We start from the raw sequence: 72,089 nt of genomic DNA, 5'->3' as shown, positions 1-72,089 counted from the left end.
GAGCATAGAACAGATAAGGCTTGGGGCACTGGTGGCTCAGTCCGTGGAGTGCCCAACTCTTGGTTTCAGCTCAGGTCATCATCTCAGGGTCATGAGATCAAGCCCCATGTCGGGCTCCAAGCTCATTGGGGAGTTTGCTTGTCCCTCTCCCTCTCTCACTGGCCAACTGACTCCACAATTTGAGAATCACAGCTGTGGGGCTCTTTAGTAGCCTAGCTCCTAATAAGCATACAAACATGAATGTTTTCTCCTTTCTTCAGCAAGCATAACATTGATCTCAGTTCCACTGATGCTTCAGGATGAGGTCAATTTTGCAGTGACTGATGTAGATCCAAGAAGGAGGACATGGGGTTTTGATAATTACCAAAAGGGAGGCTGATCCATTTGAAATCCTTTATATACATGAGTAAAAAACCCCTCGTAGATGGTCAAAGACTTGCCTAACATCATATATCAAGGACTAGAGGGCAGCTGCCATGACCCTGGGCTGGACCATTTCTCTTGCTCCTGGAATGGCCTTGGGATCCAAGCATTTGGACTTGACCCTGGGAAAAAGGGAGAGAGCTGTCCCCAGGGACTTTGCTTCCCCATTTGTGAGCCTATTCTCAACTCTTAGGGACAGACAGTGTAGAGGTCTTCTGTTGGTGGGGAGGGGGAATCCAGCCCCTATTACTAGGACTCCAGCCCAAGAGGTAATAGCTCAGGAAAGTTCAGATCGTCCTCAGGCCAGGGCTCCTATCCAGCTGTCTCCTTGGCTGGGCTGACCCTGCTAAGGGGGCTGGATCCTTTGAAGCCAATCTCACTTTTTGAAAACAGACTTCCTGAAGTGAGGAATAATTATTTTCACATGTGAACCTGAAAACATAGAGGTAGTGACAACAATGAACAAATTCAGGTTGAAAAACAGAATTTTCCTGCTGCCAAAAGAAATCTGTTGGGATCCTCTTGTATTTTCCATGTATTTCTACGGCAAGAGAGTTAATGGCAAGGCAAGTTAACCAAGACAGGACAACCCTTAAAATTTACTAAAATACAATATGGATCCCAAGTTTGTTAACATGTAATAACTCTAAGAGTACTGTGCTTCCCTCTTAGGTTCATAGGAACCATAAAATGCTCCTGGAAATTAAAGGGGGTGTGTGCGTGCACCGACTCACGCACGCACACATGGGATGTTTTACTGAGCTCAAAGATGAATATTAATGACTGAGCCTGCATGGATGGTATTTATGCTTATCTGATTAATTTAGAAGGGTTAGACAATTCAAGCCAAATGATTCTCTCAAATCTGATTTGCTTCAAATGCTTCCCTCATTGATCAAATGAACCGAATCGCAGTTAGTTCTTCTGCATGTTCTGTGATATATGGGCAGAGGCAGAAGTGATGTAACCTAACAGGATATTAACTTTTATCTGGAAAGTTATCCTTTGCTTTACCGTTCATTTTTCTCATCCGATTTGGTTCTTTCGATTCTGTCCCATTCGCCCCAGTGGACATCTGTAGTTGTTGAGAGCAGGAAATGAGATGTCTTTTCTTCTGGTTTTCCCCTGCAGTGAAGGACTCTAACCGAAACCCGTTTTTCTTCTAGTCTGATAACTTTGTAAGTCACCATTTACACATATATGGTCTCCGTAATTCTCATGTCACTCTTTACTTTGCAAAGAACACACACATGCACACACTCAATTCAAGATACTTCAGTGAGTCTGTGGTCAATTGAGATAGGTTTCGATTCCCAAGATTAATTCACAGAGCTTCGCAGTCAACCTTACACTGGCACTGTATTATGGGAGTTGCAAAGAGAAATGCCTAAAGGGTGAGACAGGTAACAAAAGGTGTTGGGGCTGGCCCTGGGTGAGAGAACAGTGACTAGTGAGACAGAGGGTATAAAAGCAATGCCATCCAATGGAACTTTCTGATGATGACAATGGTCTTTACCTGTGCCATCCAATATGGTAGACACTGGCTACATGTAGTTATTGAAACTTTGAAATGTGGCTACTGTAACTGAGGGACTGAGCCCTCAATTTAACTTTAATTTAAAGAGCCAAATGTATTCGTAGGTATTCCCAGGGGGAGCCGGTTCTTGCTGAATCCCGCCAATTATTGCCATGCATGAGTACTGACTCAGAGGAGCCAGATCTTCTGATTTTTCTAGAGAAACTGAAAATCCCATCTTTTATGGGAATGTCTTAATTTTGTAAAAGCCAGACCAGTCAAAACAAACACGTCCATGGTTCACTTTTGGCCAACAGGCATCTACTTTGCCACATTTAGTTCCTTCCCCTCATCCTGCTCTCTCCTGTGTATCTGTTCCTTCAGGAAGACCCCTTCAGGAGTTACCTTCATCAGCCCATGGCCTCATGAGTCTTCTTCTCCCAGACTGTGATGTTGGAACAACCAAATAGCTTCACATCTCCTTCAGAATTCTTGACCTTACCTCAGAAATGCACTCTCCCTGGGATTCCTGGCTGGCTCAGACTGTGAGGCATCTGACTTCAGCTCGGGTCATGATCCCAGAGTCCTGCGCTGGGCTGTCTGCTGAGCTGGGGGTCCACTTCTCCTTCTGCCCGCCACTCCCCCTACTTGTGCTCTATGTGTCTCTCTGATAAATAAAATCTTAAAAAAGAAAAGAAAAGAAATGAAGTGAAAAGGAAAGAAAAGAAAGAAAAGAAAAGCATTTTCACTAACAAGAACAGAGTCACTCATTCCTGTTTGAATTGATCCTTCTTAGGACACCCTGTAGAATCATTGGTATGAATTCCCCTAATATTTTTAGAACCTTAAGAGCTGTCATTTTTGGCTTGCAGTTTAAGCTCTCAGAAGGTAGAGAAAAGGGGCGCCTGGGTGGCTCAGTGGGTTAAGCCGCTGCCTTCGGCTCAGGTCATGATCTCAGGGTCCTGGGATCGAGTCCTGCATCGGGCTCTCCACTCAGCGGGGAGCCTGCTTCCCCCCCCTCTCTCTCTGCCTACTTGTGATCTTTCTCAGTCAAATAAATAAATAAAATCTTTTTTTAAAAAAAAAAGGTAGAGAAGATGCCTGTGGCTGGTTTTATTCTATAGATCAGTGTTTTACAAACTTTTTTTGAATGGAATACCTAGTAAGAGAGAACATTTTACACTGCAACTTAGGATACATATTCTGTGTATAGGTAAGGATTAGGGAGGTTTCACACTGTCTTCACTCTGTGTCTGCGTCTTCACTCTGATGTTTTCTCTTCTCCTTCGCCTTTTTATTTTTCCATGTCTTTCAATATTGATCTCAGAACCCACTAAGATGTCCCAGCCCATAGTTTGAAAACATTGTTCATGCCCTATACCTGAGAAATAGTCATTGGCTCATCTAAATACCTTTAGTTATTCCTTCCAAGAACCTTCAGCCTCCTCCTGTCTCCGCAGCATGCACACCCCGCCCCCAGCAGGAGTCAATCAGAGACCAGCACAAGTGGAAGTATTCTCTCATTCTCGGTCTTTGTAGGCTACAGTTAATGAACCTCGTTAGACTCAGATGGTTCTTCCTGGGAAGTGATTTATATTGGACAACAACAAAAAAGACCAGAGGACGGTTTTCCCTGCACAGTATATTATTTCCTGCAATTCATCGAAATTCTTTTCACGGGTAAAGGTCACCTTTCATTTATGTAGGGCATCTGCATGCGTGTTGTTGAAAAGGGTGTGGCTCTCAAAACATAAATCAGGCTTCGCATGTTGATGGAAAAACTCACAAAAAGTTGCCAGAGAGAGGGTGGAGGCAGTGAGTGAATGGTGAGAAGGATCCCACGTGCCATCGGACTTCCCAGCGCGAGGAGCTCAGCCCATCTGACTTGGCCTAAAAGAGGGAAAGATGTAAAAAACAAAAACAAAAACAAACAAACAAAAAAAAAACCAAAAAAAAGCACCCAAATCTGAGCAGGATCATAGGACTCTGCATTTTCTAGGAGTTGTAATGCTGTTTAGAAATTACTTAAAAAATTTTAAAAAGCACTTGAATTGACTGTAAACAGAGACAAAATTGCTGTTAGTCCTGGAAACACTGAACCAACTCGTTGGAGAAGTCTGAAAGCTAGAACTCTATGCTCTCTTTTCTTCTGGTGCAGTGGTTAGCAGCTTGAGACAGGCCCGATGGTCTGGATTTGAATCTCGACCCTCCTTTTACCAGAGGTGTGACTTGGCGCAAGTGACTTGCCTCTCTGGCCCACCATTTCCTCAACCACAAAATACAAAGAATCCCACCATCTTCCTTAGGTTGTCCTTTGGGTTGAATTACTCCCTATTTGGAAAGCACTGAGCACTAATCCCTTGGGTACGGTAAGTACAATAAGGCGCCGTTAACCGCCTTGTTGAAAAGAAGACTAAAACATATCAGCTCTTCAGGGCAGGAGAAACGGAAACACAAATTTTGAAAATAAGGTGGAAGAAGTCGTGGGGCTGCTGTCCTGTTTGCTCTGCGGTGTGCAGGTTTGATACCCAAGGTTACAACGCCGAAATACCATCCTATGTGAAAACGTGAGAGCCATTTTGGAAAAAAAAAAAAAAAAAGAAGAAGAAGAAGAAGAAAAACAAGCACTAAGATCTCAGTCCCTCAGCCAGGACAGAGAAGTGGACTGTGTGAAAAACAGAAAACAGAGCTGTCAGTGATTCCGAAAGGCCAGACGTGGCTGCGAGACCTCCCAGGGTCAGGCGAGGAAGGAAGAACTAGTAAGTTTAAAACCCCAAACTCTGGGGAGTGTCAACATACCCGGCACAATTTGAGGAGAACAATTAAAAACCGCGTGGACAACATTTGTTTAAAAAAATTCTCTGGGTAAATCTCATGAAAATGAATGATTATATGGGCAAAAGTCAACTGAAATGGGTAAAATGAGAAACCACAAGAAAGGCCCATCGGAGTGTGGTCTCAGGGCTAAGGAATGCCATGTCCTTGTGAGACGTGCTCTTTTGAAAGGTAAAAATAGAAACCAAAGAGAAACTCTGGATCACTGGAAAACACTTCATCGTGCTTTGTTCTCCGTTTCCTAGAAATTGAAATGGAAGCGTGACATGGTTGCATACACGTGTGCAGGCGTGGGCGCGTGTGTGTGTATCCACAGAATGCTTCTATAGTCAGTATATCAATACTCCATATATACATGCATATTGAATATCATTTTTTAGAAGAATCTCCCTTTTTTTAACAGGTGCTTTATGAAGTCACACTAAGAGATGAAAAGGTCCCTGGAACCAAGCGGTTGTAGGCATCACGCGGAACGATGACCTGTCCCACAGAATACATGGACATTATGTATATAATTTGAGCCTACTCTCTTAAAGGTAACTGGTTCAGACAATGGCAAAAATGGCCCAAGACAGCAATGGGCGCCTCTGAGCTCGGGCGGAGAACAGCACGGGTCATAGGGAGCCAGTCTGATGTCAATAGCAGCTTTGTGTAAGGAGAGCAGAGAAAATGCAGCCTCTGACCATATGGGAGCCTTTTCATTTCTTAGGCTGCATTCTGCCATTGTCTCCCGTGTGCAAATCCCACGGACCATGGCTGCAGCAGGGGGCTTAGATGGATGGCCGCAGACGGCCTCTAGCCCTCAGCATCAGTTGGGAAAGAAAGGAAGGTTACTTTCAGGCCCAGGTCTGGTTTTGCTTTTTCTCTCTTTTCTCCTTATCTTTCCTTCTGGGTCCTTTCAAATCCCAGACCCCTTCCCTTCCCTCCGTCCCTCCTTTTTCCTTCCTTCTTTTCTGCGAAACTTTTTTTCTTTTTTCCTTTCAAATTTCTCATCTTTATTATTATTATTTTTCTTCCAAGATTTTATTTAAATTCAAGTTAGTTGGGGCGCCTGGGTGGCGCAGTGGGTTAAGTTGCTGCCTTCGGCTCAGGTCATGATCTTGGGGTCCTGGGATCGAGTCCCGCATCGGGTTCTCTGCTCAGCAGGGAGCCTGCTTCCTCCTCTCTGCCTGCCCCTCTGCCTCCTTGTGATCTCTGCCTGTCAAATAAATAAATAAATAAATAAAATCTTTAAGAATAAATAAATAAATAAATAAATAAATAGATTCAAATTAGTTAACAGATAATGTGGTATTCATTTCAGGTATAGCATTTAACGATTCATGACTTACCTACAACACCCAGTGTTCCTCACCAGTGCCCTCCTTAATGCCTGTCACCCATCTAGCCCATCACCTCCCAACCTCTCCTCCAACAACCTTCAGTTCTCTGTAGTCAAGAGTCTCTTGTGGTTTCCCCTCCCTCTCTCTTATCACCTTATTTTATTTTACCTTCCCTTCTTCTATGTTCATCTGTTTTGTTTCTTAAATTCCACATATGAGTGAGTGGTGCCTGGGTGGCTCAGTGGGTTAAGCCTCTGCCTTCAGCTCAGGTCATGATCTCAGGGTCCTGGGATCAAGCCCCGCATCGGGCTCTCTGCTCAACGAGGAGCCTGCTTCCCTCCCTCTCTCTCTCTCTGCCTGCCTCTCTGCCTACTTGTGATTTCTCTATGTCAAATAAATAAATAAAATCTTAAAAAAAAATTCCACATGTGAGTGAAATCATGCTATTTGTATTTCTCTGACTGGCTTGTTTTAGTTAACATTATACTCTTTAGCTCCATCCATGTCATTATAAATGGAGAGATTGCATGCTTTTTGATGACTGAGTAATATTCGTGTGTGTGTGTGTGTGTACATGTATACCATAACTCCTTTATCCATTCATCTGTCAGTGGACATCTGGGCTCTTTCCATAGTTTGGTTATTGTGGACATCGCTGCTATAAACATTGGGGTGCAGGTGCCTTCCATGTGTATTTTTGTATCCTTTGGATAAATACCAGTAGTGTGATTGCGGGGTTATAGGATAGCTCTATTTTTAACTTTTTGAGGAAACTCCATCCTGTTTCCAGAGTGGCTGTACCAGCTTTCGTTCCCACCAAGAGTGTAAGAGGGCTCCCCTTTTGCTGCCTCCTCGCCAACATCTGTCGTTGCCAGTGTTTATGAACATCTTTGTTTCATTTTTACAGTCTCCCTTTTTTTGAGTCCCTTTTTCTTGGCATCTCTAGGTCTTTCCATGACTTTTCCCTTTTGCATTCCTCTCCCCTCCCGGTCCCTGTTTCTCTTCTTCAGGCCCCTCCCCCAGAGCTACTATCCTCTTCCAGGTGCAGATTCTGCACCATCAAAACCACAACCCCTGGCAAAAGCAATCAGTTCTGGTCAACAATTTCCCTGAGCACTCTGAGGGAAAAATGGGTAGACACTGATGACCATTTAGGAGAAGGGATCACTCAGTAGTTGGGCTTGCAATCTTCTTCATAACCACTTTTAATCCTATGATTCCTTGGAACTGTGAAAAGAGCTCTCCTGATTTCTCTCCTTCCTTCATCGCACACAGAGGGTGCCGGGCACTCCACACCATGCTGCCTGCGTTCCTTAGTCGTGACCACCTCCTTTTCAAAACCACTTGAGGATTGTTCGTTCTGCACTGCATTCTGCTTCTGCCATCACATCTCCTTCCCTGATTTTCTGGTGAGAACCCTTGGGATTCTACTGGGCTCACTCAAATAGTCCAAGACACTTTTCCTATGTCAAGGTTCTTCGTGTAATCATTTCTGCAGGGTTCATGTGGTCATATAAAGGGACATAGTCAAGGTTCTGGAGATTAGGATCTGGACATCTTCAGGGGCCATTATTCAGACTAGCACGGGGCTTAGGATAATGTTCCAATTTCTCTTAGAACCAGAAAGGGGTGGGGAGAAAAAAAATGTTTAGGTAGAAGAAAATAGTTAACTAGAGAATATTAATAGCATTGTCTTTATACCAAGAGAACAAGATACAACTTTTACTGTTACGGAGGAAAGGAACCCCAAAGTAAACAATGCCTATGCTTTAGTGAAGACCGTGGGCACATTCCTGAAAAGTGGCCAAAGCGGTGTCTATGATAAGGGAGTTGCTGTAGAGAGGACCTGTCTCAGAATCCTAAGAATGAGGCCATAGTCCTAGCATTGCCATTAATAATTCATCTTGGCCAAGTTTTTATCAAGGACATAATGAGCTGATGGAAAAAACAACCAATTAGCACCCTCTAGGACATCGTAGAGGTTATAGGAAGGGGTTTGTAGCCAGACAGAACCGGATTCACATTCCACCTCATTCACTCGCTGCCTGGATGATCTTGCCAGTTACTTAACCTTCCCCAAACATCAGCTTCATCATATAGGATAAAACCTCCTCTCTCATAGGATGAGCATGAATAGGCAGCATAAGGTATACAAAGTATCATGGCACCAAGTACATAGTAAGCACTTGCAATGTGACTCCTAGTCTTGTTACTATTTTTATTACATTTATTATGACAGTTGCAATTGTTAACAGCAATTACAGTTTAATTCATATACTTCAAAATCACATAATCAGCCTTAAGCAATTTTTTTTAAAGATTTTATTTATTTGACACAGAGAGAGAGATCACAAGTAGGCAGAGAGAGAAGGGGGAGCAGGCTCCCTGCTGAGCAGAGAGCCCAATGCAGTGCTCGATCCCAGGACCCTGAGACCATGACCTGAGCTGAAGGCAGAGGCTTAACCCATTGAGCCACCCAGGTGCCCCAAGTAATTTTTAATTTGATAAAAGAATCAGGGAGAATAAGAATTTTGAGAATCCATATTTGGAAGCTGGATCCTTTGTCTGTAGCAATAAGCTGGACTAGAGAACATAAAGTGTATCTAGCAGACTAGGAGCCCTCCTCCCTCTTTGGTGTGCAGTGCTTGAAGATGATTCCACCGGACTGATGGGCATTCTAGCACAGAAACAGGAAAGAAACAGAGCCTGCCTTCTCTCAAGATACTAGTTCTAGAGTCTAGAGCTCTGCTGTCTAATATGGCAGTCACCATCCATATGTTTAAATTAATTAAATTTAAATGTATTATTAAGGGCGCCTGGGTGGCTCAGTGGGTTAAGCCGCTGCCTTCGGCTCAGGTCATGATCTCGGGGTCCTGGGATCGAGTCCCGCATCGGGCTCTCTGCTCAGCCGGGAGCCTGCTTCTCTCTCTCTCTCTCTCTCTGCCTGCCTCTCTGTCTACTTGTGATCTCTGTCTGTCAAATAAACAAATAAAATCTTTAAATAAAATAAATATTATTAATAAGTTTCATTTTTAAGTTTAAATTAATTAAAGTGAAAATGAAAAAATCCAGACCATCAGTCATGCTGGCTACATTTCAAATATGAAAGAGGCACACGTGGCTAGTGCCTACCATATTGAACAGAGCCGATACAGAATTTTTCCATCATCAGAGAAGGTTCCATTGAACAGTGCTTATCTGGATTATTAGTTGCTCTAATTATATTATATTATTATATAATTATATATATTATATAAATAATCCCATTATTATTTCATATGATCTAACTTAAAACCATACAACTGTGCAAGCTGGTGGAACATAGGTCAGGGAGATCGATCTCTTCTTTCATTTCAATTAGATGCTCTCATCTTTTATTACAGATCTTCTATTGGTATTCCCAGGGATCCATGTCATTATGTTTGTATGAATTCTGTGATTGTGTTTATATGACAAATACCCCTCCCACCTCTCAGGTTATCTACAGGAAAACAAAACAAAAACATGAAACAAAATACGGCAAACTAAATGTTGAACTAAAAGGTTGGATTATTTCAATTTTCACTAGTCTTGGCTTTCACACATTTTTTATCACAACTCATGAGAAGAAAGATATTTTACATCGTAACCTAGTGCAACACTCACCAACACAATTGACCCAAAACTTTTACAAACTAGTACGCACCTTTGCTACAGATGATATATTCTGGTAGTTTCTATTTCCTTCACTTTTCCTATCCCCCCCCCCACACCATTTTCCTTTCTTCAGTGTAGGTTATCACTGATTTCATGACTCACAAAAGGACCATGACCTGTAGTATGACAAAGACTGATCTACACCAGGGGTTGCAAATTCAGATGCTTGAAATGGTCTAGCAGGTAGCATAAATGAGTAAAAAAAAAAAAATAAATAAAAAATAATAATAAAAAAAAAGCATTTGGGGGGCTGTGTAAGAAGGCTGTGTGGGACTATGGGAAATGGAGAAGAGAGGGCCCCTTGAAAGAGCCTACTGGCTACTCAGCTCCAACCAGTCTCCTCCACACAGCAACATAGGTCTCTGTTGCTAGAACTTCTAATCATTCAAGAGAAGCCGAATACACAGATATTTTTGTGAAGCTTTCCAATTTTAAAGTCTGACAAATAATTTTCTTAAATGCCAAATGCTTGTCAGCCAAACAAAACAAGTCTCTCATATGGTGTTGGTCTTAGAAGGATTAATTTTCTAGTTTCAGAGGTAGAACTGGAAGCGGGTTCTTTTTCTTTAAAATGAGAATCTGGACTCCCCTCAGACTGAGGTAGCGCAATCCTTCTGTCTTCTCATGACCCAGTAGGGAAGAAAGGGAGACTCTCTAGCTGAAGAAGGGAGTTGAAAGTGACTGTTTCTCCTGGAATGAGGCCATGTTGGGTGCCCACTGGCTGTCGAAAAGGGTTGAGGTAGTCAATCCAATGCAACAGCCTAGAGTCCTCAAGAAATTAGGTTTATCCTCATCCATTCAGAAGAGAAGAGAAGCTCCATCCACACGTCTTGGGTCAAGACTATCCCCTAGTAATGGCCATCGGTCCTCTTTGAAGGTTTACTCAGTTACTTCTCACTCTTACTTAGACTGGCCAGGCTTCCAGGGTGTGAGCTACTGACGTACAAATAGCTATTCAATCATTTTTAAAAAAAAATCTACAGTTTATAGCTAAAACACACTTAAATTTCAAGCACAAATCCTACAACTATAAAATGAAAAGGTTGAATTAGCCGTCTTTATATCCAAGGCCCCTGGGCTTTATGTATTAGTTTAAATGACATACAATTGCCAATATTCAAATATTTTTGAAAAAAAAAAACTATTTTGGAGTAATTTTAGGTTTTTTATTTTGTTTTGCCTTGAGAGAGAGAGAGAACAGGAAGGGAGTAGCAGAGGGAGAGAGAGACTCTTAAGAAGGCTCCATGCTCAGTGCAGAGCTCAATCTCACGATACTGAGATCATGACCTGAGCTGAAATCAAGAACTGAACGCTTGGCCGACTGAGCCACCCAGGCGCCCCAGGAATAATTTTAAGTCTTATAGAAACATCGCAAAGACTGTATGAAGCATTTCTGTATATTTTTCACTCAGTTCCTCTTACTGTTAACATGCTATATAACCATGATGCATTTGGCAAACTAAGAAATCAATATTGGTACATTCTTATCAACTGAACCATTTCCTTTAGCTTCCATCAGTTTTTTCACAATGTCGTTCTGTTTTAGGATGCAGTTCAGGATAACACATGCATTTAGTTTAACCTTTCTGACCCACATAAAAAGGCAATTTCATATGGTTCCCCCTAATACTTTGGAATCAGTATAGTAAGCAACGAGAAAGAAGAGAAGTCTTATCACAACCTAGGTTTTGGGTCCTAGGGAGGAGACCGCCTTGGGGAGCCCTCCTCAACACCCATCCACTCCGAGCTGAAGTCACTAATGTCATCTAGTCTTTGGATTCTGAGTGTCTGTTCATGGGCTTAGCACAGTTCCTATGTGAAGTAGGTGCCCAGTAAACACATGCTGGATATCTACTGCTCATCAGCAAACGAGAAACCAGCACCTGCAAGCCTACATTGGACAGAAGAGCCCCTTCCTGCCCAGAACTTACTTCCTGATTAAGTTCATTGTCCACCTCGAACTAATGCCATCTTGAAACATCAACGTTTGTATTGTTTTGCTCAGGTTGCCATAGCAAAGTATGGCAGGCTGGGTGACTTAAACAATGGAAATGTATTTTCTCACCATCCTAGAGGCCACAAGTCTTAGGTCAAGGTGCTGGCATGGCATGGTTGAGCCTCTCTCCTTGGCTCGCTGATGGCCTTCTTCTCCCTCAATAAAAGATGTTCCCTCCGTACATGGCTCTAAATTTCCTCTTCCTCTTCTCTTTAAAGATTTTATTTATTTATTTGAGAGAGAACAAGAGAGAGCACATGAGTGGAAGGAGGGGCAGAGGGAGAGAGAACCTCAAGCAGACTCCCTGCTGAGTGTAGAGCCGGCCCCAGGGATCGATCTCATGACAACAAGATCATGACCTGAGCTGAAACCAAGGGTTGGATGCTCAGTGTCCTGAGCCATCCAGGTGTCTTAATTTCCTCTTCTAGTAAGGAAACCAGTCATAGTGGATTGAGGCCAACATGAACGACCTCATTTTTAACTTCATTACCTCTTTAAAGACCCTACCTCCAAATACAGTCACATTTTGAGATCCTGGGGGTTAGGACATTGACATAGGAGTCTTGTGGGAAGACAGCTTGGCTCATGGCAATGTTGAACATATCTAAAGTTTAGGGGTAAAGAAAAAAAGTCCAAGAAAGAACTTTCCTGAATCAAATGTCACTCATCTCCAGAGGTCCAATCTGTTCTCCTCTCCCTCACTATTCTGAACGCTTCCATGACAAGGGTTCCATCAACTACTATCTCCTCATTCTACAGCAATGCTGTCTCCTCAGCCAGACTGGATCTCTAAAGTGCCTTCAGCCAGCTTAGTATAAGGCTGAAAACCTCTAGAAGATACTTTCTGTATATATCTGTTTGACTGACTAGAGGAAGACAAACACCCTTCCCAACTACTCGCTAAGCAGGAGAGCGGGCATTAGCAGCCGGTTGTGTTGCTGTCAGGACCAAAGGGCAGTGCATGAAACCCTCTCATCATGAAAATTCTGTGCTCCTCAGAATGTGGGTGGGTCCAAAGCACATTTTTTTTCCACTTGTTTGTGTGTGTGGGTGTGCACAGGAGCACACGGGCCGAAGAGTGTTATAATTTTTTTTAAAGCTTATCTCCAAGGCTGCAATCTGTGTTTGGAGACTTTCAAAAATGAAAACAACCCCAGTGTGCAGACATTGCCTGACAGGCAGGGGACTGAAAGAAAAATTAAATCATGAACGAGCCGAGGGCACGGGGGCAGGCATCTGAAGTGTAAGCCTTCGGGAGCAAGCACTTTGACAGAGAAAGACTGCAGGGGAAAGCAATTAATAGGGAAGAGGCTGGGACAAAACGGGGCCAGGGAAAGCTGCCAGGGGACCAGAGGAAAAGCGAGCAGAGGGGATGGGGGTGACCTGCGTGCTCGCGGGGCTGTCATTAGCCCAGAATCATCAGGCACCTGAAACAACAAGGTCAAGAATGTGACCTGAACGATACATGGAATATTTGTTTAGGAAACCACACACTGGAAGAAAGACTCAAAGAGTTAAATGGGGACGCTTACCTTTTCAGAGGGTGGACTCCCACAAGGAAAGTTCGAGCAAAGCCCGTGGGGCTGAGGAAATTGTTTTTATGGCCGTGCTGAAGAAAATGGACAGAGACGGAGGGTGGGGAGTGGACGAGGTGGGGATCTAGCCAGTGTCTTGGTGTGGGGACCCTCGGGGGGGGGCAGGGGGAGGGATCCAAGGGACAGGCCTCCGTTCAGCCTTCCCTGAAAGGCCAGCAGCCCAGCCCGCCAAGGCATCCGGATTCCAGGCCTCCAGGCCTCCAGGACAAAGGGCCCTTCCCCCCTCCTTGTCAGCCTTCCTGCTCTTGGGGGTTGTGTGGCCCGGCTCTTTGATCAAACGAAAAGCATTATGTCTGTGGACAACTGCTTTAAACATCAAGGTTTCAGGGCTGGCTCTCTGGGCCCTTTGGTGTTCTCAGTCAAAGGGATTATGCCTGCTCCTCTAAGGATTTCTGCTTTTCCCAGAAAGGACCAGGTCTTGTTAACAGGACTTTTCTGACGCTGTCCCTACCCTTAGGAAGTGTTGTGGAGGACGGAGCACGGCGGGGGCCTCCGCAGTATCAGCCTCCATCTGTAGTGTGCTCGTGGCTTCAATTTTCTTTCACAGATTCCCACAAGGAAATGAGAATCCACCCATGGCCAAAATGAATCTCTGACAAAGATGCACTTGAGGTAGTGGCCTGGAAAGGAGGCCTCTGGAGTTCAAGCCTGTGTCTGCTGCTCACTCGCTGACTCATTTTTAGTCAGTCATTCAGCCCTCCCAGGTCTGAATTTTCTCTCTTTGAACAGTGAGAAGTTGGCAAGGTCTTGGCAAGGCCTGGAGCTCGACTGTAAAATCCTATGATTCCCTCACTGCTCTGTATTTCTGAAAAAGGCTGTTCTGTTTGACCCTGCAATGACATAAGTGCGATGTGTTTCGCTGGGCTCAAGGAATAAGTAGAAGGAAAGTGGAGAATAAAACCCCTTCGAGAACTGCTTCAGATGGTAACACCTCTCTCCACAAGTCACCGATTTAATAGGGAGTTGGTGTCTAACGAGGCCAGATGTAATATCTCTGAGTAACACTTTTCTGATGTTATGTAAGGAAAATATAAGACAACTCTACTCTAGAAAGACCCATTTTTGTTGTTCTGGCTGCTCAAAGGGAATTCCCTTCCTCACAGGAGTAGCAAGAAAAGTTGTCAGGTGAGAGGAAGGAACAGATCAACTTGAGATCTGAGTATTTGGCATAAGATTTGGCAGAAAATTGTATTTATTTAGCAGAGCAACAAATTAGGATCTGTATCTGAAAGTAGTTTTGCTAAGTCATGATTGAATACACACATTCGAAAAGATGCTAGGAATGTCTTAGGGTATTTGGGTTTTTTAAAGATTTTGTTTATTTATTTGAGAGAGAGAGAGAGCACAAACAGTGGGGAAGGGCAGCGGGAGAGGGAGAAGCAGACTTCCCACTGAGCAGGGACCCTGACCTGGAACTCAATCTCAGGACCTTGAGATCATGACTTGAGCCAAAGGCACACGCTTAACCAATTGAGCCACCCAGGTACCCCATCCCAGGGTTGTTTTGTCATTATCATTGCTGACACAATTCCACTTCTTCTACTCCCACGGACTGAATTCAGGGGGATTACTCTGCATTAGGTCTATGTATCAGAATTTACATAGTTCAGGAGTTCACATTCTGTGTCTTTTTCTCAGGATTGTATGGGAGAAGTTTCTTTCTTTTTTTAAAGATTTTATTTATTTATTTATTAGAGAGAGAGAGAGCATGAGAGGGGAGAAGGTCAGAGGGAGAAGCAGACTCCCCACGGAGCTGGGAGCCTGATGTGGGACTTGATCCCCCCTGGACTCCAGGATCATGGCCTGAGCCAAAGGCCATCTTTTAACTAACTGAGCCACCCAGGAGCCCTGGGAGAAGTTGCTTGACATCAGAATTGTAGGGTTTATCTAATTCTTTTTCTGATCTTTGTTTTTATATTAAAAAAAAAAAAAAACCAAAAGTGCTGTGAGATCTTACCAGTCTCTCAGAGCTTCCATTGCCATTACATTCAGGATGAAACAGAGAGGTGCTTCTGGATTTCTGAAGAGAGGCTTGGTACCTGACTTTGTCCCAACACTAGGTACTTATTTTGATCTTCAGGTATCATCTAGAATCAATATGTCGTCCATTCTCATGAGTCTGCATCATAAGTTTGAATCTCTACTTCTAGAGTCAATCTCTTTCTTGAGCCCATCTTACTGTACTAAACATTTCCACTGGGATGTTCTTCAGGGACTCTAAATTTGTGATGTTTCCTGCAAAAAGCAGCCTCCCTGACATCCTTTATTCTGTCTCTGGCAACACTGCTCTGTGGGCCACCAGACTTCTACCTCAGTGACAATTCTGACCAGTCCCAGTCTTGCCAACATTCAGTCACCAGCTCATGCCCTCTCCTCCTTCTCAGTGTATTTTGATTTGTTCTTTCTGGTCGGTTCTAACTGCTGTTACCCAGGACGGAGTCCTCACCACCTGGTCATTCGGCAGCCACTCTGTGCCCAACCATCACACAAATCACTTCAAAGGAACTGATTCCTTCAGCAAATATCTGTTGAGAGCTTCCTGTGTTCTCTTCAAACACCCTCAATGGCCCATTGGTAGAGATCCACAAAAAAAGCTATAAACTCCTGAACCTGACATTCAGCCCCCACTTCTCCACCTAAGCTTAATGTCCACTCAGCTTCCTCTGAAAACACTTAGGGCATCCCTCCTTCTTTGGATTCCCTACCTGGAAGTTCTTTCTTCTGCTCTTCCCCTCACTCAACACCTATAACTTCCAATTTGCTCTGTTCCCCTCACAACTGGTACTTGCAAAATTATATTGCTGTCTGTATTTCCCATGTCTAATCACCCTAACTGGACTGTGAGGGTCTCAAAAGAGAGATACAGTGACTGAATGCATCTTTGTGTTGCCTAGTGGAATGAATGGCAAGATGGAAGGGAAAGGAATGATTTTGAGCACCTATGGTATGCTAGAAACATTCATATTTGAGTTTGCTTTTCCCTCTTTCCCCCTTTTCTCCTTTAAATCAGGGGTTGGCAAGCTATGGCATATGCTCCAAATCCAGCCCATCTGTTTTTATAAATAAAGTGTTATTAGAAGGACAAAGGCAGGGCGCCTGGGTGGCTCAGTGGTTAAGCCGCTGCCTTCGGCTCAGGTCATGATCTCAGGGTCCTGGGATCAAGTCCCGCGTCAGGCTCTCTGCTCAGCAGGGAGCCTGCTTCCTCCTCTCTCTCTCTCTGCCTGCCTCTCTGCCTACTTGTGATTTCTCTCTGTCAAATAAATAAATAAAATCTTTAAAAAAAAAAAAAAAAAGAAGGACAGAGGCACACTTGTTCAATTACATATGATCTCTGGCTGCTTTTGTACCAAAATGACAGAGCTGAGCACTTGTGACAGAGATTGCCTGACCAGCAAAAACCAAAATAGTTACTCTCTGTGTCTTTTTAAGGAAGTTTGCTGATCCCTCGTCTAAACAACCAGAGGAGGTAAGATTTGTTCTCACCTTTTTTTACAGGAGAGGAAACAGAAGTTCAGAGAGTTTGCATAAATTGCTAAGGATATGCAATTAATAAGAAAACAAGCAAAATTTTGAAGCCAGGGCAATGTAATTCTAGAACTCATTGCCTTTGCTTTTGACCACAGGAGATAATCAGCGATGGCTAACATTCGACAAGAGTATCATCTATGTAAGACTCTTTGGCTTTTCTTCATACTTTTGCAGGAAGTAATTCTGGCTGAAATTAACTGGGATTTTTCAGAGATGCATTATATCCTTCTGACTGGCCACAGTGACATTATTTTAAAAGACATTTTCTGTGATTTCCCACCATAACAATTATCTCACGCTGCTGTAATTACCTCCAGAAGGCTATAACTACTCAAGGACAGAGGCTGTGTCTCACGCCCCGAGCCTCCGATATGCTCCTGAAATATAATAACTCCCCAACGAATGTATGTTGCAGGATAGCAGTCATAGGAATGACTATTATTTTGAGAGAGACAAGCTATTTTCACAATTACAAGATTTTGGTAAAAATTAGTATGGGAAAGCTCATACTAGGGGTCATAGAGCCCCTAGATTTCAATCCTTATGCCAACACTTACTAGCTATACCATCATGGGTGAGATGCCCAACCTATATAAGCTTTCATACATTTTTTTTTTAAGATTTTATTTATTTTTTTGACAGAAAGAAAGAGCACAAGCAGAGGGAGCGGCAGACAGAGGGAGAAGGAGGCTCCCCGCTGAGAAAGGAGCCTGACTGATGCGCAACTCGATCCCAGAGCTCTGGGATCATGACCCACGCTGAAGGCAGACGCTTAACCGACTGAGGCACACAGGGGCCCCAAGCTTTCATATTTTTGCCTGTATAATGGGAGACACGCAGTCTTTGTGACAAGATGAAACAAGACAAGGGAAGTGCTTGCAGTGACTGCAGGCACCCAGTAAGCAATCAGCAAACGGGAGTTGTTACTCTTGGCTAAGGTCTTCGCATCAGTGCTCGGAAACTTGAATTCATTTGGAAGAACGATAAGTGGGAGAAGAGACCAAACAGGCAATAAATAAGCAAGGAAAGAAGGAGACAAGAGAAAGACAATGAAGAAAACAGAGAAGTCCCGCCTTTGCTTTATCCCTGCAAAAATTTTCCAGAAAATGCTTTTTATTTTTTAATCAGTAAATAAAGATACCGCACTCTCAAGAATATATCCTGCCCTACAGAGAAAAATGAGGGGAAGAAAACCTTGTCCATACAACGGGTTCTGAAAACAAGCTCCAAATATTAGCAGAGAGGGGGAATAAAAGAGTTTCTAAAGCAACACACTTAATCATATTAAGTATTATACATAATAACCAACAGTGCCAAAATTGGCCCCTGACTGAGATTCACATCATTACCCTAAAGTAATTAAACTGCTGCCAAGATCCCACATCATGCGAATCAGTTCTACCTGGAATAGCTATTAAAGCTATAATCATGCCCCATTTGAAGTCTTGACTCCATGAGTATGATTGAGAGCTTGTTGAATGAGGCAAAGTTTGTCTAAGCCTTCCAGGGAGGAGAGCAATGAATGTGCTGCTGATGGCAGGAATCAATCACTGGGTTACCATCTCGGGTCCTTCATCCGACTTCCAGAAACCCAATCGGAATGAATCTCTTATGGATTCTTGGACTGTTTTAGATGAGCTTTCATTAAGATATGATTCCCATTGATTTCCTGTTCCCTATACTCTTCATTTAAGTTCAACCATAGAAGATCACGCTCTACCTAAAATGTTGTTTAAAAGACAAAAAAGGAAAAAAAGAGGGTGAGGACGACTTCCCAGACTGACGTTCTTTTCCCCATAGCTATTTCTCTTTCTTCTAGAACATAAAACTATAGTCTTTGCACATGCCTTACTCTTTTGTAATTTGGTTTTATGTCTTAATTAAATGATTTCCAATAACATAAAAAGAGGTCTGTGTTTCATCCAGTTCTGTAAAATTTAATTTTGAGACTTGGGAAATCCATTTGTTCACTAAAATGGATTGTATCTTGGAGCAGACTATCAGCAAAAGGAAGTGAACTTTGCCAACATGGCGGCTACTCTGCCGACAGGATGTGAATCCTCACCGTGGGCCCCTGAGAGCCCCAGAGAGACCCACAGAGACCAGCACCTACCTTTTCACACCCTCTTCCTAGGAACTGGTCATTTAGGTTCTTTCTAAGCAAGTCTTATACCATAAGACCCTACTTCCCTATGTGTCCAAGATTTGACGCAGTATTGGTGCCTCAGCCAAAAGCAACCAAAAGTAGGCTTGACATCAGAAAGACTGATCTATGAAGATACTCTGGCCTTATTACCACTAGGAGTAGACCATACTGGATGGTGACCAGCCCAAGCAGAGACTCTCTCTCTTGGAGTTTTACAATGTTAGAAGGAAAGAAAAACCCTAAGTCATAATAAACAGGGACAGAATTATAAGACCCATGGTGTGAACACATGTAGCCCTGTAGCCCTGTCCCTGTCAGCAGGAGCCAATTTAAAGAATGCCACAGTCACTGGAGTCAAGAGTTCATGTATGTATCATATATCCATATGTACATACATAGACATAGACATATAATTGCTATTTGAATTATACCTCAAAATGCCTTTCTGCTCCTGCTGGGTGTGAAAAGGTGAGCGCAGTGTGTGTGTGTGTGTGTGTGTGTGTGTGTGTGGTGGTGGTGGTGGAAGGGTTGGGAGGTGTAGTTTACAGATTCAAAGTATGAAGCAGGGATGTCTGGGTGGCTCAGTGGTTAAGCATCTGCCTTTGGCTCAGATCATGATCCCAGGGTCCTGGGATAGAGTCCCACATTGGGCTCCTTGCTCAGCAGGCAGCCTGCTTCTCCCTCTGTCTGCCACTCCCCCTGCTTGTTCTCTCTCTCCTTCTCTCACAAATAAATAAATAAAATCCTCATAAATAAATAAATAAATAAATAAAAGTATGAAGCAATTTCTATGTGCGTGATGCTTGTTCTAGTTGCCTTTCCGTAATCATTGGACAAAGATAAGTTTATAGAACTTGAGTGAGCTATTGGCGTTTAATTTCTGATCCGCTTAGTTGGTCTCTTAGCATAATTGTGAAGAGAGAGCGCCGAACTAGGAGAAAGTTTGAGGGAACACCCAGGCAGAAAAAAAATCTAGTGCATAATCTTAGTAGTGGGAGGTAAGAAAGATGGTCCTGGGGCCACAGGTCCTTGGCCTCTGGTGGGGAAAATGGTATTACAGGCTGAATTGTGCCCTCCCAACATCCATATTTGAAGCTCTAACCTCCAGTTATCAGGAGGTGACTACTTCTGGAGACAGGGCCCTTGAAAGAGATGACTAAATTAAAACGAGGTCATCAGGGTGGGCCCTAATCCAATCTGACCAGTGTCTTTATAAGGAGACAAAATTTGAGACACACTGAAGAAAGACCGAATGAAGACATGGGGAGGAAGTGGCCATCAGAGAGTCAAAGAGAGGTTTTCCCAGAAACCAACCTTGCTACCTTCTTGGTCTCAGGCTTCCAGCCTCCAGAGCCGTGAGAAATACATTTGTGGCCCCCGCAGCCTCCCAGCCTGTGGAATTCTGCTGTGGCAACCCTCAAAGTCTAGCGCAAACAGCACAAGGGAGGATTTGCTCTCTAAGGAGCCAGGAGTGCCCAAGACCAGGGTCTAGTGAACCGGTGTCACTTCAGTCCCTGGGAGAGCATGAGTGCCTGCGGGTGCGGGCAGAGGGATGGATGCTTTGACACGCGCCTCTCGTCCTCGTGACAAGCTGATGAAGTGATTTACTCTCCTGTAGGTGAGGAAGCCTGAGGATTAGCCAGTGAGGAATCTTGCCTGCGTTTACCAGAGAGGGTCAGATGCGTCAAGTCCCAGGGAAGATGCCAGGCAGCCTCCCAGGAGCCCCCTGACAGGAAAAATGCTGTGGGTCAAGGTCAGGTTCTGGAAGCTGAGGCCTGCTCAGTATCCCTGAGGCCAAAGTCTGCTAAGAGCTGGCTGGTGTGGGAAAGCAAACAGGCTCAGGCCGCAAACTTAAGGTTGCTCTGTCACCTCCAGCTGGGAGACCTTGGGCAAGTCACTTGATCTCACTAGGCCTCATTCCCTTACCTGTGAAAGAGTAACTGCTCTTAAAGTATTGTGTTCGAATTTCATAGGACGGCTTTGAAAATCAGATGAATTAATAGATTTAAAATACTTCCAGCACGGTGTATTAGTCAGGGTCCTCCAGAGAAACAGAAGCGATAGGATGTGTGTTATACAGAGAGAGATTTGTTTTAAGGAATTGGCTCACTTGATTGTGGAGGTTTGGTAAGTTCAAAATCTAACAGGGGAGGCTGACAAGCTAGAACTCAGGAGAATTGCAAATTGAGGGCAAAAGCTGTGTAATATAGAGCTGACGATGTACATGACGTCTGCAGGCTGTCAGCCGGGGGAACCCCCCGCCCACCTTGCTGGTGGGGATCTGCCTTTTGGTCTACTTAACCCTCCGCTGATTGGACAAGGCCCAACCGTGTCAAAGAGAGCAATCTGCTTTCTTCAAAGTACACCAATTTAAATGTAAACCTCATTCAAAAACATACTCATGGAAATATCCAGAACAACATTTGACAAAATGTCTGGCTATTTGGGCAAGCTGACACATCAAAACGAACACTTGTGCACTCAGTAACTGCTCACAACAATTACTTTCGTCCTTCTGACTAATACAAAAACAGAGCATCCTTTCTCTCCTTGGCCGAAGGGTGGTCAAATACAGCTGGCATCTTCAGGGTTAAAGGGAGAAAAAAAAAAAAAAGCATGGTCTGAAAAGAAACAGAACTGACCAAACTGTTATTAAATAACCATTATTTGAAACCCTTTCTTTCTCAGAAAGCAAAGAGCTGGTACATCTGGATAAATAGTAGCTGTATTATAGTCCCTCTGGGAAAAAGACAATCAATGTTATAATTACTGGATTTGTTTGCAAAGAAAAGAACTGCCTCTTCTATTGCAAATAGGGCCCACTTTTTTCTCAGATGAGTAAGACGTGTGGGTCAGACCTTCCCCTCAAACTCCTGCTCTAAATGGGATGGTTTGGGGGAGAAAAAAAACAAATGAAAAACAACAACAACAACAAAAAACCCCAACCTCATCTACTCCCATTGCAACTAAATGTTTCTAGAACTTCAGAGTTGGAACACAGAGAAGTGATTTACCCAAGGAGACGGGGAAGGGCCACCACCGTAGCTAAGAGATGACACCAAGTTGGCAGGATTCTGTGCCCCTAGCTTTTTTCAACGAAACGCCTCTTTTGTCGTCTCTAAATATTTGACTTCCACCTAAGATCCCATGCATTTGCAGAAAGAGTTTTATGACTTAAGAAAAAGGGAAGAAAGCTTGAAAGCCACTGATGTGTCCTCACCTTCCATCTGATGCTACTGTTCCCCTGTTCAGTGTTCATCCTGTCTGTGCTGGAGGACCCCGGAGATAGGGAGCTCCCTGTTTTAGCAAACAACCTATTTGATGGCACCTCCCAAGAGCAGAAATTATCAGAAAGTCCTTTCTTAGTTTGAGGCCAGGGTCTCTTCTATGTGGTGGCCCCAAATTTTCATCACCTATTCTCACGTGGGAAGAATAAGAGAGGGGCAAGTCCGGGAGAGGAAGAGAAGAGGAGTGGGGATGAGAAAAATGGGATAAATTCGAGCTTTATTGCCAAGATTTAGTCATTCAGCCTTTAATTTTTTGTTATAGTAGCTATATTCATATTTTTTAAATTAACATATGATGTATTATTAGTTTCAGGGGTACAGGTCTTTGATCCATCAGTCTTACTATATTCGTATTTTCTTAACAGTTTCATTGAGGTTTAATTGACATACAGTAAAGTGCATATGTTTACAGGGTACGATTTGACAAGTTTTGATGTGACACAACCATCGCCACAGCAGAGGTACACAGTTGAGTATGTTAATCCCTTCCAGAAAGCTTCTTTGTATGATGTTGTAATCTCTCCTCCCTCTCCTCCCTGACCTCTACCCACAGGCAACCCCTGCTGGGCTTTCGACCACTGTGGCTTAGTTAGCACTTTATAGACTTTATCCAGATGGAATCATTCCATATGTATACACTTCTTGTCTGTCTTCATTTAACTCAAATAAATGTTTCAAAATCCATCCACGTTGTTGGGTGTATCAGTAATGCGCTTCTTTTTGTGACTGAGACATTTGCCATTGTGTAGATATATCAACTTGGTCTGTCTATTCCCCTGTTGATGGGCATACGAGTTTTTTTCAATATTTGGCTGTTACATATAAAGTTACTATGAATGTCTTTGTACAAGTGTTTGTATGGACATATGCTCTCATTTCTTTTTTGTTTATGTAGCAGGGAAATGGTTGAATCACAGGATAGGTATTTATTTAACTTTTTAAGAAACTACCAGATGGTTTTTGGACTTGGTTATGCCATAATTCCTTCTCACCAGTAGAGAGAAAGAGAGAGAAGGCGCATGTATGTGTGGGTGGGATTGGGGAGGGGTAGGGGAGAGGGAGACAGAATCTTAAGCAGGTTCCACACCCAGCATGGAGCCCAGCTCCGGGCTGGATCTCACAACCCTGCCATCATGACCTGAGCCAAAACCAAGAGTCCGATGTTTAACTGACTGAGCCACCCGGGTGCCCCTCCATCTTTTTAATTTTAGTCATTTAAATAGTCAAGCAGTAGTATCTCATTATGGCTCCAATTTGCATTTGTTTAATGACTAACAATATTCACATCTTTTCATGAGGTTATCTATCAACTATATATCTTTTTTTGATGAAATGTCTGTTCAAACCTTTTGTCCAATTTTAATTGGCTTGTGGGTTTTCTTATTGAGTTTTTGAGAATACTTTATGCATTCTGAATGCAAATCCCTTACTGGATTGGAGATCTTCAGATATTTTCTCCTACTTCATGACTTGTCTTTTCATTCTCTTAATAGTATTTTTCTAACAGTAGAAGGTCTTCATTTTGATAAAGCTCAATTTATTGTTTTTCTTCTGTGGATTATGCTTTTTGTGTTTCATCTTTTTTAAAAAAGATTTTATTTATTTATTTGACAGAGAGAGACACAGGGACAGAGGGAGCACAAACAGGTGGAGTGGGAGAGGGAGAAGCAGGCTTCCCATCCAGCAAGGAGCCCAATGTGGGGCTCGATCCCAGGACTCTGGGATCATGACCTGAGCCGAAGGCAGATGCTCAATGACAGAGCCACTCAGGCACCCCTTTTGTGTTTCATCTAAAGAAGTTTGCTTAGGGGTGGCTGAGTGGCTCAGTGGGTTAAGCCTCTGCCTTCAACTCAGGTCATGATCCCAAGGTCCCGGGATCGAGCCCCACATCGGGCTCCCAGGGAGCCTGCTTCCCTTCCTCTCTCTCTGCCTGCCTCTCTGCCTACTTGTGATCTCTGTCTGTCAAATGAAAAAATAAAGTCTTTTAAAAAAAAAGAAGAAGAAGAAGAAGAAGTTTGCTTAACCCAACATCATAAGGACTTTCTCTTATTTTTTTCCCCCAGACAATTTGTGGTTCTGTATTTTACATTTAAGTCGATGGTCCTTTTTTTAAAAAAAAGAAGATTTTATTTATTTATTTGACATAGAGGGCTCGAGCAGGGAAGAGAGCAGATGCCCTGCTGAGCAAGGAGCCCGACGTGGGCCTCGATCCCCGGACCCTGCGATTATGACCTGAGCTGAAGGCAGACACCTAACTGACTCGGATACCCTGGCGCCCCTAGATCTGTGATACATTTTGGGTTAATTTTTGTATCTAATATGCAGTCAGGCTTAGAGAGTCGTTTATTTTTGCTCACAGAGAGCTGGCTCCTCTACACTCTCAGGGTCATCTCTATGAGTCAAGACAACTACTCCCCAGCCTTGATTGGGTGCCCCATTCCTGTGCCGTGACCTGGAAACTTTCTTCAGGTAATAAGAGGACAGGCAGTTATAGGGCTTATCTACTTTCTCCAACCACTATCAAAGCCTGATGTCCACTCTCTTGAGTGGTATCACATCGTGTGCTTGTTTTTGTTTCCAGTTGTTTCAGGTGGGAAAATAAATCTGACCCCTGTTATTCTGTTTTGACTGGAAGCGGCAGTCCCTATATTCTTATTTAAACCTGATATTTCTCTTTAAATAGCCTACATTTTTCTTTATTCACCCTTCGTACTTATATTGATGTAATCACAGATCTGAAACATCGTTGTGTTACTTTTATCCTAATTCATGTTAAAGTCAGTGTCACATTATTAACATTTTTAAAATGTACATTTATGTACCACTTCAAATAGCTGTGCTTATTTCAGTACTACCCATACAACAGGTGGGGCAAACCCAGCTTCAGGTACTTGCCTTGAATGCCCTGTCTCATCCACCTCCCTCCCCCATGTGTACCATAATCATAGAAAATTCTCTGGGAGGTCAGTGATCCACGTTGTACTGTTTTTCAGACTTTTGAAAAAGGAAACCATTGCATATGAAACTTATGCACACATCTAACCTTTGGCATATTCCAGAACTTTGAGAACAAACACTACACCTGTAGGAGTGTTGTTCCCTGACTGAGTCGGAACCCCGGAACAGCTGCGCATATGTTCATCCTCTCACAGACGACCACCTCTGAGTGGAAAGGTGAAGGTCTTCTGTTCTGGGTTCTTCTCCAGCTCCTGGCTTCTCTCATCTTGTGGGTGTGTTACCTGAACCTGCCCAACATCCAAGAGGTTAATGGTGACAACTGTAGCTCAATGCTACAGTTTGGGGATTTGGGGGGGGGGGGCATTAGAAGAAAATTGCTTAACTGTCTAGATGCAGTCAAACCAATCAATACTCACTTTTTGGGCTTTCAGTTAAAAGTGGAACAACAAAATTCTATTCTCTCTCTCAAAGCTTTGCTTTATATCTCACACTTTGTGTTGCTGAAAGCAAGTTGGGGACCAAAAAGAGTAATTTTGATATCCTAGGTCTCTGCTCCCACAAGGAGGCTCTGTACCAATAATAATGGAGAGACTTTTCCTGACCCTTCCTGCCAAGGCACACGAAGGGTTCACTGTCTTCCAAAGGAGTTCTATCTCCTTTAGAAGCAGTTCTCAGAGTGGTAGTTCTTTGTTAATCATTCACTCTACTTCAGTGTTAACACGGAGAGAGAAGTACAAATGGCCTGTAAGGCCAGATATTTAAAGATGTGATTCACAAAGATACATGGCATCTGACATGTCAGTGTTGAGATAAAAGGAGTCTTAGATGTATGGAGAGCTGGAGAAGGTATGACTGGTCTCAAGACGATCCCCTCAATACCAGCTGATTGCAGTGTGAGTGTGGCTAAATATTCCAAATTTTTTCAAATTGAAGAGTCCATTTATTTATTTGACAGAGAGAGACAGAGTGAACACAAGCAGGGGGAGTGGTGGGCAGAGGGAGAAGGTGAAGCAGGCTCCCCACTGAGCAAGGAGCTTGATGCAGGGCTGGATCCCAGGACCCTGGGGCCAAGATCTGAGCTGAAGGCAGACACTTAACTGACTGAGCCACCCAGGTGCCCCTAAATCTTCCAATTTTTAAATAATTGGGAAATGCAGCTTTTCTTCTGTAAGTAAAAGAGAAAAAAAGAAAAGAAAGGGAGAAAAAAAAGATACTGAAAACTCTAACAGCACCAACCAGTGGAGGACTGTACCATTCGTCAACCGTTTGGCAAATTATGGCAGATCTCTATGTATTTGAAAATCTCTGAAGTTGTTGTAAAGAGAAGCTGATCCCTCTTTATCAGTTGGGAAGAGTTGTATGGGTGTCAAAGGTGTGAGAGGGGACAGAATCAGTTGTCTTCTATTATTTTAGGTTGAACTGCACTAAAGTTCTGCTTTGTTAACCCAGAAGGGTTGAATACTGCAGGCTTACAAAGTAAGCAGCCCAGTAGAGTTGTCAGTAAACAGTAAACAGGGTGACCCTGTAGTACAGAGTCCTCTGTAGAGTTGTCAGTAAACACGGACCCTGTACAGAGTCCTCTGATGGGGTGAGACAATCTTTGCTATTTAGTGGCTAAGGATAAGAAGTGTTAGATGAAACAGGCTCAATGCTGTTAGCATAGATACTAAAATATCAAGAGGCTCAAACACAGTAAAAGGTTATGCCTCCCTTGCTTACATTGTGCTGAGCAGTTTTGGATTACCAGGCTAGAGTTTTGGGATCAAGGTTGAAAAGTTCTGCCATCTTCAATGCTCAACTGGCAAGGCCACTCCATGGGTCAATATTCAGGAGCAACCCAAGAAAGTATATGGGAGGTTTCTACTGGCCAGATCTAGGAATGGTCCACATCATTTTTGCCCACATTTCACTGCAACAGAAGCTGGAAGTTGTATTCTTGTTGCATGCCAAGTAAAAAAGGAAAATGGTTTGGTGATTTGCTGGCAATTTCTGACATAGAAAGGAAGGCTCAAAGTAAGTTTGCCACTGAGTTAAAGTTTAGAAGATAAGGCACACCAACATTTTGGAGATGTCTCTGGCTCTGATACTTCGGACTTCCACCAAAGATTCAGGAAAGACAGTGGAATTTCTGATCTGAAAAGAAATATTTAAGCCATTTTGTAAATCAGCTTTAAGGGTGGCTGGTAGAAAAAACAGGCACTCTGCTATTAACTAGCTCTGAGGACATTGGCAAGGTTTAACTTGGTTGAGACTTGGATTCTCCTTCTATCAAATGAAGATTAAAAAATATGTACTTTTTATTGTCGTTCTAAGAATTGGAGACAATTTATGTAATATACACATGGCATATAGTCATTATGAGATCCAGCCAAATGGTTATCTAGGCTCTGCTAAGAGGTGTCCACGGGCAAGAAACTCAGCATTCTCAGAGTAGCCCTTTCCATTTCTATGCAGAGCTGACAGCCAGAAATATTCCTTGTCTTTTTTTTTTTAAATATTTTATTTATTTATTTGACAGAGAAAGTCACAAGGAGGCAGAGAGGCAGGCAGAGAGAGAGGAGGACCCTGAGATCATGACCTGAGCTGAAGGCAGAGACTTAATCCACTGAGCTGCCCAGGTGCCCCCAGAAAAATTACTTGTCTTAAGCAAAATCTGTTTTCACCTTGAGTCCTACTTCCATCCACGAAAACCACACAGAATGAGGTGAATCATTCTTCCACATACCAGATCTTCAGACATTTGGAAACAGCACTCGTACTCTGAGAACACTTTTCCAGTTTCTTCCATTTGGAACCCCTCACCCCTCTTGTTGTTCTCATCTGAAAACCTCTGCTTTGTCTTTATGTCTCTTAACACATGATTTACAGAAAGCAAAACTTATGTAGGACCTAACTAGAGGGGAGTGCGCTCGTAGCGTCCTCTCTTTTGCTGAAGAAATGTGTTACTCAGGGCCAAGTATCCGTGATGCTGCTGTAACAAAAAAAGACTTCACGATAAGACGGTTCAAATAAGAAAGGAATCTACTTTTCTCTCAGGTAACAGTCTAGAGATGGGCAAGTGGTCCAGGGCAAGTGTGTGGCTTGTCCAGACACTGAGGGATTTTTTTCATTTTAATGCTCCTCCTGTCTCATAAGATGTTTCCCTCCCTTGAATAGCCACCACAGGTTCACCAATGCCCCATACAACTGACAGCCTAGAGAGAAGGAGAGGAAGCAGAGGGTGAGCCAAGTTCTTCTACGAGAGCGAACAGGAGTTGTGCTCAGCACTTCTGTTCCATTCTGTCAGTGAGAACTCCGTCACGTGGTCACAACAATCTGCAAGGGAAACTGGGACGTACAAATTCTCCTTTGGGGGTGAGGGGAACAGGGTAGAACACCGTACTTTGCTAACACATTCTAAGTGGATGAGGGGAGAATGAACACCAAAGGGAAACCAAGAATCTCCTCTATGAGAAACTAGGCAAGACTAAAAGTCCCCGCAGACTAAAAGAGATTGGAAATAAGTAGCAAGAATCAGTACTAGTTGCTAAAATGATATGAGGGAGAATAGAAACAGGGTAATTCTAGCTCAGCTCTTTGGCAAGCTCGGGGGTAGCATGACAAATGGCTAAACCAGTTGCCTTGGTGCAGTCGTTTCCTGGAAAATGAATGACTAAGCTCGGTAGATACTTTCACCAGAAAGCTGTTAGAACTTCTAGATTTTTTTAAGTCTTATGTATTGTAGTTATGAAACAATCTAGTAGAAATCATCTTTCCTAGAAAAAAAAATATGAGGAACCTCTATGAAATGAGAGAATGTCTGATCTTTCCTGTTCTCTGAGGATCTTTCCTGTTCTCTGACTAAATATACAGGACTTTCCAAACTCCGATTTCAGTTATTCTACCCTCTGGAGAACAGGCAATTGAATGTGGAAATTCCCAAAATGTCAATAAATGAAAAAGGCAAACAAATTGGGGAAAACAAACATTTTCATTTTGGAGTGGGGTGGGAATAATTACCGTGAAATATGCTAAATGCCAACTTTGATTTCTGGTGGTTTCTTGGGGATTTAAGATTTCATTTTCATGATTCATGGGCCACAAGTCATTGAAAATGCCAAGAGGTAAAATATACTTTAGGCTAAATGCATAAATCCCCTTTGACTGTTAGTAGGACTCAAATATTGACATTTAAAAGGAGGAATTTCTTTCTCCATATGGTAATGAAATCGAGCCCCACTATCACTGTTAAAAAATACAACTCCAAGTATATACTCTTTTGAATATTAGTCAATTAGGCAGTGGCATTGTCTCATTTAAAAAAAGGGCACTATGCTCATTAATTTAATTGCTTTATAGGAGAGAAGCAGATGTTAAAGTGATCACATTTTATATTCTCCATTAGGAAATCATAGTAGATGGTTAGTACAATAGCAAGGAGCAAGGTCTGAGAATGTATAGTGTACTAGGCTGGGGGACAGACCAAGGTCCTACAGGTCCCACTCAGTCACTTAGTGTAATGTCCAAACTTTCCCTGGGTAAACTTCCTATTAGAATCACTTGCAGAAAAGGACAGAGCTTCTCAGACCCACAATCATCCCCTGGAATGGGAAAAGTCCTCAATGTTGAGCAGCCTCACACGACAAAGATTTTGGAATCTTAACATTAATGTGAAGATAATTGATCGAGGAGGATTTCGTTGGCTTCTCACTTTCTTTGCTCTCTTTCTTTTTTCCCCCAGAGCTAATTCACCACAGCCTCCTTCTAGAACCAGCTTTGAAGTCCTCTGCGCACCTGGGTAGATTATAGAGAAAGGAGGCAGAGCTTCCACACCCAAACTTGAAATTCACAATCCAGCATGACAGTTAAGATATGCCCTCTAGCATCTAGTTTAAAAGTTAAACCCAAGCTTGATATAATCTCCTGAAATGGTTAACCCTTGCCCGGATTTAGCACCTTTCCCTCATGCCGGAGGAAGAGTGCGGACTTGACTTCTGTTAAGGTGTAACGCTCTCCGCTCTCCGCAGAAACATACGTGATCTGGGTAGATAGGCTCTGTGATAGGTGTTCTAGAACATTATTAGAGAGAATTTCTGACTATTGCTTATTCTTGGCTCAGGGTCCAAGAGGGACAAAATGCATACTCCTTCCAGGCCCTTCTCCTCTTTGGCTTTTTGGATTTCTCTTTCCAACATCACCTCAGTCACAGCTCTTCCCCATTTTTTTTCCTGGGGTATCCCCAGCCCTTACTCTGGGGGCTGGCCTTCTTTGCCTGGTGTAGGTGAGACGGCAGGATGGAAGGATCGTAGGCAGAGTGCAAGGGGCTGGGGCTAGAAGAGCGAAACGTTAGGGCTCCGGTTGGGTTGAGGAACTCTACGACCAAGGATTGGGAGCAATGAGGGGTCAAAGAACGAGCCGTGCCGGACAGGCCAGGGGAAGGGAAAAGTAGAGAGGAGGATGTGATTTGGAGCCAAATGCGTGCCCTAGGCAGGAAGCTGCTCACGTCCTTCCAGCCGGGGTGGGACCAGTCTCGGGGCCCAGCCAGCTGCTAGACCTTGCAGGTGCAGACAGGGAAGTGGCTGCACCTGGCTCCTGTGGGTGTGTAGGTGGGAACTACAGATAGGCACCTGGTTTCTGGCAACAGAGCTGGTTCTGATCCAACCACCACTCCCTGACCCCATGATTGGCGAACTCTCTGGAGTGCCCTCACGAGCCCCCCTCCCCCGCCCCCCATGTCTCAGCCTGGCCTTCATCTTGTGATTGCCATGAAGGAAGAGGTCCAAACCTTAAGGGTCACCAGCTCCACGGTAAATCCATCTCTGTAGATCAGGCTGGGAGAGGAAATCCCAAACTGACGAGCCAGGAGGATTCCCTGCTCAGGGCTTCACCACCTGCTTGGAGGCTGGAGGATCTTTCGCTGACATGCAGCTCAGAGCTCCAGTCGCTTTGTGTCTGAAGTGACTGCCGAGCACAGCAGCAACCGCTTATTATGATTAATTAGATTTTTAATTAATGCCTCACTACTTAATTAAGAAGGAGCCCTTGGAGTAAAACCCCAACTAAATACTCTTTCTGCCATTAATCCTCTCTGCCTTCTATCAGAGGAAAAGACAGACAAGGAGTATAACATTATGTGGGGTTTTGGTCTCCCAAGAAGTCACGAAGATATTATCAGAATAGCAGAAGAGCTTCTAATTTCTTCCCATCATGCTTTCTCGTTCTTTGGATTGCTTAGGGTTTTTTTTTGTTCCGGGACTCTTTTTCATTTTCATTATTCAACTCATTTTTTTTTTTTAAGATTTTATTTATTTATTTGACAGACAGAATCACAAGTAGGCAGAGAGGCAAGCAGAGAGAGAGGAGGAAGCAGGCTCCTCGCCAGGCAAAAGACCCGATGTGGGGCTCGATCCCAGGGCCCTGGGATCGTGACCTGAGCCGAAGGCAGAGGCTTTAACCCACTGAGCCACCCAGTTGCCCCTATTCAACTCATTTTAATTGAACAACATTTGTTGAGCCGTAAATGTGTGCAGGGCTTTGTTGTAGGTGCTCTGGAGAGTCAGAAAGGTTAACACCTGCTCCTGCCTTCCTGGGAGCTCCGTCTCGGGAGAGGCAGCAAGGTTCACCGGTGTGAAAAGATCATGACTACAGGCAAAGGGGAGGTAGGATAAGAAAGCAGGACCCTCCGTGGAACTTGAAGCTGATTCTGTGACCGTTTCCCACGAAGAATCCCAAAGCTGGTTGGAGTTGTCATGGTGTCACCATGGACCAAGCCTGGTGCCAGAGGCTGGACGCCCATGACCTCCAACTGTTGCAGTTTAGAACGGAGGACAAGGAAGAAGTGCCTGCCTTGTCAGTGACCCCTCATCCAGGTTGATTTCTCTTGCTATCTCCTCCCACCGGCACAGGTAATAAATGGTTGGTGCTCTGTCCACTGTGGGTGCCAACAGAGAAGGGACTGTGCCTCTGCCTTGTTTCCCACTGTATCCCCAGCACTTAGCACAGACCACCATCAAGCAGGAAGGAAGGAGAGAATTGTAACCATGGCAAAGCCACAATGCTATTCCAGAACAGACTCCTTTAAATGTCCAAACTCTTTCTCCTCTAGCACGCTGGGCTTCAGGACCAGCAGAATGGGTGCACAGTCCTCAAAATGACCCTGGGAAGGAAAAACGCCCATCCTTGTGTAGTCTGCTTTGGAAGATTGAAAATGACTCTCATTGCAGGATCGTCATCTCTAGTGTATAAAGAGGGGCCAGTGGGAGCAAGCAGTCCAACAGAAGTAGCAGCATCTGTAGCTGAGAGTGTCCACGGCCTCTGGGGCTCCCCCTGCCCACGCGTCCATCCATGCTGACCACCCCCCACCCAAGGGTGGAGTCAGTACCAGCCTTCCCCTGCACTTGGCCTCCAGAGAGACACTGACGCCCTGTCTGTCAGCCCCATGTGGAAAACCTCCCTGTCCTCTTTGTCCAGCCAAATCAGGATTGGCAATCTTCTTGAGAAATTTTTACTCATGAAACTAAGAAAGGAAACATAAAAATAGTTTCCCAGAAGACGAAAATTGAGCATATTTGCTAAACTATAGGTACCTGAACTGAGTACAAGGTAAACTCTCAAACTTTGTTGCTTTTTTCCCACCTACTGGGGCTGGAGGCAAAAAACAAAACAAACAAACAAAAAAAAACACAACTCAGTTTTACTCCAAAGTGGGTTTGGGTTGACAGCTCTTCCCACTCTGGTGAAAGCCCTAATCTTTTTCAGAACCTGCTTCATGGTCCCCTTGCTCACCCCAGACTCTCCCCTGGCTCTGAACTATAGATAAATTCTCTCTCTTGCAACCAAGGATGGTTTCATGGGTGTCTGACCAGAGGTGGTACACAGGACCTCCTGCTTGGAAGGGTTTCTCCTTTGGGGTTTAACACTCTGCAACCACTGCCTTGAAATTCTTAATAGTTGGGTCTTTGGATTTGTATTTGAAGTCAAGCCCAATAGAACAATGAAGAATGTGGGGGCTGAGGGAGGAGAGGGGGTTTGCTCAGAAGCAATGGTCCAGCTTTCCTTGCCTGACCACTCCCAGGGGTGGGTTCTCAACCACCTACTTCCCTTCCCCCAGCACCCTGAGCCCCTACCCCCATCCCCGCCCCACCGTTGCAACCCCCACCCAGTGACCACTGTTAACCCTGCCAGGGATCTGGGTATAGAAACAGGGATGGTGGGTTCAGGTTCATAGATCCTGTAGAGTCTTGGGGCTAAGCATAGAAGCAGCCCCAAGTCCCTGCCCTGGGTTATACCCCAGCATAGACGCAGGGACATTGGGTAGATGAGCCTCTTGCTCAGCCTGATCCACACACTTTATAGGGTTTCATGCAGAAGTTGCAATACCCTTAGGGACCCCCTGTCTACTGAAATTTGGGGTGGTAGGCCTGTAGGAAGGGGAGATGCCCCCCTCGACCTATTGCCCCTGGCTAGAGGCCTTGTGAGGCTCTAGGGGCTGCTGGGAGGGAGAACCTAGGAGATGATGAGCTGTGCGTGCATGAGCACCGAGCAAGGGGAACAGCCATAAGGGGTCTCTACTCGCCCTCCGCATGTCCCCAGGCTCCAGGGTTGAAACAGTGAATTAAAAACAAAACACACCATGACAGGCTAAGAGAAAGATAGACCCCAGAAAGAAAACACCTCTTATTTTAATACATCTAACCTACTTTTCTCCTGCTCTTTGAACAAGGAGTTCTGACCTTGCATTTTGCCCGGGGGCATGAAAATTATGTAACTGGTCCCATTTGCAAACCCCTTTCCTAGCTTGATCCTTGGGATGCAAAAGATACTGCCCTATCTTGCTCCCTAAGAGTCTTCCCTACTGGCCTATAGGTGAGCCTTCAGTGATGGAGCGGTAGCCTCCATGACGCCATCAGATCTCTGGACCCTACGGCTCTTAACTAGCCGTAGACATTGACTTTATGCCCTGACTTGTTTTTTTTTTATTTTATTTTATTATTATTTTTTTATTTTTCAAAAGATTTTTATTTATTTGACAGAGATCACAAGTAGGCAGAGAGAGAGGAGGAAGCAGGCTCCCTGTGAAGCAGACAGCCTGATGTGGGGCTCGATCCCAGGACCCTGGGATCATGACCTGAGCCGAAGGCAGAGGCTTTAACCCACTGACCCACCCAGGCGCCCCTGACTCGTTTTCTATGGCCTACCGGATTTGCCAGAAGTAACGTTCCTAGCCAGAAATCATAACTCAGAGGAGGTGTCTTCTTCCCATATTATTCTAAGTTGGTCTCTTGGTTTGGCCATTCAAGGGGCCACCTAGGTCTTGCTTTGGTTGCCATCTATATTGGAGAACCTGATTTCAATAAATCATCTCCTTTGTCTGCTAAAGGACTTTTGAATCTCTTCATTTTCAAAGTCTCCTCTCTAAGATCTGCTCCTTCCTTCCCTGTCTTTACTGAGAGAAGCCTCTAATGAGCAGAGATGATTGATGTCCTCCTACGAATGATGTTCCTTCAACCCACAGCCAAGGCCTTCCTACAGTTCCATCCACTTCTCTAGTTTCCTGCTATCACTTATCCTGCAGGCTTCCCAATGAGTGTCCTCAGATCCTCCCACCATAAGACCTAATAATAAAGACACATCAATTTTTGTTTTAAATTACAGTTATAACTTGAACCAAAAGAAAGGCAATCATTTATCACAACTAAATAAGTAAACTATGATTTCTAAAATTATATGCATAATATATACTGTATATGTATGTATATATGTATATAACATTTCTTACACTATATATTTATTTATTTAATCCTCACAACAGCTCTATGAAGTAAATAATGTATTACAGTTCTCATTTTACAATGAGAAAAAAAATGAAGGCACAGAAATGTAAAATGATTTGTCCACACTCACGAAGCCAGTAAATCAATCTGAGGGATTCAAACCCAGATCTAGTAAGTGCCCTAAACAATACACTCAGAAGAGGACAGAGGGGAGATAACATAGTTAGCATGGGCAGAGAAGTCCTGGGGAGACAGGGACCCAAACAGGACATAGGACGAAGGAGAGGCTTTAGGAAGAAAAGGAGAGAGAGGGATCGCTCCTGAATCCGAAACTCTAGGAGTGGGGCCAGCAATCCACATTCTAAGAGCCATGATTCTGATATATGCTCAAGTTTGAGTATTACTGGATTAGTTAATGCGTAAGTGCTTAGCGACACTTAGTACACACTAACTGCTTCATTGGTGTTAAATGTTACTACCAGCGATTGGACCACACATCTTCATGTATGGCCTTGACCCTACTACACAGGTGCTGCCCTGGTCTTCTGGATCACCTAGAGGTCTCCACCCTGAGAGTATATGGTGTCCACCTTCACACATGTCTCATCAGACCTTCTGCAACCCTCCCTGCCCAGTTTGCCAGCAACTGCCTTTGACTCAGGTCATTGTCCTGGGGTCCTGGGATGGAGTTTCACCTTGGGCTCCCCCTGCTCCCCAGGGAACCTGCTTCTCCCTCTCCCTCTGGCTGCCACTCCCTCTGCTTATCCTCTCTCTGTGTGTGTCAAATAAAGAAATAAAATCTTGGGGCACCTGGGTGGCTCAGTGGGTTAAGCCTCTGCCTTCGGCTCAGGTCATGATCCCAGGGTCCTGGGATCAAGCCCTGTATCAGGCTCTCTGCTCAGCGGGGAGCCTGCTTCTCCCCCTCCTGCTCCCCTCACCTGTGTTTTCTCTCTCGCTCTGTGTCTCCCTGTCAAATAAATAAATAAAATCCTTTAAAAATAAATAAAACCTTAAAAAAAAAGAAACCTAACCCTACAATGGATCACCCATGGTGACTGGACAGATCCCCAACCTGCCAGGGTCTCTGCTTGTTTACAAAATGTCACAACCAATTACCTGCTCTTTGCCACAACACCAGAGAGATGTAAAACTCAAGCAGTTAGATGAATACAGAGTGCCCAGCAGAGTGCCCTGAGTGTGGCAAGTGCTTGGTGAACATCGACTTTAAATACTCAACGTTATACATTAGCCTACTGATACCGCAGAGCAGCAAAGCTGTGTCAGATTATAAAGCAAGAAGAGCTGGTGACTTTGACTTCTCTGTTCCAGGGAAGGATCTGTGTGAGGAGTGACTGTCCTCTTACTACCTCATATTGTTACTGCTGGTTTAAATATTTGCTGTTGCTGTTTTTACTGTAAATTTGCAGAACTAGGAGGCTGAACTTTGGATCTTACATTAAAGTAGGCAGAGTTTCATAGACAAAGGGTATGGGAAGAGGTGGGACTGGGAGAAAGCTCTGTGAAGGGGCAGGTGAGCTGAGTTCTGTCTAGACATCTTTGTGTTAGCATATGGGACCCAGCCCCTGTAAATATGTCCGTCTTTATAGTTTACATTTTCCTTCTGTTCTAGAGAGCTGGGGAGTGTCTATCCATATTTGCTTCATAAAGTCTCTTTGGAGAGATTTTTACAGGGATGGGGATTTGCCTTCTCTTGGACAAGTATGGTAGGAGGTCAGAGTGAGCCCAGAGGTTAGAGAACATGGTGGCAGTTATGGTGACTCTCCAACCCCACAACCCCCCAACCCTGTCCCCCCAACTGCTGTGTCCTCCCCTGTGGCTGGAGGGAGAGAGAAGGATAAGCTAGCTGGGAAGATGATTTAGTCCCTTCTCAAGGTCTTCTGTCAAAGGATAAATCTACCTCAGTCTTTTACAACCAAACACACACAAACAAAAAACCAGGCGAAATAAAATTTAAAGTCCTTCGATTCTCCCTCATAGTAGGACTTACTGTCCCTAGGCAAGGCGGAGGCCATCTTGAAGGATGTTTGCCAGGAAGTTACCTGAGGAGTCAGGCTGATGAAGCTCCCAGGGTGCCAGGCGGCCACACATGACGCTTGTTAGTCACATTATTCATGAGGAGGCTCTGAGGATATTGGTGTGGATGACATGCTTCGTGCTGATAAAATCTTGAGTGATTCGGTGAGAACGTTTTAAAAGGCCCTGTAAAAGTTTTTAGACATAAATGCAGCCGGTTTGTTATAGAACCTCAACTGCTAACTACTCCCTTGAGGACACTGAACCAGGAGAGGTTTCAAAGGTTCCCCGCTTGAAAACACCCAAGTGAACATTTAAGTGGTGAAAAGGAAAACAACCAGGAAACACCCTGATGCTGACAGCTGGAAATTTTGGTGATGTGGCTTCCCTGTCCCCAGGCACCCAGAGCACTATCTGTAGAAGATAAGTGAGTCAGAGCCTGCCTGGCCAAATCCTGATTCACAATGCCACCCCCCAACCCCACCCCACAGACCCCAGAAAGAAAGACTCAGAATTTCCCTGAGCGGCCAACCTTAGCCACTCCGCATCCCAGCTGGTCACCTGAGCTTTCTGTGCGTCTCCTTCCCTGCACATTGTCCTACGGGGCCGGACCATATAGATGGTGGAGCTTCCGAGCCCGGTGTGTGATGCTGTGGCCATTTTTGACTTGTGTTTTGCTTAAAGATGCTTTCTCGGCTGGCATGGAGAACATGGGGAGTGGCTGAAGTTCCACGAGACCAACCCAAATTTTCCTATTTCTCTTCCACCTAGAGAACTTCTAGTTTTGCTCATTTTTGCCAGTGACCTGTTTAATGGAGCTGAATGTGTTGTATAATCAAGAGGCAGGGCAGACAGACTCCACCTAGGGAAAAAAAAAAAAAAAGGCACCAAAAAACCCTTTTAAGACCAACCTCCCTGCACGGAAGGGTGCTCCTCTCCTGCTCTCCTCTCCCCCAGGGCTTGGCACACATCGTTCAAGTGTTTGCTGACATCTCCATCTGATTCCCCTGATAGCCTGCTTTGCCCCAGGTCCTTGGCTCCCTTAAACCAAGGTTTACACTTACCCAGAGACAGGTTATAAAATGATGAACTCTTCTTTTTCGTTTTGGGCATTTGCTTGGCATGAGATCACCCAAACCTTGTTTTTCCACAAACACCTAGTGGAATAACTAATTAATTATCCCTCTGAGGTGAGAACAATATAAGGAAGATGTACTTAGATTCAGCAGATAATCAAATTTAATTTAATTCTGCCTAGAATTCTTTTCATACAGCAATTAAGAGTCTAATTCTGGTTTTAGAGCAAAGCCATAAAACAAGTTATTTCAACTTTTTATTTTAAGATTTTATTTATTTGACAGAGAGAGAGAGAGAAAGCACAAGCAGAGGGAGAGGGAGAAGTAGGTTCCCCACTGAGCAAGGATCCCAATGAGGGACTCAATTCCAGGATCCTGGGATCATGACCTGAACCAAAAGCAGAGGCTTAACCATCTGAGCTACCCAGGTGCCCCTAAACTTTTTTTTTTTTTTTTTTAAATACTAAGATATTGCACAACATTTGCGTGGCATGATGTGAGAAGCAAAATGTTGGTCAAACTTTGGGCAGACTAAGGCTCACCATTTGCAGGAAAATCAAATGTTTTAGCATTGGTTTGCCATGGTAAAGTGCAGCCGTCACTCCGATAGGGAGCCAGTAGAACACGTTCTGGAAAATGCTAATTGATGACCTCAAGCCCCACTCTCATAAAATGGCAGCTAGTTGTCAGGTGCCCTGTTTGTGGTTCCCAGTCGGCTTAAAGTTGAGTCACCCAGCCGGAGTAATTGAGTACGGGTTTGATGGCCAAGCCAAGGAGATTGCCACCACCCAGGCCCAGCCCCAGCCCTGCCTCAGGCCAGGACTGGCCCCTTCCCCACCTAAGCCAGCCACTGACTGTTTCCAGGGAGGGACCTATAGAGCACTCTGCCAAGGAGTCCCTATTAGAACTACACCCTCCCTAGGACTGGGCTAGCCACTGCCGCTGGGCCTTGCCTTGAGGCTCCAAGGGCACAATTAATTGTAACAGCTGCAGCTTAATGTGTCCCTAAGCCCTTTGTTGATCTTGATGGCAATGACATCAAGGAAAAAAATAATAATATCGATATATCTAAAAGGTCAAGGATGTTTCTTCTGAGGTTCTGCTGGGTGTGGTTTCTACCCAATCAATCTGGGTTCCTATGAAAACCGTGCTGGTTAATTCTCAAACGTTAACAATGATAGTTGATGGGGACATGATTGTTTCTTGGGAATTATTGTGTTTCTGGACATTTATTTACTTGGCCTTTCTAGAATTAAGCTTGTAAGTTCTATTACTCATCATGTTAAATACAAGTTACCAGCATTGAATTTAATATAGTAGTACATGGGAGAGTTTCTAAGAGGTGTGTGCCTTTCTGAGATTTGCTTTAATTAATCAAATAATTCTGTGTATTTTTGAAGGCGTGTTCATTTACTGCAGAGTTTAGGTTTTGAGATGCCTAAAATAGCTGATCCATATGTCAAAAGTCTGAGAAACAGAAAAATTTCTCCTGAAGCCTCAGAGGAGACATCAAATGCATTCTGACTGCAAAGCAAGTCTGCAAAATGGAAGGCAGAGGACTTTGAAGAGAGAACGGAATAACTGGAAATAACAAAAGCAAATGTGGGAGGATTCTGAAGGACCTGAAACATGAAATACTACTACCTACTGCCCAAGCTGTCGTCAATGAGGAGAAAGGTAGTGTAAGAAAGATCTCTTCCAAACGGAAACAAAATATCAGAGAGAAACAGTAAACATACCAAATAAAGACATTAAATTTTAACATGGTGGAAATGTTTCACGCCATCCATTGTATGTTGGAGACTAGCCAGCTGCCCACTAAACCCACCCTCTTATTCCTGAACACATAGCTAGACGACATTTCCCCAACTACCTTACAATTAGCCGTGACCATGTGACTGAGCTCTGGTCAGCGGAATGAGAGCCCAAAGTGATGTTCACCCCCCAAGTCTTGGCCCATCCTATGCAATCCCCCATGCTCTTTGCCTCTTCCCTCACCTGCTAGACAATTGCTGAGGACCCTATGGGGTCTTTCAGGCTCAAGGGTGTGACGGAGCTGCTGGATGAAAGGGAACAATCCCTGTCAACCCAAGTTAGATGACCACGTACACAAGAAATAAACCTCCATGGATTAAGCCACTGAGCTCTGGGGCTTATTAGGTCAGCCCTGCTAACATTCACAAGAGTCATTTCTTCCGATTGCTGAGTTCAAGATCCACGCAAAGCAAAGTCAATAGGCGACATATATATCCTAGGGCACATTTCTGTTACCATCACAGGGACAAGATTACTTCATCTATTAGGTTTAGTTGGGGACAATTTTAAGTTATTGTTGCAAAGCTTTGGTTATTGGACTCTTCAACACTGTAGACTATGAAGAACAAGATTCTTCATGGTGTTTAGGATAAATGAATTAACAAACTAATAAACAAAACAAACAAACTGAATGCGTGAATGTGTAGCTATTTTATTAATAACAGTTAAACATACCAGTTACAGTTATAATTTTTTAAAAATCACAAGGGAACTTTTTATCTAATCACATGGAAGATGGAAACATTAAATCTTATTGTAGTCCATCTTCCCTCAAACTTCTGTCCTTTCTTCTGTGGGAATTCTTTCCAATCCCATGATGCAAAACACCTATAATCTCTGTGTTGATGATGCTCAGATTTGTTTCTCCAGCCCAGACTATTCTCCTCAAGATTTGAACCATATATGGTTCCTGGATTGTTAGCACTTGGATGCCAAACATAACAGGCGTTCAAATGAATGAATCATTGAGCTGCAAAGACCAATAAAAGTTACCTCTACTGGACACTGTTGGTTATCTTCTCAGCATCAATTCCCTTCCACCCATTTGCCTTCAAAAGAGAACCCAAATTTGGTTCACGTGTCTACACTTTCCCACGCAGTAATGTCCCCTGGGAAAGCTGACTCTACTCTCAACTCCAGGGGTGGTCTGGGCAAAGGGTAATGTAATCAGTTCGGGAATGGGCATGTGCCAATGAGACGTGAAGAGTTGTCTGCTGGGAAGCTTCTGGAAGAAGTTTCCTTACTCCTCAGAGAGAAGGACAAGAGAAGAAAAGGAAGGAAAAAAAGTCATAAGAAAAAGCAGATACAGCGTAGAGCCCTGAGATCAAGTTCATATATTCTTAAACCACACTAACTGGGTTTGAATCTACCACTTACTAATTATGTAATAGTCAACAAATTACAGAGCTTTTCAGTGCCTCTGTTTTCTCATCTGCAAAAGCAGTTTTAAGAAGAAAAAAATGAGATAATGTATGTAAAATGCTGGCACATAGTAAGCACCCTATTTACTCTTCTTTTATTACTATTATTTTGTTCTGGAGATTTTTTGCTGGAACCATCTTGCTATGTGCCTGAGGAATCAACTAACTCCAGGAATGCAAAGAGAATTTCAAGTAAATTTCTTCAAAATTCACTGAAGCAAAGAAATGGAAAAATCCTGGGTCTTCAGCCACATGGTTGAATTTTTTTTTTTTTTTTGACAGGAATTTGGATTTATTGGTGGGCATGAATATGATGGGAAGGGGTAGTGCTAAGGTTCTCATGAGTGCAGAGCCCTCCATTTGTCCAAGGGACCACGGTTAGGGATGTATTTGACCCCACAGCCATCTGGGATAAGCCGCTTTTCAGCCACCATGTCTTCAAATTCATCCGCATTGAACTTAGTAAAGCCCCACTTCTTGGAGATGTGGATCTTCTGGCGGCCAGGGAACTTGAACTTGGCCCTGCATAGGGCCTCAATCACATGCTCCTTGTTCTGCAGCGTGGTACGGATGGACATGATGACTTGGCCAATGTGGACCCTGGCTACTGTGCCCTGGGGCTTTCCAAAGGCACCCCGCATACCTGTCTGCGGCCTAAATTGGAGATAGCCATGAGCTCAGACCCCAGCATCCACCAAAAGGGCTGTCTCCAAGGTCCCTTAGGGCAACCCATACAATCAACAGGCTGCATACACTACCGAGGAGGCTACTGTTTGCAGCCATGGCACACTGGGCCCCCACAGACAAAGAGCACAGTCAGCTTAATTGGCTGCAGACACATGGTTGAATTTTGTAACTGATCAACCCTCTACTCTGCTGGCATACTGTTATACGGAATAATAAACTCCCTTACTGTTCAAGCCTTATTGTTCAGATTAGGTTTCCTTATTTATATCCAAAGCCATCCAACTTGACCCATCAACTAGTACGGGCCTTTCAGAACTTTTCAAAATCATGGAATCCTTTTTTTTTTTTTTTTAATTTAATAACATGAGTAATAAAATTGACTTTCCTTATTAAAACATGCAAGCATTGGGGCGCCTGGGTGGCTCAGTGGGTTAAGCCGCTGCCTTCGGCTCAGGTCATGATCTCGGGGTCCTGGGATCGAGTCCCGCATCGGGCTCTCTGCTCGACAGGGAGCCTGCTTCCCTCTCTCTCTCTCTGCCTGCCTCTCCGTCTACTTGTGATTTCTCTCTGTCAAATAAATAAATAAAATCTTTAAAAAAAAAAAAAAACAAAACATGCAAGCATTTCAGATAAAGTTTAAAGTCCTTTCTAATTCTGCACCTTTGGACTCTAACCCACCTTCTCCCCGGCTCCCCAGAGGTAACCACAATCATCCTTTTGGCACGTGTTGTTTCATAATTTTAAAAATTTATTTATATAAAGACTTCTGTATCCAAAGAAAATACGTAGTAGTGTATACATGTGTTAACATCAATGATTATATATTGTACACACCTGTCTGCAAGTTGATATTTTTAGTCAATGTATATTTTAAAGAGTGAACTATGTTAGTCTATAGTTTGACCTCCTTTCTTTGTAACTGTTACAGAATATTTCAAAGTGTTAATATTCGCCAATCACCAGTTGATGGGCTTCTAGATTTCTTAAGAATTTTCAAATTCTCTAGAATTTGAATTTAGAATTCTAGATTTGTTTTAGTTTATGTTTGTTAACATCAATAATTATATATTGTACACATCTTCTGCAAGTTGATGTTTTAGTCAATGGTATATTTTAAAGAGTGAACTATGTTAGTCTATAGTTTGACCTCCTTTCTCTGTAACTGTTACAGAATATTTCAAAGTGTTAATATTCGCCAATCACCAGTTGATGGGCTTCTAGATTTCTTTAGAATTTTCAAATTCTTTAGAATTTGAATTTAGAATTCTAGATTTGTTTTAGTTTATGTTTGTAACCATAGACAATGCTACAATATGTGTCTGTTTGTCTTAGCTACATTCTCAGGTGCACAAAAACTCATGAAGCCACCAGTTTTTAGTGATTTGTTACTTTTGTCAATACGGACTATGCTCTTTAATCCTTGAATTCTTTTTTGCCTGATATTGTCCTTTTCCCCTTGAATTCTGTTTTGTCTGATATTAAGAATACTATAGATTCTTTTTGTTAGCATTTGCTTAGTAAATGTTTTTCCATCCCTGTATTTCAACTTTTCTGTGCCATCTTGTTTTATATTTCTTATCAAAAACATGGTTGTGGAGTTTTAAATATCTGACTATGCCTGATTTTCAATGAAGTTGTGTATTTTTTTTTTCCAATATATATTCTACCAACAAACATATGGCCTTGGTGTTAGAGGAATAAAAATAGCAGGTGCTCAGTTTACCTGGAAATGAGAAGTTGTATCAACTGTGAAATTGGTATGTATTTACATTTTTAATGTGGACCTTATCAAGTATCAAAAGTTATAACAATATATGCATGTACTTAAAATGGTGCTAGAATATATTTTATCCTTTTGTGTAGGAAGAGTTCCAAAGCACATGGATTATTCATGAAGCTATCTGGAGAGTAATAGTGAGATGACAACCTTGGTGGTTGTGCTAAGTTTTTCTCTTTTTTTGCAAAGATTTTATGCAAGAGTCCCACATCGGGCTCCCTGCTCAGCGGGGAGCCTGCTTCTCCCTCTCCCTCTGCCTGCCTCCCCCCACTGCTTGTGCGCGCTCTCTTTCTCTCTGTCAAATAAATAAATAAAATCTTAAAAAATAAAAATAAAAAATAAATAAATAAAAATAAAGAAAACCCCGAGTGTCATCGACTGTTAGTGAAATGAAACCATTCATGAAGTCAAACTGTTAACTTACCAAAAGGTGAAAAAATGTCAGCCATCACTTTCCTTATACTTTGGTACACTTTGTCACACACGTGCTACTAAAAGGTGAACATAAAAGTGCCATTTGACAACACAGGAAAGAATGGAACCCGAGTTCAGGAGTAACAACATCTCACAAATTTGAACCAGGAAGAGATTTCAGCAATTTCACAAAGCCCTCAGGGCCTCGCCTCGACTTGAAAAAAATTCCCAGGCACCCACAGCTTTTATGGAACAGTTAGGGAACTCTTTATCGGTTTTAATTTTTCAAACTATCTTTAGTCAGGTTCCTGTGTCTCATTCAGTGACTCTGGGGGCCACCTGGGGAGATAAGGGATGGGAGAAGAACAAGTGTGGCTTTGGCAGGCTCTCACTTCAACACAAACAACCCCACCCTTCATCTGTTTTATATAAAGTTTCATTCAAAAAAATGATTCTGTTACCGAAAAAGGAGACGATCTGGTCTAACATTTCTATTTTCAGTAAAACGAATCCTAAGTCCTCTGCAGAGTTATAAAATGGGTTCTCTTTCAAACAGCTTCAGAAAACGGTGCCAGAGATGCCCATTACTTGGTGGGAAATTCCTTAGTGTTTCCGGCCTGGTCCCTTTAGCTCACCTTTCAATGGTCAGACATCTTTTTCATAATATCCATCCTGTATTTTCAGAATATTATTATTTCATCCTGTATTATTCAGCTACTCCTCTGTTTTCCCTGCTTCAGGCCAAATTGATCCTACTTCTTTTCATTCCTTTCTACAGGTCTCACTTCCCAACTTTTCAGTCATCTCTGTAGGGGGCTCTCCTCTCTGAAAGATCTCCAAATTCCTCATATTCTTCTCTGATTACTGAAGCAACAAAGATACACAGTAAAAAGGAAAAACCATCCTTTTGCTACTTAGTTTCTTTGGGCTTTAACTGGGTTCTTCCTTCACCTTTCAAGATCACCTTAGTGATGGGGATGGATTAAAGATGGCGGCAAATTCTCTGCCACTCTTCCCATTGAGGTGTGATTAATCTCCCCTCCTCTTAAATCTGGGTGGGCCTGTGACCAGCCAGTGGTCAAAACAGAATGGCAGAAATAATGCTATGCCAGTTTGGGGCTAACCTTCAACAGGACTGGCAACTTCCATCCTGACTTTTTAGATCACTTGCTCTGGCAGAAACTGGCCACCATAGAGAAAAAAAATAAATCAGGCTGCCCTGAGATCACCATGCTGTAAGGAAGCCCAAGCTGTCAGGGGGCAAGGTCACACAAATAGTGATGCTGTATTTCCCCCAGCTCAACAACCAGGCCATTCCACAGCATTGCAAGAGATAATAACGAATTGTGTTACGCCATTACATTTTGGGGTGACTTACTATACAATAACATGACCGGAACAAACAGGTTTTTTGGTTTTTGTTTTTTTTTTAATCTTTGGGATTTGCTCCCCTCTCCCCCCCATCTTCCTGGTTGCTGGCACTAAGGACCCCACAACCCAAGGTGATCATCTGAAGGGCTCCATGACATGAATTAGCCCTACCTTACCTATCGCCAAGAAGTGATGATTTCCTCTGCTTGCCCTCCAGTTTTCTTGCTTTATGCCTCTTAAATAATCTTTTTTCAAGAACATCACAGTAGGTAATCCCCATCATCGAGAATTCCCCTGTGAATATATATTCTGCACCCACGTTTCCTTAAAACAGTGTTCCTGTTGTTCAATTCATAGCTCATTTACCAGAGCTGTTCGATTTCTATGATATTATAGATGATGTTACAAGATCTAGCACATTCCAAAGTAAAAGAATGGGTTTGTATTACTCGGTACTAATAGGATGTTTAGTTCTATGAGGTAAATCTCTAAGTTAGGGGCTTTCCTGCGTCACAAAAGAGACCACAGCTAGAAAATGATGTTGCCAGTTTAAGACCCGGGTGTTTTCGTTATTCCCCCAGGTTAAGGATACCACCAAGAAGAGCAGAGAACTCGAGAGCCTTCTCCAAACTGAGCTCATTTAAACTACATACTTGCAGAGAATCATTTGTTTTTGCAAAGAGGTATAATTGTCCTTCCAATCCTATATGACTTGGACCCAGGGACACAGTGGCAATGAAGTCATCATTCCCCATTGGCCAGCGGCATTTTGTTGTTGTCATCCAAGAAGAGCAAATCATACCAAACAAATTTACATTTTCAAAGTTCTCATCCATAAACATTATCTGAGAGTCCGGGTGGGGATAACATATAGAAATGACAATAAAATTTCAAAAATCAAATACTTCGCTCTCTCTCCACCCTCAGTCTTAAGACCAGACTAATTTTTGGGATCAGTTGCTCTGATGGAATAGAACACAAGACCCACAGGTTAACGGATAGGCTCTCACTTCACAGAGAGAGCTGGCCAGATCTGCCAACCTGGATCAGATATACAGCTGAAAAAGAAAGAAAAATGGTGCATAGCGTTAACACTCAGCTATAGTTGGCAGCATCAAAAAGGTTTACGGTAAGTACATGTTACAATTTATCATTTGCCTTGTAATTTACTTTTTAACTTATTTTTGCTTTCGCTATTCAGTCCAATATTTCAATCTTTTCCTCTAGGGTTTCCATCTTTGATACAACTTAAAAAGTCAGTCGTTAAGCACAGAGTAATCCCTCTGTCTTTGGCTGCTATAATGAAGTATCATAAACTGAGCGGCTTATAAGCAGCAGAAATTTATTTCTCATGGTCTTGGACACTAGCAAGTCTAAGCTCAAGATGCTGGTAGATTCAGTGTCTGGTGAGGACCCGCTTCCTGGTTCACTGATAGTGCCTTTTCACTGTGATTGCACACAGTGGAAGGCGTGAGGGAGCTCTCCTGGGTTTGTTTGTTTCTTCCTTCCTTCCCTTCCTTCCTTCCTTCCTTCCTTCCTTTTTTTTAAGTAGGCTCCACAAGTAGCACGGAGTCTAACGCGGGCTTGAACTCACAACACAGATCAAGATCTGACCGATTGAGCCACCAAGACACCCTGGTTTCATGGTACTAATCCCATTCGTGAGGGTCCACCCTTATAACTTAATCACCTCCCGAAGGTCCCCACCTCCAAATACTATCACCTTTAGTGCCTTTCTTGCAAACACAATAGTCTTGCACAACCTCTCCCAAGTATCTGTATTAATTTCACGTATTAAAAAGTAGAAAATGGGGGCGCCTGGGTGACTCAGTGGGTTAAGCCTCTGCCTTTGGCTCAGGTCATAATCTCTGGGTCCTGGGATCCAGCCCTCATCATGCTCTCTGCTCAGCGGGGAGCCTGCTTCCCTCTCTCTATGCCTACCTGTGATGTCTCTGTCAAATAAATGAAAAAAACTTAAAAAAAAAAAAAAGGTAGAAAATGTGCCGAGCAGAGGCACAAGGGTTTCTACACAAAACTCTCTATGTCATTAGAGCTTCTGTGTAGTTAAGAGTAGTTTACAATCTTGGGCTTAGAGAATACCAAACTAAAATCTTTGCTAGTCTGCCATGAACAAGGTTTTCACATCCCACTACTTCTTGGCATATCTTTTGTTCTCTGCAGAACATCTCCTTTTGACTTTTATAAAAAGTACAATTCATGTAATTGGTATAAAACTTCTTAAATGTAGAAACTTGTTTTTTCCATGGTCAATTCTGGAGACACCAGAATAAAAAATTTCAATACTCAAAAAAAATTTTTTTGCTTAAAAGCAAGTATCAGTCAATTCCTTCAACTAAGAATACATTAATACATTATAAAAGACGTGTTTTTTAAAAAAAAAAAAAAGTATTTGGAAAGCCTGGAGCCTTGCTCTCCAGGTGCTTCACACCCTACCCTGGGAAATATGGGGGGACAATGAGGAGAGAATGCCCGCCAAACACATGGGATCAAGTCACAGGTTTCAAGGAACGAAACAGGAAAGGAAGGCTTTTTAAGTCTCTATTTCAGCATTTTTCTTTTTTGACAGTTTGCAGCTTTGGAGTTCACATACCCAGAGTTTTATACTTTTTCCTGATAAAGTAGTTTTTTGGACTGTCCATCCCTCAAAAACAAAACAAAACAATACCACTGCGTTATATCTCACTCAGCACAGTATAAGTCACTTAATGTCCTAAGGTACTGTATGAGGAAGTGCCCAGAGGGGCTGTAGGTCGCCCAGGCATCCTTCGGCTTCTGCCCAGTGAGCATTGTAGGTCAGAGACGCTTGCCTGTCTGTATGACTCACATTCCACGTTTTATTTAATTCTTTTAATAATTGTTGAGGTATCGAAGTCGTCATTTCTCAGTTATAGCATATAGAAGTGCGATATACGTTTTATATATATATATATATATACACACACATTATAGCATATATACATATATACACGTTATAGCATATAGAAGTGTGATATATGTTAGTGCAAATGTGTACATTATTAGGACAAAACCTGAAAATCTGGATGATATTGCAAGATTACAGTAAGCATTTTAATCAACTCAACTCAGTAAAACCAAGAGACACTACTCTCTGGTATCACCCACCCAACCCTAAACAAGGTCATGGCCAACAGCAGCACAAACATCTGGCCAATCTCATACCAGAAGCGATGCGGTGAGAACAAAATATTCAGAGTTCCTAAAGACTTTTTTAGTGTTTTCAAACCCAAACACTTGTAGAGGGAAATACAGATTTTAGTTCTAGGTGACAGATCATCCTCATTAACCAGAAATCTTTATAAAATAAAGAATTTGCTACTAAGTCTCCCACCACTTGTCTTCTTAGTAAGAGTGAGAAATAATCAGTCATCTCCTCCCAGAGATCCACTGGAAACCCCGCAGATCGGCCAGCCCCATGACTTCATGAAATCAAGAAATCAAGAATCCATTTAATTTACCAGTGTTATTTTCATAACTAGTTTGAAAACTAGAAGACACAAGGAAGAAACACAGTGCAGACGAGGTTCCAGAAAGCTACTACATATGGTAGGAATCGGTTATACCCTAAGGAGAACACGTAGCCAAAATCTGTCTCTGTGTCTTTGCTCTCAGAAAAGCAGAACCAGAGAGATTCACATACAGTCTGAATTTGACAGAGAAAATCTTTTCTATCCAGAAGAGGGCTGCTGGGACCTCTCACAACGTCTACAGTAAAATCCGGCCTGGCTGGATGCCCTGCCCATCCACATGAGTCAAAAAGTTGGCATTATGGGAAGAACTCTGCCAAGTCAAGTTCATGGTTTTTTGTTTTTTTGTTTTTTTTTTTTTTTTTAAGTGCGTTCCCCTTTTTCAGGATGAAAATGATCCAAGCTCACCGAAGAAAATTCGGAGAACAACAGCAGAGAGAAGAAAGAAAGAAATCACCTACGTCCCTTCTCCAACACTACCTAGGAGAAAAGCATTCCCGTGGGTGTCTTCACAGTGTTTCTTCGACGCGTTTGGTTGGTTTGGTGCTCGTTTGTTTGTTTTATACATGGCTGTGGTTGGTTGGTCAGACTCTTCAGTGTGCCTGTGTCTTTTCTTTTCTTTCTTTTTTTTTTGCCCCCCGCTTTCTCCCTCCCCCAGTCAATCCGAGGGGGGTGTCTCCCCGGCCGGGAGCCGGGGCTGCGAGCATCCCACACGTTGTTGACTCTAATGGCCGAATGAATTCCCCATCCCGGCCGGGCTCCTCCTCCATCCCCCGCGGTCCTCCCCATCCCCGCCGGCTCCTCCCAGAGTCAGCTGGTCCGCGCTTCGAAAAGGCCAAGCTCATTTTATCATAAAGCAGCCTTGGCTGGTAAAGCAAATCTGCTGTCCCCAAAACTCATAATGCATTTCATTACCTTTGGATTATCGGTGTGGAATTATTCACATCACTGCCCTTAATTATCCACCTCGCTGCGTTCTTCATTAGCATGGAGGGCGGAACCCAGGCCGGCCCGCATTCTCCTCCGAGCCTCAGTCAGCTCTCATTAACGACTCGCCTCCAACAGGGCCTGGGCTCCCGCGGGCCACTGCCGGTTCCTGTTCCTGCCGCAAAGCGCGTCCCTTCTCGGCCCTCTCCGGGCCAGCAGGAAGGTTCTGGGGGAGTGGGGTGGGAGTGGGGAGCAGGGAGGGGCGGTCAGGCCTAAAGGGCTGCACCAGCCCTTCCCGGGCTTCCCCCCACCCCCCGCCGCGCTCCCTCCACGGAAGAAAGCAGTCCGGTGGCTGGAGCTTGTGCGCCAGACAATAGCAACCGAGGGCCCTAGAACACTTGTCACCCCTCCACCTCCCTAGCCCGCGGGCCCCTCAGGATCGCCCCTCACAAAAGGCCTCAGTTTGACCCCGATTCAAAGCAGGATTTGAATCCGTTGAAGCCCAGCAAACCAGCCACCACAAACCTGCCACACTCCATTCACTAACCTCTAAGTCAGGCAAGAATACTCTCTTCATCTTTTTCTTTCTTTTCTTATCTTATTTATTTTTTTTTTAAAATAGGAGCCAAGCAAACTAGTATAATCCCACATGTACCTACAGTATTTTTGAAGGCTTCAAGCAGGACAGAAACACAACCGCCCAAGTCAAATAGGGCCATAACAAGACTCCGCCATTATTCAGCAGGAGCTCCTGTGAAAAGCTCTTTACTTAGGAAGGACACACCTTCGCAAACCACTTAAAAGGAATTCTTGGAAGACAGGCATTTTTGTTTTCTTAAACGTGAGCCTGTAAACACTATTGCTAAGTGCTGCTTTTTTAAAAGGCTGGCAATATCCTAACTGATTGCTTTGCTTCCCCATCCAGTGCTCAGAAATATGGGTGTCAAAGTCTGCTCTCCTGGGGTTGGGGCCAGTCGCTCAGCCGCGGGGACAGTCAGAGGCTGTTTCCTCCCCGGTCCCAAGGCGAACAGAGGCTCCTTGTCTGCAAGGAGCCAGCCAGGAAGTGCTTGCTACTCTAGTGTAAACGTGGACGGTCACTGAAGAAGGCAGGCCGGCTAGAGCGTGAGCTCTGGTCAGACAGGATGCAGCAATTAGGGCCGGGCGGGCTGCGACAATGACAAATAGGAAATGGTAGGTAAGAGCTGTGGGCTGTTTCTGGGGATCTTCTTTGCCTAAAGCTTCAGCAAGATTGTTTTGGGGGGACTGAAAAAAGTGACCGATTCCTATGACAGAATATCTGATCTTCAGGAAAAATTCTCTGCAGATTTCTGAGTCACGCCCTACTAATAGGGACCGTTGAAAAACTGTCATTTCATTGATGATGCTTCCAGCAATTGCAAGGGTAAGTTACGGTTTTGCCATAGTCTCACTTATGGATTCATGTACTTGCTTACTTTTTTTTTTTTTTAATTAAGACCTCTGTTGAAAGTCGTTTAGGGTTCACAGCAAAATTGAGGGGAAGCAATGTCCCATACAGCCCCTGCCTCCACACAAGGTTCATCTCCCTATTATCAACAGCCCCCACCAACAGAGCCCCCACGCTGTTACAGTTGACGAGCTTACCCCTGACACATCGCCTGTCAACAGTCCAAGTTCATCATTGGCGTTAGGATTCGTTCCCAGCGTTGTCATTCTCTGGGCTTGGACAACTGTAGAACGACATGTAACCGTCATCGTGGTATCACACAGAGTATTTTCACTGCTCTAAAGATCCCCTGTGCTCCAGCCATTCATCCCTCCCCGCCCACCCCTGGCAACCATGGACCTTTCTACTCTTACAGTTTTCCCTTTCCTGGAGTGTCATATATGTAAAATCATACAGCATGTCACCTTTTCAGATTGGCTTCTCTCACAGAGGAATATGCATTTAGAGTTCCTCTTTGTCTTTTCATGGCTTGATAGCTCATTTCTTTTCAGTGCTGAATAATATTCCCTTTCTGAATATATCACAGTTCATTTATCCACTCACCTACCCAAGGACATCTTGGTTGCTTCCAAGTTTGGCCAATCGCGAATAACGCGTCTATAAATATTCATGTGCAGGTGTTTGTAGGGACATAAGTTTTCAACTCCTTTGGGAAAATACCAAGGAATGTGACTGCTGGATCACCCGGTAAGAGTACAGTTAATTTTTCTTGTTTGAACAAATATTTATTAAGTACACACTACATGCTAGGCATCATGGGAAGCTGGAAATACCTTGGAAAATACAGTGAAATTTACATTATACGGAAATAAAGTGACCCTGAAAAAAACTGTACAGTCAATTTCTGCCAAACAAGTAAAATTTTCCAATTTGTGGGGCGCCTGGGTGGCTCAGTGGGTTAAGCCGCTGCCTTCGCTCGGGTCATGATCTCAGGGTCCTGGGATCGAGTCCCGCTTCGGGCTCTCTGCTCAGCAGGGAGCCTGCTTCCTCCTCTCTCTCTGCCTGCCTCTCTGCCTACTTGTGATCTCTCTCTGTCAAATAAATAAATAAATAATCTTTAAAAAAAAAAAAATTTCCAATTTGTGACTCCAGGGACATGCACTTACAAAGTGTTCTGATGTCGACAAAAACGACATAGCTCCTGGTGGAAATGTCCCTTATCCCTAAGAAGTGCTGTCCTCTGTCAGCCAGCAAGAGACAACGTTCAGCGTGCAAAAGGACAAAATTTGAAGCATTCTAAACATCCTGGTGCCTGGCCACTCGCCCACCTCACCCATGCCCGCAACCTGGAGGGGCCCGATCCCCTAAATCCACTGCTTTCCCTCCAGTGATTACCTACAGCTCTTGCTGGTTTAACACAGAATAAAAGAGCATCTCTTTCAAACTGGGAGGACATTTATGATGCTTTTAGCTCTTCAGCCCCTGGGGGTCACACTCCAACCCAGGTCTCCTGCCAGGGGGTATCCTGATGGCCATGTGGCACAGGGTGATCCTCTGGAGACCAGCCACAGAGAAGCTCTAACACAAATCACTTGTAGGACCTCCGGAATTCCAAAGTCAGGACTCCTCCCACAGTGCATGAAGCCGACTCATCCTCCTGTTCAAATCCTTAAAAGGTGTGCCTTCGGGTGGTGGGGAGCCGTTCTTTACCAAGTAAAATAGGAAACCTAGAGACAGGCTTCTGTTCTTTTAACCCGGACTAGTAAGAAACAATTTGTTACACAAATTGTTAAGGGATATTGATTAGTTCTATAATGTCCCCTGATTGAGCCCCCTTCGGATAAGCAAAATTTGGAGTCTTCAATATGTTGTAAAATAACATTTAAAAAAAAAGAAAGTTCCCTGTACTTTTCCACTGACCTCCCATCAGCCCTGGAAGCATACTGTGACTGTCTGATCAGACATGTGGAGAGTTGCTAGAATGTACCAGGGGCTGTAGAGATCCAGAGCTCAATAAGTATTTAATGAGGGCTTTGTGATAGACATATTGATTGATGATTTGACTTACAAGCCTTGCCCTCCCTGAGACATCCTCTGGGCCGGCTTCACAGCCTTTACAGTCTCTTACGATGGAGCCCCTCCCCAAGATACCCACTGTCCCTCTACCTCAGTTATCGGTGATCTTGCCAAGATTGGTCTGTTTTCTTCCAATTTAGGTAATGAAACAGTTAAAGGAGGAAAAGAAAAAAAAAGTCTTTTATATTTTAAAGTACAACAAAAGCAACAATAACCAAAGACTCCAGGAATAAGCAAGCCTTCAGCAAAACAGTCTGTTAACACTTGAAAAACAAACAAGCCGGGGGTCTAGCTCTATTCCAGTCCCACCCCCAAATCACCACAGCCTACAACAGTCACTTAGAAGGACCACAGAATTACTGACGTTGAACCACGCTCAGGCCTCTGGCTTCATCTCTCCCCTCCCCTGTAAACAACATCCTCTTTGAACCAGTGAGGTACCCTTGTGGGGTTACTTCTGACTCATGCGAGTGGGGAAAGTGCCCCCGGTTCAGCCCTCGTGGTGACCACAGGGGAATTATTGCTTCCTCCACAATGAGGTCCTGAGGAAGCTTCAGGAAATGTCACAGAAACCGTTGCTAGATACCTTGAGCAGAGTGGCTTCTGATGGCTCTGACGTGGCCAGGTTTGTTGGGTAAGACCCGTTTCCCTTTCATCAGCACGGTGAAGCCACACCAGCTGTGTGACTTAGATTCTAACCTCCTGTTGACCTTGACCGCACAGACCTCCCGCGCAGACCTCGGATTTCACGTGGACAAGCAGAGCTGGCCTTGGCTCCCACCCACGGGAGTAAACTCTTATCATATGAGTGACCTGAGTATATGCATTTATTTTTAAATTTTTTGATATTCTTAAAATTCTTAAAGTTAAGAAAACTGGGAAAAAATTAAAGTATCTATTTTACATTTGGGGGGAAATATAAAATAATGAAATAGACCAACGGTTGGCAAAGGATAGACTGAAGGTGTTTCTATATGACCCACAAGCTACGAAAGGTTTTTACATTTTTAAATGATAGAGAAAAAATCAGAAGAAGAATAATGGTTTATAATACATGAAATTCGAATTTCAGTGTCAATATTCGAAGTTGTATTGGAACCTGACTGTGCTCATGGGTGTATGTGTTGTGTACATCTACTTTTGTACAATAATGGCAAGGTGGATATGGCCCACAATGCATAAAATACTTACTATCTGGCCCTTTACAGAAAAGTTTGCTAACTCTTAGAATAAAGAAGAAAAAAATATATATTCAAAGTTTCACTTTCCCAAAGCAACACGTTTTTCTAAATTTTTCCCTAATTTTATTTCTGTTGGGAGAGAAGGCCGTCCATTATTTTAATCTGCTTTCTTAAAATCATAATTTCCCTTAAGAAATATAATCTAATTGCTGTGGTAATGGAAAACGGCACAAAAGGATAAAGAAGGTAAACTTTACCAACAAAGGGTCTCAACATCCAGAGAAAACAAATGCTAACATTTAGTGTGTGTTTCTTCAATTTTTTAATATAAATGTTTACAGTTTTTATAAAAAAGCCTCGTGCTATTTTGCATTTTACTTTCTTTCACTTCAGTTTAAATTATGAGCATTTCCTGCAAACTTTTCGGTATTAAAATCACTGAAAACGCAATGTTTCTCCCCATTCTTTGAATAAAGCCTTCTGAGCTTATTTTAACACATCATAGAAAAACCTCTTCTTTTTTCTAGAATAAGAAAGAAAATAGTTGCAGCCAATTTCTGTGAGTTTAGAAGAGCCATTTCGCAGTCCTTTCACATGACCCAGAATCTTTTACGTTCTGCTTAATGTTCCTTTGAAGAAATAAGATATTTTTCTTTAATAAGCAAACTTTCAAAAATACAGACTGCTCTTTTCTAGGCTTTTGCTTTTGAGTCTAACAGCAGAATCAGAGCTTTCCAATTGAGCTTCTATTGGTTTCTGTGTTGGGAAGTATAATATTGATCCATGTCTATAACACCTTCCATTATTAAATAAATAAATAAATATCTATGAACAAATTCTTATCTGAAACATAACTAGACTTGTAGGGTTATGCCAATTCCTTCCATGAGTGATTATTGAAAAGCATTACTAATTACTAGAGGGGTCATGTTATTTTATTATCAAAGAACATACATGGGAAATAAAAACTGTTTGGAAACCACACCTAGCAACAGGTTATGGTAATGCGTGGCAATTATATTTAAGCCAAGTTATTTCCTTAGGTTTCGGTGGCAAAGAATCAACATAAAAAGATTAAAAGATTCAGAGGAGGAAATCTTTGCTGCCTTGTGCTGACTTTACTCGTATCACAGTGGAGATTCCCAAAACTGTTGCCAGAAAATAAATGACATTGAAAAGGAATGGTTTCAATTCTACACGTGGCCCTTACTCCTCGCAGAAACCGAAGCTGACTTGGCTTGACATTGCAACGTCTATTATCCAGATGGAATCGAGAGACATTGAATCCATTTGGAAAACCCAAGTTTTTGCTGAAAGTGATGCACGTCGAGGGATAGGTCCTCATTGTGGATAACCAGAGTGTGGAGTTGAATTCATTTTGGTTCCCTTTTGTGCAGAGGGCAACAAGTAAGTTTACTGTAGTGAGAACAAAATAGTGATTAGCTAGGATGGGTAAGCCTTAGTTCACGAAAACCCCCAAACCTTGGGCTGTTTATTGCAATCACAGTGATTGATGTACGCCCAAAGAAAGAAGGAAAGCAAAGCAAAAGTGGGAAAGGAAGGAAGGGTAGAAGGGAGGGGGGAAGAGAAGGGAAGGAAGGGAGAGAGGGAGGGAGGGCTCTCGAGGGAGGGAGGAAAGAGGGAAGAGAGGAAAGAGAGAGGGAAGTAAGAAAAGCTACTGACTTATAGCATCTTTCATTAGCATCTTTGTGTCTTAAGAATGGAACCCTTCCAGCTGGGACATTCTCTGATGATTTACAGCCAAGAAGAAGAACTTGGAACCCCTGCGGATCTAAAAAAAATATATGCATGTTTTTAACTGCCCCGGGCTCTCAGTCTTTGCTGCCAGATGTAGTGATGAAGTTAAGGAGATAATTCTTTCCATGAGGAGGAATGGGGCAAGGAAACAATGTCCTGAAAGCTGGTAAGAATTGCCAACAGAACTCTGAGGTCGAACGGTGCTAAGGGCGGGCTCAGGGAGCTCGACTACGAAAACAGACCAAGGATGCTGCAGCAGGAAGGTGGGAGCCCCGGGGGCTGTGGGAGGGCTGCGCTGCAACAAGTGATTGACCACAGATGACAGTGGTCACCTGAAAACAAGAGTGCCTTTCAGGCCACAGGTATGGAGGGCCGGTATTTTATAAGCCACACCACTAATTACCCCTCAGAGATGTTCAGGTAGCTTCTCTTAACTCCAGATATTTTATAGGGTCCTTTTAAAACGGGTCAGCCACATCCTAGAGCAAACGCATTCCCCAACGAGGTTCTAAGCCATACTTCGGGAAGGAAGAAGTTTCTCCCTCCTGTCTGATGCAGCACCTGCGTTCTCACCCAGCCTCGAGAAACAAAGCCAGAAAGAGGCAAACTGAGCAATGGTGAAAATTAGTTTCTAATCATAATTCATTTCTAACTTCCAGCTAAATGTGGGCTGGACGGGGGCCAGGCTGTGGAGAATGGAAGCAGGAGCTCTGCGTGGGGAATTGGCATACTTCGGCTTGAAACTGGCTTGCTGAGTTTTGGAGATGAAAGATAAGCTTTGGGCATGACTGGGCAGCGGAAGATGGGGCCACACTCGGCTCCTCTCCCCCCATCTCCCACCCCCGATCCTTGTTCCACAGGCTAGTGAATGGGGAAAGAAATCAGAGCCACCGCCAACTCCTTTCCTCCTAGGAATAATGTGGAACGTACTTTTTGCTTTTCATTGTTGGCGTGTAACTTTTTTGGTCACTAAACCCTAACCAGAAAGGTTTTTAAAGGATACATACATGAGCTTACATTGAAAAAGGAGTGGGAAAATCTGGATCCTGGCAAGGATCGGACCCAGAGTGCTCCCAGCCTCAGCAAACCAATCATAATTATAGCTATCTTCATTGAGTGCTGAAGCACATTCCTCTTTAATCATCACTTCCACTCTACAAAGCAGACTTTTATGATTCCCATTTTACAGATGCAGAAACTGAGACACAGAAGTTCATTAACTAGCTTGAAGTCACACAGCTGGCCCCATAGTCACCAGGACCTCTGATTTTCGGGGCATAGTTCCTTTTAGAGTAAAGACTTCATTTCTCAGCCTCCCTTGAGGCTGGGTACAGACCTGAGATTAAGATCTGGCCAAGGGGGCATGAAGGGAAATGGAACAGTATGGGGAACTTCCTGAACTTGCCTTTAAAGGGGAGGAGCTTCCTCACCCATCCCCTCTTCTCCCATGCTGCTACTTGAGACGGGTGAGGAAGCCACGAGACATCTTGTACCTTTCATTGAAGACATCATTGTGTGGATGGTGGAACAGCCAAATTGGAGGAGTGGTTCCCTACAGTGTCCTAGCGTACCCTCCCTCTATGCCATTCTTAGGCTACCCACCTCAGGCTATTAAATGAGGAAGAAAAGACCTCTTTCTTGTAGAAACCCTTATTATTGTATCTGTCTTGTACATAGCCAACCTATTCCCTCATTTACTTCCTAGCTGAGCTGGAATTTGAATCCAGTTCTGTCTGATTATAAATCTGGGCTCTAATCTACCACACACTTCTAATCCTAGGCGGTACCATCTGAAGAACAGTCTGAATTCTTCATGGAAGAAGTACTTGCTAATTCCTTCTTGGAAACATAAGACCACTCTTCGACTGTTGATTCTAAAGGGTAATGGTGTCCCATTTAAGAGCCTCTCAGTACGAAGCTTCTATAAAATAAAATTTGCACAATGTTCTGAGGTATCAGGAGGGCTGGTGGTCCTTACGTTCATGGTTTCCATTAAACAAAGGACCAAAATAAAGACCTTCTCTCTTCTTTGTCTGGTAGGGTTGAAAGTAGGCAGAAAAGTCTTCTCAGATGTACTTAAGGTTAGTTTTCAGAGCTTGCTCTCTTTCTGCATGTTTTCACCCTTCGGAGCGGTGATTTCTCCCCTAGTCCTGGTGCCTCGGGCCCCTTTCCGCTGGCTCACCCTCTGCCAAAGTAGGGAAGGATTCAGTATCTGGACTCCATCATTGTCTGTGATACCCTAGCCTCCTTTGCCTTGTGCCCACTTCTTCTAGCCCAGCAGTGCTGGGGAGGGATGTCCTCATCCTGGGAGGTGCCCAGGGCAGAAGCTCCAATTATTGTCCTGTCCTGAGGTGCACAGTTCAAGTTCAGGCTCCGCCACTTAATTAGCAATGGTTCCTAGCTGTATGAGCACAGCCAAGTCCCTATCCTCTAATAGGAATAAATAACAGCGTTTGCAGGGCTGTTGGGTGAACTGAGCAAGATGATACCTGTGGGTGAACTGGGCTCATCATAGATGCTCAATAAATGATCATTCTCTGAACTTCGTTGGATCTCCCTTGTTTTCTTGCCTTTGTCTTCTGAACACAATAAATGACCGTCTCCACACTCCAAGCCGTAATTGCTCGTATTCCACCATTCTCGACCACCTAGACAGTTTTTAGATGATGCTTTTTGTCCTATAATTGTATCTTATATTTTAAGGATTGCATCGCATTGGTATTCATAGGCTGGAGGGGTTAGGGGAGAGGGTGCTAACTGGAATCCAGATAGGACTGTGATGCCACTCCAGGAAAAAGCTGTGGCCTTTCCTAGAGGAACTGAGCCGCTGCCTCCCCATGGCCCGGTGGCAGGGCAGCCAGGGGCATAAATACCCCCACCTCTCTCTCCTGCTGTCTCTGACCTCAAAGGCTGCTTCCTGTTGGCCGATCCAAGCAGAAGCTAGAGAGCAAGAGGTGCCCACGGAAGGATCCACACGGCTGGTCTCCCAGGACCAGCAGAAGGTGACGAAGGGCAGACCGTGGGCCTGGGCAAACAAAAGGCATCTGGCAGAGTCATCTAGTGCACAGATCATACCTTTTCACACCTGGCGGGACCGGGCAGACTCCACACAATCTAGCACATTAATATGTCTATAGTAAAACATAGGAACATTGGCACTGCATGGAATAAATGAAGAGGAAACCACTCCTTATTAGGTCAGGTACTATTCCCAGATCCACAGAGGTAGAGTACTGGGGAAGGGAAGGTTTTTTTGGTAAGTGTTTCCTGAGTTTCTCCCTCCTCCTTGCACTCCATGGGCAAGAGCCCCTCAGCTTTGTGGGTTCCCTCAGCTTCTCCCGGTTCTGCCAGCGACCACCATTCACTTTTGGGTGGCCCTGTCTAGAACTCCTGAGAATGCTCTGGACAAAAGTCCCAGCAGAGAGGATAGAGAAATCGAGGCCATCCTTGAGCCACTGGCACTCGCCAAGGAGACCTTGGGAAACCAGAGCCTCCAGACTTGTAGCTCAGGATGTTTGTCCCTTCGGAAGAGTGTTCTAGGGTCTTCTGTCTCATGTGGCTATCTGGTGCAGATAGGACAGTAGACACTCAATAAATATTGATTGAATAAGCAGATATATAATAAGTTGTATTCTTTTCCTACATCGATCATCTCCTGTGATCACAGCTTAGAAATAAGTAGTATAATTCAGATTTTAGACTACAAAAGCATAGGTAACTCAGATATCCTCAACTTCACCAGTCTTTAATGCTCCTATGGTAGTCTGAATCACCATCTTCCTTAACCGTGGAGCTCAGATTCTCTTCGCCATGCTTCAGTCTTGCCTGCTTATTTCTGGGAATCCCTGGGAGTCCATATTCCACAAGCTAGTCCTGGATGGTGGATGTCCCTTTGATTGGCAACACCCTTGTCTGCCCCAACATGGTTATCTTAAGAGGAGGCATGATATTAAGAGTGTAGAATTTGGCATCAGTCTGGCTTGAACTTTGGCTCTACCGTGTACTGCCAGTCAATCTCTTTAATATCCTTGTGCCTCAGTCGCCTCATCTGGGCAATGCGGATATCACATCACAGGGCCATTTAAGGATTTAAAGTATTAACGTATATAAGACACTTAGAAGGGTGCCTGGTGCATGGTGAGTTCTACATAAGTGCTAGACATCATTATCGTTGGTATCTGGGCCTGCCGAACAGGACCACAAAGTAGCATCCTCCAGACTGATCTGTACCAAAGACAGATTGCAGGCTCCTTCCAACAGAGGTAAAGTGCTTTTAATCCTCAAATGACAGTTTTCCAAGTTGTAAGATCAAGGTCTAGTCCTCTTCAGGCACCCCATTATATCATAGGAACAAGAAAACCATTCAAAAGATTTACTTATTTTAGTGACTAATTGACATGTAGAGAATTTTAAAAGAACAAAACAAAGAGCATGCCACCCTTGATCTCAGGGTCATGAGTTCAAGCCCCATGCTGGGTGTAGAGATTACTAAAAATAAATAGATAAATAAATACGCCTGAGGGCGTCTTGGTGGCTCAGAGGATTAGAGCCTCTGCCTTCAGCTCAGGTCATGATCCCAGGGTCCTGGGATCAAGACCCACATCGGGCTCTCTCCTTGGCGGGGAGCCTGCTTCCTCCTCTCTCTCTCTACCTGCCTTTCTGCCTACTTGTGATCTCTCTGTGTCAATTAAATAAATAAAATCTTAAAAAAAAAAAAAAAAGAAAGAAAAGAAAAGAAAAAGAAAAAGAACAAAAAGAAACTGACCACCCAGTGATACCACTGTTCTCAATGTATCTACCAACGGCATGTTCCTCAATCCAAGCTAAAGCCTAGTAATGTTGAGCAAATCACAGATTGAGCCCATGTAGAAATTTAGGTCTTTACTCCATGGCTTTTATTTAGCCAATGACTGCTCTCCTTCTGGGCAATGGGAAGAACATTAAAATAGCATTTGTTGATTGTAACATAGCTTACCAATATTTGTTCTTTTCTTCCCAAGTCAAATCTGTATCTAGGACACTTACTTATTAATAGCTTTCAGAAAACAGCGCCCTACCTGATCAGCAAACTATTATTGCACACAGACATGGCAATAGGCATAATCCCTTATCATGGTGACCATGGACTTGCATTGGGCAATACTGAGACGCACACTCTTGTAATCTCCACCCACCTGGAAGCAGATGGTCAGCACACCACTGCATTTGGGCCTAGTGTGCCCAAATAAAAAAATGTGTTGAAAAAAAAGAACTCTGAGGACTAAGACTAAAAAACTGTAGAAAATCAGTTTTTCTTTTTTTCAATCCCCTTGGGTATTTGGATCGAGAATCATGTGTTAAACTGTGTCTGGCTCTCATCCCATTTCATTCAAAGGAGGTGAGATGAAATTCAATGACCACATATTCTCCCCTAGCTACTGTTTTAGCCTCTCAAGCAGCAAGTCACTGCCAGCATTATTTACGCCTCCAGAATCTTCAAACGTCCCTGTCATTCTCTCTACCAATGGAACAGGTTCCTAAGCTTGTGGCAGTCAATTGTGTAACATGCCTTTGTGGGAAGCCAGGCCAAAAAATGAGATCTCAGTGGAAGGTGTCACATGGAGACCCTCCCATCAAGGCCGACTCACTCCATCAGCACATGGGAATGTCTCCCCACCAGGCCTCCCAGAACCTTCCGCCGCTCAAAGCTCAACATGGAGACTCCCAAGTTCATACAGTCACTAAAGATTTCACATTTAGTCAATTCCCCTTTGCTCTCAAAACCATATCTCCTTTCTGTACTTTTTTCCTCTTTTACTCAAATCAGGAAGTATTCACTTTTCACCAGAACTTCCCCCAACAGTTCACTCATGAGGAGGATGGGGTAGTAAGGTAAAAATTGAAAGTGGGGAGGGGGAAAAGTTGTTTGTAAGCTTACCTCTAGGAAGGCTCTGTCTATAAAGGTTGTCTTTTTAACTCCCAAATTCCCAAATTTCTGAATAATGTCTCTCTCCTCTCTTCTTTTCTCTTCATGAGTTTGATACCTGTAAAACAAAGTAATTCGGAAACAACCACCAAAACAAGGCAGTAGCTGTCAAAGAGCCAAATTGGCTTGATCTTCCAAGCAGACCTGAGATAAAAGGGTAGTTCCGGTTCTCTTACTAAGATTAGGAGCTGAGGTGTCAAGGGTGGCAGCAGTGATGTTCCCTCTGAAAGCATTTCAGCTCTTCTGTGGACCACCTTGCCTTCAAATGCAAATTTAAACGGTCTTCATTAGGAAGCATTAGTTCCCTTTTTAACCTCAAGCATCAGTGCTATTTGTTATAGGCAATTGCTATAATTGGACTCCGGGCTGCCAATACCCCACCAAAGTTGTCTCATGGGTGTGGTCATAGGAGTATCAGCCTTCTGAAATTCCCACTGGTAAGGTACTTTCCTCGAATGAAGACAGGTTTTTCTTTTAATATGCAAAGATATATGTCAGAGGGCTTCATTAACCCTGCTGCTCAACCTCTGACCACCCCCCTTCAGTTCCTTTTACTAGAACTGAAATGAAGACACTGGAAGATTCTTTCTGCAATTCCCGTGTCCCAGTCAGGTGTCCTCCCCCCTGACACCCACAGTGGACACCTCACCGATCTCCCAGCACTCAGGTCTCACTTTCTAGAGTCATTGTTCAAAATCAAAGATGTGATCACATCACAGCAAGAAAGGTCCATGTTCCACATCTTTGCAGTCAAGGCCTCTGTAATCCGCCTCCTATCTCTGAAGACTCTTCCCTTGCTATGGGTACCCTACACTGGGGTTACAGAAGACTATTCAGCATCAGTCATTTTGCTCCCATTTCTTCATGTGGTTTCTTTTGCCCAGAATTCCCTTTCCTACAATTCTAACACTCTAGTCCATCTTCTACCTTCAAAATTCAAGTTGTTTTTTAAGACTGAGTCAAAATGCCGATTCCTGTGTCACCTTCCAAAACCCCCATTTCTTCCCTCCCCCAACATCCACTGATGCATATATTTTTCTAGATATCTAATAAAAAGTGGATTAAACCAGTGGTTCTCAGCTGGACAAACCTCCACTCCCTACAAACCACTCCCCCAGCAAGGGATGTTTGTCAGGCAATGTCTGGAGACACTTTTGGTTGTCACAGTAGGGGACTGGGAGCTGTTGACATCTAATGGGAAGAAACCAGGGATGCTGCCCAACCTCTTAGAATGCACTGGACAGCTCCTTCCCTCCTTCCAACAAAGAGTCATCAGACCCCCAAATGTCAACAGTATCAAGGTTGAAAAACCTTGGGTTAAGCAAAGACATTTATAACCACTCTACCTCTAAGTCCCATTAAATTGACAGTATTTTAAAAGATCAAAACAGAAAAAGACAAAAGTAGAGGAGACAAGACAAAAGTGGGCCAAATGTTTGCCTGTAGAAAGCTGATAGTGAAGTGGTGATTTCCTTAAAGAAACCATTTAAGCTAAATCACTTTGCTCCTCATTTTGCTCATGTGCTTTCTTTGACCTAGAATTTTCTTCCCTACATTCTTATATTCTGGCCAATCTTAAAACAGTCAAAATCCAACTGACTCTTGCTCAAACAAAACAATCCAACCCAACTGACCTTTCAAGACCTGATCAAAGTGCCCATTCCTTTGTGAGCCCTCCAAAGCTCCCTTTTGTTCCCCATCTCCATCATCCATTGATGAATTGATTTTTTTCTAAACATTCAAATTAAAAAAAAAAAAAAAAGATGAAGAAGGTGAAGAACATGAAAAAGTGAGGAAAGCTGAGTCTAACTCTGTTGAGTCAGAGGATGGTAATTGAAAAAGCAACCCATTTGTAACATAACACCCTGGAAAGACTCAGGAACTAGAAGTCCCAGTTCACCATCACCCAGTGACAGGTAGGGCTGGATATATCAGAATTCATCCAAAACCTTAACATAGAGTAATCAGATACCCAGTTTCCTACTTTCCCCTAGAAGAACTAGGCAGCTTCCCTTTGCCCCTGGGTTTATTCTCCAGGGAAACCAAATGGGAAATTTGTATTGAAGTCAAAGGAGGGCAAGTAGATAGCTCCTTGCTGAAGTCAAGGGGGTTAAGTGCATACTGAACAGTAAGACCAATAACCGCCTTTCTTCTCTTGACTCCCAGAGAAATAGAACTTCCAGTAGAAAAGACTTAGAAATACACAAATTAATGAATACCTCCATTCGGGTCCTACCCAGTCACTTTTTGTAAAGCCTACCAATCAACAAATCCTGTGTAGACACACAAAGCTTTCACCGGCTTTTTAGTGCCTTACTCTTTTTTTTTTTTTTTAAAGATTTAACTTCTATTTTGTTTATCTATCTATTTATTTATTTATTTATTTATGTAATCTCCACACCCAACATGGGGATCGAACTCACGATCTTCAGACCAAGAGTCCCACACTCCACTGACTTGAGCCAGCCAGTCGGGTGCCCCTTAGTGTGTCACTCTTAACTATAAATGGACAACCAAGGATCATTAGACATTTGAGGAAAACTAATATGAAGGATGGAGACCAAAATCCAACCAAACAATCAAACAAATGGGAAAAGAGCTCAGAGGAAACAGAGACCGTGTGGGTAGAGGGAGCAAAAGACGACTTGAGAATAACGCTAACAAGAATACAGAAGATTTGAGCAGCACTACCCATCAATTTGGCTTCAACAACTGCAGAATTCACATGTGAAAAGAGTTCAGAGAAAGGATTGGGGAGTTAAGGGTGGGGACAGTAATCAGATGATGGCTAAAGAGGGAACTCATTGGCTAGAGGTGGGGAAAACCAAAATGATCAATAGAGTTTTGTTGTTTGCTCCAAGTAAACACTTTTGGGGGTGGAGGGGCTATACCATGAGGTTAACTCTGTTCTCTTTCTCCTCATGATATTCCCAGTATAATCTACATTACTCTATATGCTTTATATATATTCTATATTTCATTTTAGAAATAAAAAAATGTGTTGTCAAAATATGTGGTTGGCTTGGGGTGAAACCAGGGCTTCCTGTGAGAAGTCAGCCATACTTGGGCTATCATTCCCCAAGTCCCACCCAGGATTTTCAAGGCAGAGGAAACAGCTTCAGCTCAGATTAAGCCATTCTCTCAGAAGAGAGCCGGGGGGCACCCTCAACCTGACTGCCAGAGAGAGAGAGGAGGCTGAATGGGCACCATCGCAAATTTCCTCAGATCTACCATACCGGCAGAGGGGAGCTATGGAGTGACCCGGGCTTGGGTGTGTCTGCCTTTGAATGTCATCCCCAGGTGCGAGTGTGTGTGACGTTAGGAGCAACTTTCTCTAAGAAATTCCCTCCTAAAATCCAGGTGGGAGGCTGATCTGTGAGCGAGCTGGCCTCAATGGATACATCTAAGTCTTTGGGAAGTCAGATTCTGTCCTGGGAGGGGAAAGGAGACACCACCACAGAGAGGAATCCCACTCCCTAGCCCTAGGCTCACATGCTGCTGTGGGTTTACCAGAGACAGAAGTCCCTCTGTTGTGTGGACTGTCCAGCAAGCGCTTCCCAAAGCTAAGACCCGAGACAAGAATATAAGGCAAGGACTACAAAGGAGATCTGTGGGCTGACTATGTAGCCACAGCAGTGAGGCAGAGCTGGCCAACCCCAGCGGGTGGAGAAGCAACAAATCAGTGGAAAGTGAGCAAGGGTCCAGGATTTGAGACTATAGGCGGCCTCAAAGCCACAGACGTCTCCCTGGGATAGAATGCCTGCTAGCCCTCAGACAGGCATGCCATGGCGTGGTGAGACGCTGGGCTCCACATGGCAAGTTTCGGAGCATGTGTCCCCAGAAAGGTCAAAGACCCCTCTGGGACAGACTCGAAGACCCTGCAGTTACGAACAAATAAAAAACTTCGATTTCACCAGGAAATAGAGAGATGTTCCCTGATAGCAAAGTTAAATCAAGAGAAGGAAGTGGAGGTAGTGGAGGGGGGTGCTCTCAGGGGACAGGACTGAGCAATGTGATTCTGAGGCATAGGGAGGGTTTAAGGACTGGAGGTAATGAGGTGAGCCTCAGTCCTCTGAGATTCTGACACTTGGAGTGAAGTCCCCACAGGCAGCCCTGCTTCTCTTACCACCCCCACCGTTGCACACCACAATGGTTTCCTCCCTGGCCCTCTCGCCCAGCATGCCGGCTTGCTCCCACCTCAGCATTTTTACACTTGCTCTTCCCTCCTTAGATTCACCGCCAACATCCCCTCTCCTCCACATGGACTCTTCTTGGGATCCTGCTTCCTTCCTTCTGTTATTAGAGTCCAGGATGGTGGCTGCCCTTCCTATCTAACCACCTCTTCAGCCCAGCCTAGCGAGGCAGGAACTCCTTTACATGCGCCGCACACTAAAACTATGTCTTGGGTCTTGTTTTCTCTTCCCACACTTCTTACAGGAGAAAAGTCTGATAGGTGAGTTAAAGGTGGCATAGATTTGCCCAGTAGAAGATTAAAACATACAGAAAAGGAAGCTAGTTTTCTTACCAGCAAAATATGCTCTGAGGAGAGGTGAACTTTGGTTGATCAAGGCTTTGGCAAACCAGTGGAGAGGCTGAGTCCCCAGGGGCCAACCATTGGAGGTTACCTTACACTGTGTAAATGACAGGGAGATCTGAGGGTCTGCTTGAGATGGAGGTTGACAGGAAGACCCAGGATGAGGAGGCCTCAGGAGATAGTATCTTAACAGGTTATGGATGAAGTTGCTTACTGTTTGATGTGTGATGAGACCCTCCTCCCCCGCCTCCTCCTCTTCCAATCCTCAGTGAATCTAGATGGTTTGCTTCCATTGACGAGAGACTGGAATGCTGAGCCCTCCTTCCAGGACCCCCAGGAAGAGCCTCACACAGGGCTTACACAGGTCTCTGGGTCTGCCCTGGGCAGGAAGTTCATTTTCTTCTCCCTTCACCTTCACGGGGTCTTTCCTCTGTGTATCTGTCCTAATCTCCTTGTTTTATAAGAATAACAGCTATCTTGGATTAGGGCCCATCCCAATGACTTCATATAACCTTAGTTACCTCTTCAAAGACCCTCTTTCCAAATACAATCATATTTTCAACACACAAATTTGATGGAGACACAGTTTAGCCCCTAATGCCCTCCGGGCAGAGCAACTTCTTTCTGCCTGCATTACCGAGAGGCCACTTATTGTTCGAGAGACCACTTATTGTTCTCTCGATCTTAACATGGCATTTGTTCCTTCCCTCTATTCTTTCCAGAGATTTCCCCCATGTATTCCTCCCTTTCTGTAAAAGCTCATCCTTCTAAATTCCCTGTGAATTTCTTTTCACAAACAGACCTTCTGAGAAGTATGTGCCACAGGCAGTTCTGTTTTGTTTTTTAATTTGATTTAACCCTCTAGAAAAAAGCCAGGAAACCTGAAACTCATCCATCTTGAGAAACAAGTGCTATCTTTCTGGTCCCCCTCCAGACAATCTAATCCCTGTGACTCTCTTTCAGCCTTTGCCCCACCGCCAACCTCAGCCTGTCTGCAAGAGCTTCAAGCTTATCTGAGAATGCGGTTCGAGCACCGCACCATGGTTCCAGCATGTTGCATAAGAGGGATGGAGATGAGACAGCAATTGGTAGGGTCGGGGTGTGGGGGCAGCCTCAGGAAGGAACTAGCGCAGGTGAAGCAATTCTAGATCTAAGAGAGTGAGAGTCCCTTAATGAAGGAAAGGTCCTTGACACGCTTTCTGGAATCATCACCTCAATTGTGAGGACTTCCACCTATCTCCTTACAAGAAACCCACACTCTAACCACAGGTAGATATGGCTCCCCAAACTCACTGTGCTTTCCTGATTCTTTGCCTCAGCTAAAATCCTTCCTTCTGTCTGGACTATGCTCCCTGCCCCAAACTCAACCCATCAAACATCCATCCATTCACGAGCAGAAAATTCCAATGTTGCAAGAGAACTTTATTGATCATCACAGATTGAAAAAGTCTCCTCACCCCTGAATTCTTAAAGCATTTCATTGATTCTCTTTCCCCTAAGAATGTCCCTGGAAAGGGAAGAAGCCCCATGTTATAGGGGAAATACATGGGTTTGGGGATGATGATGATGGTAAACATTTGTGGGACATTTACTGCATGTCAAGCACATGCTAAGTGCATTTCTCATTTAATCTTTATGACTCTCACAAGTGGATATTAAGATCAGCCCCATTTTTGCAAAGGAGGAAGCAGCAGCTCACTGGCATTTGTCACATGGCAAGCCAGTGGAAATCAGGATTCAAATGCAGATTTGCTGACCCCAGAGCCCATGCTCTCAGCCACTACAAACATTAATTATCAGACCTACTAGTGTTGTGACTTTGTACAGCTCAAACTCTCCAAATGTCAGTTTCCTTATCTGTAAAATGGAGTAATAGTACATTGTTGGGGCTGTCAGGAAGACAAAAGGAGAGCACATGTCTGAAGCACTTTGCACAGTGCCAGCTCTCTGTAAAGGGTAGTTTCATGGTGATTCACGGGACATAGAAATGGCGGTCTCCCGTTCTAGAATGTCAGCTCCTATAGAATAAGGAATGAGTCTGATTTGACTAGTGTTCCCTCAGCTTCTGGCAGAGTGATTGGTGCATGATATTTATCCATTAAATATGCCATTTATTTTTTTCCTTTATAAACTTAAAAAAATACAAAATCTGCCTGGGATGGATTATAGACCATTCTGTGCAGTATTGAAGAATGGGCCATCCTACCTTTCCTATCCTGAAGTTTAATCTAGAAACTATGCATGAGGGATTTTTCTCTCTTCTGATCACTTTCTAAAACCCAAGAGAATTTTTGGCAGTAACTTCAGTATTCTTTCTGGCCCAGAGCCTAGAACATCAAACAGAGAGACCAACCTTCTTGGATCGCCTGGGTCCATCCTAGTATTAGCACTGAAAATCTTGCATTCTAGGTGGGAAACACCATAGTCCTGGGCAAACTGGGACAGTTGGTCACCCTAGAATCCAGCAACAAGATTCGTAATAGGCATGCTGATAATTTATTGAACACTGGCTACATCTCAGGCACCATGGGAGTGCTTCAGGTCTGTACTCTTATCCCATTCTGCCGACAACCCTGGAAACTAATGGTTCTGTAGAAGCAGATGCAAAAGTTCACAGCACAGACCTAAAAAGAAATTCTTTGGAAAGGATTAAGCTTCAGAAAGAATCTAAATAGTTTTCCATTTAGGGCTTTCCCAAATAAGGTTCCTTTCCCATGTGGTTTTTGGAGGGGCCCAGGTGTTCATATTTGCTTTCCCTAGAAGTAGCAGAGGGAGGAGCCAAGTTTCCTGTTCATTGCATTTAATCTCACTTACTTAGCTACAAGTTCTCTTGCAGACATCTTGGACATGCAGGCTTTGCATGGTAGCATGGACCCATAAAAACGACCGTGTGACTGAAACTGTGCTAAGCAATCTTGATAATCAATGAGAGAATTACATTGGTTTGTGATATTTAAAAGTTTTTTGTCAAAATGTTAAAAACTCTTACTGTCAACTATAATCGCACAGGCAATGAAAGAGTGTAAAACTAATATTCATTTAGTAGATGGTAATTTAAAACATTAGAAACATTGAGAATGGAAGTGTTGTAGTTCTTTGTCAAAAACTTATCAAGAACAGTGTGATCAATGCTTGTCTTCTCATCATGTAACTCATGAAATGGAGCAAGCACTTTCTTCTATGCCTTAGAAAATTGTCACACTCTAAGTCTGGATCAGTTTCCCACTTTTTCTCCTTTGCCCTTTCAATGTTGTAAAAGATACCTGCGAATTCCTTTAAAGTATTTCGCCCAGAGGGCTTCCTCTGGGATATCTGCATCATCACAGTCCTTCACCTTCGCTAAGTTTCTCTCTGCATATCCAGAACCTCTCACATTCAGCTACTTCTTCTATGCATGTGCAGTTGGAGGTCACTTCCAGCATTATCCCCTTCTGTTTCCGTGCTTCGCTTCCCTTTTGGTTGGCTACTTCCTTCTTTCGATTATCCATTTTTGGAAAATGTCACAGGAGTTCATCACTAAGAGGCAAGGAAGAAGCACAACTAGAGGCTTCGCTGTCTGTGAGAAAACTTAACAACAGATGCTTAGTGATCAATCATCAAGAGACTTTGAAAGAAGTGATGTGATTACTCATGATCATGCTGTATATATTATTTATGTAGGGCCTTGTGGAGGGAAGGGCTAGCAAGCGAGCTCGCAATTTATTTTATTTATACAATTTCTCACAGTTAACATATCATAGCAGCTGAAATTAAAATGTTCTGTTGAGATCTGGCGCTATTTAACTACACTGTGGTAAACTGAAATTTGTGTATGTTAGAACCAGGCAACGTGAAGACTGGTGGTATTTAAATACTCCACCTCTGCTTAGTCCCTTCTGTTGTTAAGTTCCTCTTTAGGAAGAATCTATTTCCTGTCCCTATGGATCTCTTCACCTTGCTTAAAATTGTGGAATACAAGTGTGAGAGGCAGGAATCAATATTCAAATCATATTTAGGCCATGAACAACTTGATAGTGCATTATTTTTCGTCTTTGTGAAGGAAATATCAAATAACATTTGTTGAATGTCTCTATATGCCAATAACTGTTAGATTCTTTAATAAAACTTTCAACAGTCATCACAACAAATATTTGGAGTATGAAATATTATGCTCATTTTACAGATAAGGAAACAATCTCAAAAAGATGAAGTCCTTGGACCAAAGTTACTGATGAACTGGCAGGACCATATTTGAACATGAGCTTGTCTAAATTCATGTCCTTGCTTTTGCTCTTCACTATAATGTTTCCCATAATTTTTAAGTCATTATCCCTTTATTTCCTATATGAACTGAGCACCTGTAATTCCATACTTTAGTGTTATTTGTGATCCCTGGTATTGTCACCATCATGGCATCTAAATGACTCATTTTACGGACTAATCCCAGGGTTTTGGAAGACTCTCCAGAGGCATCCCCAATTATTCCCTAAAGTTTCATTGATAGCTCAGAAGGAAACTGTTACATTATTTCCAAAAAGATCAGAAAAGAAATGACAATAAAAAGCTATTTCCCAGCTTTTCTTTTTGGGTGACCATAATTAAAGAGCAGATTCCCCTGATCTGATTGGGGAGACCCAGTTCAGAACTTCTCTATACATAAATTCAAACAGAAGTCTACAAGAATCAGACTTGAGGAGACAAGATCCAGACACCTCCTCAACTCTGGTTCTTAAACTCAGCTGTGCATTGGAATTACCTGGACATCTTTAAACTATTAAGGCTGGCATCTCACAAATCCCAAAACTCTGATTTCATTGGCCCTGGGTGAAGCCTGGGCATTCCAATTTTTAAAAGCTTCCCAAGTAAGTCTAACACATAACAAATTTGAGAACCATTGACCTAAGCAAGCTAGTGAAAAAATGTTGTCACAGATATTAATGGTATTAATTATCAATAGTTGGAATGTGTTTTCACTGGAAGAAGTTACAGCTGTGAATGATAAAGGCTAGCATGTGAATCACTTAAGTCAATATGGAAGGTATTTTTTAGTCAGAGATAGGTCGAAAAATAAAATGGTATGCAATTTAC

General features: G+C 43.5%; 2 long non-coding RNA genes across 4 annotated transcripts; both read right to left on the bottom strand.

Annotated features, from left to right (window-relative positions):
* Window positions 1-25,363: 25,363 nt before the first annotated feature.
* Window positions 25,364-50,385, bottom strand: LOC309863734. 3 transcript variants are annotated; one of them, XR_014311218.1, is made up of 4 exons: window positions 50,071-50,385; window positions 37,650-37,950; window positions 37,115-37,274; window positions 25,364-25,589 (listed from the first exon to the last, which is right to left on the bottom strand). It is a non-coding gene; the product is annotated as an uncharacterized lncRNA (long non-coding RNA). The 3 variants fall into 3 exon arrangements; XR_014311219.1 differs by lacking the exon at window positions 25,364-25,589 and adding an exon at window positions 27,869-28,496; XR_014311220.1 differs by lacking the exon at window positions 25,364-25,589 and having other exon boundaries at window positions 36,825-37,274.
* Window positions 50,386-53,745: 3,360 nt separating this feature from the next.
* On the bottom strand, window positions 53,746-62,736 carry LOC309863735. The gene is made up of 3 exons (XR_014311221.1): window positions 62,633-62,736; window positions 62,441-62,546; window positions 53,746-56,181 (listed from the first exon to the last, which is right to left on the bottom strand). It is a non-coding gene; the product is annotated as an uncharacterized lncRNA (long non-coding RNA).
* Between the last annotated feature and the right edge of the window lie 9,353 nt (window positions 62,737-72,089).

The sequence above is a fragment of the Mustela nivalis genome (assembly GCF_964662115.1).
Source record: "Mustela nivalis genome assembly, chromosome: 4".
In the NCBI taxonomy this organism is placed as follows: Eukaryota; Metazoa; Chordata; class Mammalia; order Carnivora; family Mustelidae; genus Mustela; species Mustela nivalis.
Note: the sequence above shows the minus strand (reverse complement) of the source record. Positions and strands in the feature narration are given on the sequence as shown.